At 44.3% G+C, this 70,995-nt stretch overlaps 4 protein-coding genes across 9 annotated transcripts; 2 read left to right on the top strand and 2 right to left on the bottom strand.

The window, feature by feature from the left end:
* Positions 1-33,658: 33,658 nt before the first annotated feature.
* Positions 33,659-41,579, bottom strand: LOC133406094 (kynurenine--oxoglutarate transaminase 3-like). Of its 5 annotated transcripts, none has more exons than XM_061683374.1 (13): positions 41,317-41,579; positions 40,047-40,142; positions 39,883-39,947; positions 39,661-39,805; positions 38,639-38,875; positions 37,472-37,594; positions 37,276-37,396; positions 36,227-36,303; positions 35,472-35,561; positions 35,211-35,397; positions 34,710-34,783; positions 34,303-34,389; positions 33,659-34,215 (listed from the first exon to the last, which is right to left on the bottom strand). In XM_061683374.1, the coding sequence occupies exons 2-13, from the start codon at positions 40,113-40,115 to the stop codon at positions 34,147-34,149; spliced, it is 1,344 nt and encodes a 447-aa protein (XP_061539358.1). In that variant the 5' UTR covers positions 40,116-40,142; positions 41,317-41,579; the 3' UTR covers positions 33,659-34,146. The 5 variants fall into 5 exon arrangements, with proteins under 5 accessions (XP_061539358.1, XP_061539357.1, XP_061539359.1 ...); XM_061683373.1 differs by having other exon boundaries at positions 40,047-40,116; XM_061683375.1 differs by having other exon boundaries at positions 35,472-35,516; positions 40,047-40,116.
* lrrc8c (leucine rich repeat containing 8 VRAC subunit C) lies at positions 40,968-57,048 on the top strand. 2 transcript variants are annotated; one of them, XM_061683371.1, is made up of 4 exons: positions 40,968-41,369; positions 42,017-42,128; positions 52,067-52,209; positions 53,189-57,048. In XM_061683371.1, the coding sequence occupies exons 3-4, from the start codon at positions 52,072-52,074 to the stop codon at positions 55,418-55,420; spliced, it is 2,370 nt and encodes a 789-aa protein (XP_061539355.1). In that variant the 5' UTR covers positions 40,968-41,369; positions 42,017-42,128; positions 52,067-52,071; the 3' UTR covers positions 55,421-57,048. The 2 variants fall into 2 exon arrangements, with proteins under 2 accessions (XP_061539355.1, XP_061539356.1); XM_061683372.1 differs by lacking the exons at positions 40,968-41,369; positions 42,017-42,128 and adding an exon at positions 50,411-50,682.
* Positions 41,873-49,820, bottom strand: LOC133406551 (kynurenine--oxoglutarate transaminase 3-like). Its single transcript, XM_061684224.1, has 11 exons — positions 49,711-49,820; positions 49,410-49,551; positions 48,642-48,878; positions 47,036-47,158; positions 46,842-46,962; positions 46,398-46,474; positions 43,982-44,071; positions 43,734-43,920; positions 43,533-43,612; positions 42,032-42,118; positions 41,873-41,941 (listed from the first exon to the last, which is right to left on the bottom strand). Exons 1-11 carry the CDS (start codon positions 49,764-49,766, stop codon positions 41,873-41,875), a joined length of 1,269 nt encoding a protein of 422 aa, XP_061540208.1. The 5' UTR covers positions 49,767-49,820.
* Positions 57,049-59,004: 1,956 nt separating the features above from the next.
* On the top strand, positions 59,005-67,265 carry lrrc8db (leucine rich repeat containing 8 VRAC subunit Db). Its single transcript, XM_061684398.1, has 2 exons — positions 59,005-59,395; positions 61,477-67,265. The coding sequence occupies exon 2, from the start codon at positions 61,483-61,485 to the stop codon at positions 63,991-63,993; it is 2,511 nt and encodes an 836-aa protein (XP_061540382.1). The 5' UTR covers positions 59,005-59,395; positions 61,477-61,482; the 3' UTR covers positions 63,994-67,265.
* Positions 67,266-70,995: the final 3,730 nt, after the last annotated feature.

Raw genomic sequence — 70,995 nt, 5'->3', positions numbered from 1 at the left:
AAAGGAAAGATGAATAATTGCAAAGTAAAAAACAACTCAATATATTTTTCAAATAAAGAAAAAAATAATGTTTAAACAAACAAATCAAATACATTAAATATGACAAATACCTCAAACTAATGTATTCCCCAATGAGTCACGCTAACTCGCTAATTGAGGGCTAACTTTTCCCGAGAGCCAAATATGACGACTGTGCGTGTCGGATGCACTTGATGCGCTGCGCTCAGCTGTCAGACTGGAGAGCCACTTCCATTAAAGTAGGCTTCACACACGCACGCACGCACGCACGCACACTAAAGAGCGAGACTACTTTGCAGTGGAGAGCTTTTCGCACGCTTTGGCCTTCTTAACAGAGCACAAATGACCAATTGACCTGTCACTTTGCAGTCGTCATGGCTGCCAAGCGCGCTGGCGGAGAACAAGTGTCACTTAACAACATTTTATGACAACGCCCACTGTAATCCATTTAGTCTTTGACTTGACAGGCAGCAGGCAAAAAAAGAGAGCAAAATTCTGCATTGTATCTACTGCTCTCGCAGCATATTTACATCAGAGTTCACACCTCTAATTCGCACATTCACATCACGTTTAATGCTTGTACCTCGAATGTGGCATACAGTGCTGCCTTTGAGATATGAGTGAATCAACTTTTACAACTTTTTTCAAGATACGAGCCGTCCTCGTGCCCATTCTTTGCTTTGACTTGCGAGCTGAAATTTGTGAGGCTGGTGCAGTACGGTGGCAGCAAACTCAACGCAGCTCAATGAGCAGCAAAAGCAGCAGTTTGGCGGAAAGTGAGCGACGGCCTCCCGCAGGAGGATTTTGATTCTGATTTTGATTCTGATTTTGATTCTGATTTTGATTCTGATTTTGATTCTGATTTTGATTCTGATTTTGATTCTGATTTTGATGTTGATTCAGGATCAGAATCTGAATCTGAATCCAAATCTGATTCCGATTTTGATTCTGAACCTGATTCTGAATCAGCCAAAGAGGCTTCAAGCTGTTCATTGCCACTCGCGGCTCAAGTCTACTGTCAAACTAAACTCGGCCGAAGACAGCTGGGAAGGGCTCCGGCACGCGCGCCACCCGTATAAGGATAAGCGGTGCGGAAAATGGATGGATGGATATAATAATAGCGTGCTAATTTACTTATTAAAAACGTATATATTTATATATATTTGTTTTTCTTTAGGAGGCCAGAACGCATGAGTTAATGGCATTTCCAATCATCACAAATTAAACTTGTTTCTCAAGGCACCACTATATTTCCATAATATTTAGTGTTGTGTACATATCGATTTACGTCATATTTGGTGTCTTTACACAGCTAATCTCCTATTTATTTAGGGAAGCGCCCTCACTGTCCAGTTTTAAAACTCGTCTTAAACCCCATTTTCATTCTTTGGCCTTCAACTCTGCAGGAGTTTCAGTGTTTTTAACGTTGCTATTCATCCTCGGTTTTAATTGTCCTATGTTTTACTGTTTTTTTTTTTTTTTTATGTTTGAGTTTTACATAATGTACAGGACAGCTGTGGTTGTTTTTAAAGAGGTTGATGAATTAAGTTGAGTTAAATATTTAACATTTACATACTTCTAATATAACGTATATATTGTATATACGTCGAATATAGCAAAGGAATGTCTCGTAACCTATTTAGATCATACTTGATGTTAATGTCGCATTATACATTGATTAAGTGTGTGTGTTTTTTTTTTTTTTTTTACACCCGCATGACCGCGAGGAATGTGTTACTTGGGGATAGTTTGACCCAGGAATAGACTATTTTATTACGTAATGTTGTATGATGTGAACCGTTGGCTGTTAGCACTGCCCGCAGCGATTCCGTTCAAAACTGTCCGCCTTGCGCTTCTTAAGCAAACATCGCGGGGCGAGCGAGAAAAAATCTTCGCTTTCCACTTTTGGTTAATGTGAATATTTTCAAAAAGTGAAGTAAAGCCCAGCTTAAGCGCTGATAAAACACTTTTTTCTTCCCTCGCAGCGGGATAAATAATGTAGGCAGCGGCGCTTAGCGTTAGCCTCTTTGCATATTTTAACGCCGTTAAAAAGGGGAGTCGGGCGATAAAAGGTGTTTAAGGCGGTGACCTCCTCACGTCGTCTTCTCGCGCTCGTGTCGCCCGCTGCTGAGGACAAACACGAACACCAATATTTGTGCTTAGTGCTAGCAATATATATATATATATATATATATATATATATATATAGGGGGAAAAAATGTAGATATATAAGAAAATAAATAAAAAAAGTGATTTCAAAAAATGATTAATACATTCATTAATAAAATCACAAAAAAATAAAGCATTGAAAATAATTTCACCCCCCCAAAAAAATCTACAAAAATTAATTACTAAAATAACGATACAAAAAATATGTAGTACATTGAAAAGAAAACAAATATTTTTTTTTTTTTAAAACTCATATTTTAAATCTGACAAAAATGTAAATGTACGTAAAATGAAGCTAGCTGTTTTCAAAATTACAAAAACAAACACAAATAAACAGACAGACAAACAAGCGGAATAAAATCATTAGAATTTTTAAAATGAAGCTTAATACAACTAAAAAAAACATGAGTAAAATATTTCCAAAAGACTAAATCGATAATAGGAATAAAATTAATATAAATGATATAAAAGAGGCGGCACGGTGGGCGACTGGTTAGCACATCTGCCTCACAGTTCTGAGGACCGGGGTTCAAATCCCGGCCCCGCCTGTGTGGCGTTTGCATGTTCTCCCCGTGCCTGCGTGGGGCGCTCCAGTTTCCTCCTACATCCCCAAAATAGCATGCGTGGTAGGTTAAGTAACGACTCTAAATTGTCCGTAGGTGTGCATGTGAGTGCGAATGGTTGTTTGTTTGTATGTGCCCTGCGATTGGCTGGCGACCGGTTCAGGGTGTACCCCGCCTCCCGCCCGAAGACAGCTGGGATAGGCTGCAGCACGCCCGCGACACACGTGAGGATAAAGCGGTACAGAAAATGGAGGGATGGATGGATGGATGACATAAATTAATATTCAAAGAAATCAGAATATATTAAATGCATTAAAAATCACCACGTAAATATACAAAATAAAATAAACGGTATTAAACATAAAAACTAAACTTAATAAACATCTATTAGATATATTAAATATGTCAAAAAATAAGATTAAAAAATTAATAAAAATATTCACAATTACGACTGAAAATATAATTTTTCTGTAAAAAAAAAAAAAAAAAGTATTTCTTCTCCCCAAATTTGACAATTTTTTTCAAAAAAAATAATGCAGTTTTCTTCTCTTTGTTTATTCTTTTGATCTTCGTTCTGCCGGGAGAATCGCAAAGGGACACTTTCCCTTTGCGATTCTGATTTATTTGTTGCAAAAATCGGACTCTTTATATGTCAATCAACGAGAGCTGATTTGTGTCCTCCGACGCGTTTCTCGAATTGTATTCACGAGGACGCCCCAGCATGCGCGTCCATCCGCGGCGGCCCATTTGTCAAGCCCCGCAGAGCTAATTAGCTGCTAGCATGCGGCGCGCGCCCGTCCTCGCCTTCGAACGTACACAAATGGCGTCCATGAGCGTGAATGCATTACGACGATTTGAGAGCGAGGGAGGAACGGATGGGCTTTTTTTTTTTTTTTGCCATTAATCCGTTCCAGACTTTCCCAAAAACACACAAAAAAAACCTTTTTTTTTTCGTAAAATAAAATTGCTTTCAAGAAAAAAAAAACGCACATTACTTGTCAATAAAAATAGGTCATTTTCTTGAGAATTATGTTTTAAAAATGGGACTTTTTCACCTCATAAGATTAGGATTTATTTCTGGAAAAATACCTTTTTCTTTGCACGATTACAAAAACACTTATTTTTGCAGGATTATGATTTCCCCTCCTGAAAAAAACATGAAGAAAAAATACTTGTTCTCAATTATTTCTCTGCAAGATAGACTTTTAAAAAAATCTGCCTATTTTTTAGATAAAAAATATGACTTTTTCCCATCAGGATTGCAACTTGTTTCTTGAAAAAACAAAATCAAGAATGAAAATCATAAGTTTAGGACTTCTTCCTTGAAAAAAAAAAAAAAAAAACGCTTTCCCCACAAGACGAAGACTTATTTAAAAAAAGAAAAATCCCAATTTATTTTTCGATACAAATATGAATTTTTCTTGAAAGAACTTAAGTTTAAAAAATGGACTCAAAAATACCCGGTGGCTCGCACTACCAACTCCTCTTCTGACGTGGCGCCTTAGAGGAAGCAGGGCATTTAGAGCCACACAGAAAAGAGCACAAAAATCTGGTCAGCTGCGAATAGGTGAGTTTTCAGCCAAATTGTACTTTTTGTTTTCGAGAAAAATTCTCGAGTAGGTGACTTCACGGACGGAGATTGTTGTGCGGTGACAACAGCATCTTGTAGTCATTTATCCTGAGTAAATGTAAAAAGAAAACCTTAATTAACTAGAGATGTAAAAAAAAAAAAAAAAAAAAAAAAGAAAAAGTAACTAGTCACGCCTGAAAATGTCTGCCCCGGGTGCGGTAATTGGATCGTCATCAGCATCGGAGCTACTTTGCTGAGATGCTATCTCCAAAGGCGCCGCGGCAGATATGAGCGGCGTCGTCTTCTTTTCTATCTAAATGGATCTGCTTCTCAAAGCCTCAAGGACACGTCGCGCCACGCACGGCGCTTATCTTCATCTACTGCGCCGTGTCTGTAAACATTAGCATGCGCCGAGCGCTAAATAACACTCAGAGAAGTCCTCGTTATTTGGCCATCTCTCGCAGCGGACGTGGACGTCTACGTGTCAGCAGATTAGCTAGTTGTGTGCTGCATTCCGGGCGTCTCCTCTGCGTAATTTCGTCTCTCGGGGTCGGGTCGCATGGCACCTTTTCGACAAACGACGGCCCGCACATACCGAAAAAGCAATGGACTCGTTCGAGACGGGCACAGATGGACAAACGTAGGACAGCTTGGCTGTCATTGTCGGGGCAGATCGGAACTCGAACCTGAGAACGCCGAGGCGGACGAGCCCACCGCTATCGCGCCGTGCTGCTGGCGAGCATGGCTATAATCTAATCTAATCTAATCTGTTTGATTGCACTCGGGCGATTCCCTCAAATCCGTCAGTGCTCCCCCCGCAGGCCAGATGTCTCTCTGCGCGGCTTTTACAAAAGGTCAACTTCCGTCAATCCACTCCAGCAAATAGCTTGTTAAGATTTGATCAATCTGATGATTTTTTTTTTTTTTTTTTTTTGAGAGGCAATGTCAGGAAATGACATTTAGAGAAAAAGAAGAGGATTTTTTTTGATTAAATTTGCTCTCTGAGAGCACTTAGCCTAAGGAAATGTCCAAATCAAACCGCCTTCAATCATCGGCAAATTACGTTTGAAACGAAGCCGCGAGGGAGGGCGGCCATGTTGGCAAAGGTCATAGTGCGCGTGTCTGAATGATGTCACCACAAGAAAGGCGCTCCGTGTGCGGAGGGGAGTCGGCAACTCGTCTTTTTGCGACGATCCGGTCCGATCGGGTTGGAGCGCTTGGTGTAGTGCGCGGCGGGCTTTACAAGCGCCATCGCAAAAAATTAGCATACGACACCACAGATTACATTCGATCGCGTCGGTGGCGCAGTTTAGCACGTTAGCCTCTTAGCCTGCCAGTATGCTAATTGGCTGCTTTAAGAACTGTCTTATTTAAATCTGACACTTGACATCTTTTGATGGGATTTTTTTTTTTTTTTTAACAAACCTAAAAAAAAAAAATGTAAAACAAACTTCACGCTGGGATGGTAATGCCAGCAATTCCATACACTCAGTCAACATGTATTATTCCTCTCGATTGGGACTTGGGTTTGCTCTTTCTTTTTGTTTTGTTTTTTGTTTTTGTTAGGGCTGGGCGATGAAGTGATTTTATCGATCGATTCAAGATTATTAACATTTACTACTCTTTTCTCAAAAATATTTTTCCGCAGTTTTCTACTTTTTACGTTTATTTATAATATTACACTTTTCCCCTGAAAATGTTTTTTCTCAAAACAAATTTTTTTCTGTAAAACATCAAAAATATAATACTTGTTTTTTCTCTAGATTTTCTTTCCTCTTATGTTTATATATAAATATACTGTTTTCTCTAAAAAATGATTTTTTTTCCCTCAGAAATATTCAAATTAAAATGAAGAAAATGTACCACTTGCTCCCCTTTAAAATCTATTAATCATATGCACATTTGTCTCAAAAATATCCAACTTTCTTCTCTACAATATACTACTTTTTCCCTGAAAATAAATAAACATTTCAGTTGAAAACGTACAATTTCATCTCCTATCCATCCATCCATCCATCCATCCATTTTCTTTACTGCTTCCCCTCACGCGGGTCGCGGGCGTGCTGGATCCTATCCCTAGCCGTCTTCGACACCCAGAACACGCCCGGTCCTCAGAACTGTGAGGCAGATGCGCGAACCAGCCGCCCACCGTGCCGACCTCTCATATACATTTCTGACTTTTTTTTTTTTTCAATAATAAACACCTTTTCCTCTCAAAAATCTGGATTTTCTTTTTTCTAAAAATCAAATATTCACATACAAATGCAAAAAAAAAAAAAGCACCATTTCTTTTTCCTCAATAAAAAATATGAAATATATATATATATATCTATAAAATCCTCTCCAACTGAAAATATCCCATTGATATATTTATCTTCTGGTTGTTGTTTTGTGCGAGTACAGCTCATTAGCAACGGACGCCAGGGACAGATGGCGCTCCAATCTGCCTCATCGTCATCATGGTCGTCGTCATCACCGCGCATCAGATGCTGTGCAACACATGCCTTTTGCCTCATTTTTAGTTCCATTGTACAAAAGCGTACACGGGAAGTCTGCCTTTTTGGTTTGAAGCGGCCATTTCCTCGCATTTTGGACACCGGGGGGGGGTCCTTCAAAGGCAAACTCGTCCAAGAGATTTGGCTGCGTCGTCGCGACCCCACAATTTCGTTTCACTTATCTGTCTATCGTGAGAAAACCCACAAAAAAAAGTCATGCCCAAAAAGACACAGGAACCTCTGCCATTTTGGTTTGAAACGAAAACGAAAAGGTTTCAGGAAACGCAGATTGTAAGACTGACCAGAAAATGGATGGATAGATGGATGACAAGGCGTCCGCCATTTTGGCTTGAAGTGGCCATTTTGACAAAGTACTTCCAGAGATTTGCTCCGATTTCTACCAAATTGGAGCCACAAATACTAGACAGATGGAAATCACTAAACTCTGAAATATTTCATTTTCTATGATCGCTTTTTCTGCAAACTGGACAGTCGCAACACCACAATTTCAAAAATTCAGGCCCTAAGCCAGTTTCACTTGGCAGCATGAAATTTGGTAGACCAGTCTAGCTTGAGTGGACACACAAAAATGTCTCAAGAAAACACATTCTTACGTGTCCGCGCCACTTACTTTCAAATGATACCTGAACTCGAAATATGTCATGGATTACGTTGCAGAACGGACAACTACGGGTGTCCCCTTTTTTTGTTTTTTGCCTGCGTGTAATTATCGCCGGCGTCAGCGTTGAATCCCTCGGACGCGGCTGCGGTGTCTTCGGTACGTTGGCTGCGCTTTCGTCTTAATTGTAAAGCTATTATTACGGCAAGGGTATCCTCCGCACTGAATCAATCACAGTCGCCCACTTTGGACCGCTTTCCTTCTTTCCTGCTCTCTTGTGCAACTTTACCCGCGTCCTCCCTTAACTTATTCTCCTAATTTGCTAACGGGACGAAAAGGTCCCACCTCCCCGAGCTGCCCAACCTAGAACATGTGACCTTATGCCAGGCTAATAAAAAAGGGAGAAACAAAACAGCCCTGGCCAATGACGACGGTGAACAACGTAATAAAATATGTGGATGTTTATTATTTCCAAGTGTTAAGTGTAGCAGTTGTGTTGTGCTCATTGTTTGCGTTAAATGTATTTTTGGAATTCCTATTTTTTCAAGAAGGGTGTAATATTTTTTTTTAATTGAAAAAGTAAATAGTATTTTTAAAGTATCTTTTTCAGTAAAAATACATTTTTCAAGAAAGTGCTTTTAAAGAAAAAAAGTTGATTGTACATATTTTTCAGTCTCAGTTTTCCGAGAAAAAAAACAACTAAACAAGTCTTGTTGTTTTTTCAAGCGAAAGCGTATTTTTTAAAGAAAATACTAGAATTTGTTTAAAAGTACCTATTTATTAAGATATGATATGATTTTGTCAAAATAAAAAAAATGGCTTAAGTCTTAGTTTTCCAAGAAAACACACTTTTCAACAGAAAGTTGCATTTATTTTCTTCCCGAAATTATTATTATTTTTTAAAGTCACATTTTTTGAGAAGAGAAAAGCGGTAAACGTACAATAACTTTTTTTTTTTTTTTTTTTTTTTAGATCAAGTAGTATTTTTTTTCTAAAGACGTACAAGTACAGTACAAAAAATAACATAAATAAATGTTTTAGTTATTCTCCTCCTCTGGTATGTCAGTACTATACATTTGTCATACAGTATAAACTACCTGAACAAATCCAATCTTATCTTATCTCATCTTTTCTTAGCACTGATTGATTGACTAGCTCGTCAGTGGCTCTCGTTTATTTCTTTAGCGGAGCATAACTCCATTTGCCTGCCAAATTGCGAGCGCGTGCGACAAGGAAAAATTAGCCGGCGTCTGGCGGATTGTTGGGAAAGCTGGCGACAAAATGAGGCGTCTAACCCAAAGTGACGTTTACAAATTACCTGTTAATTCCCAGGAGGGGTGAGGGGAGGGAGGTCCGGTGGCGGTGGGTGGGGGGGGGTAAGTGAAGGACGATGGGACTGAGTCGCACCGACAGGAGGGCTAACCGGCTAATGGAAGTGGCTAAATAAGTAACACTTACAAAAAAGAGAGAAGAGAGTGAGGCTTTTTGGGCCATTGCTAGTCAGTGACGCCCACCTGAGAGTTTGCCCCCAATCCCCCCAACCCCCGACCAACCGCCAACTGGGCTGCCATTAGGAGCGCCGGGCTGGATAATGACATGAAAATGAAATGAAACGACTTTTCACGCGAAATCAGCGATCGTGTGAGACGTTTTGAAGGCCTAGCGAAATGCAGCTTTGGTGGTCGCTGGGGCAAAAACTCGGGCACGGTAGGAGTTCGGTGAGGTCCATGGAGAAAGACTTTCGGACGGCTTCGAGGAAATTCTTGTCCACCCTCCGGCGTCTCAGGAGGGACAAGCAGTGCACCAGCAACACTGTTTATAGTGGGGATGGGGCGCTGCCGACCTCGACTCGGGACGTTGTGAGCCGGTGGCGAGAATACTTCCAAGACCTCCTCAATTCCACCGACATGCCTTCCCATGAGGAAGCAGAGTCTGGGGTATCTGAGGCAGGCTCTCCTAGCTCTGGGGTTGAGGTCACCGAGGTGGTTAAAAAGCTCCTCGGTGGCAAGGTGGATGAGATTCGCCCGGAGTTCCTCACGGCTCTGGATGTTGTAGGGCTGTCCTGGGTGGCACGCCTCTGCAACATCGCGCGGACATCGGGGACAGTGCCTCTGGATTGGCAGACTGGGGTGGTGGTCCCCCTTTTTAAGTAGGGGGACTGGAGGGTGTGTTCCAACGACAGGGGGATCACACTCCTCAGCCTCCCTGGTAAGGTCTATTCAAGGGTTTCTGGAGAGGAGGGTCCGTCGGGAAGTCGAATCTCAGATTCGGGAGGAGCAGTGTGGTTTTCGTCCTGGCCGTGGAACAGCGGACCAGCTCTACACCCTCGGCAGGGTCCTCGAGGATGCACGGGAGTTCGTCCAACCAGTCTACATGTGTTTTGTGGACTTGGAGAAGGCGACCGTGTCCCTCCTGGAGTCCTGTGGAGGGTGCTTCGGGAGTATGGAGTACCGAAACCCCTGATACGGGCTGTTCGGTCCCTGTACGACCGCAGTCAGAGTTTGTCCGGCAGTAAGTCGGACTCGTTCCCGGTGAGGGTCGGACTCCGCCAAGGCTGCCCTTTGTCACCGATTCTGTTCATAACTTTGTTGGACAGAATTTCGAGGCGCAGACTAGGCCCAGAGGGGGCCCGGTCTGGTGGACTCAGTACTGCATCTCTGCTTAATGCAGACGATGAGGTTCTGTTGGCTTCATCAAGCCGTGATCTCCAACTCTCACTGGCGCGGTTCGCAGCAGCTTGTGATGCGGCTGGGATGAGAATCGGCACCTCCAAATCTGAGACCGTGGTCCTCAGTCGGAAAAGGGTGGCGTGCCCTCTCCGGGTCGGGGCTGAGATCCTGCCCCGAGTGGAGGGAGTTCAAGTATCTTGGGGTCTTGTTCACGAGTGAGGGAAGAATGGAACAGGCGGATCGGTGCGGCGCCTGCAGTGATGCGGACTTTGTATCGGTCCGTCGTGGTAAAGGAGGAGCTAAGGCGAAAGGCGACGCTCTCGATTTACCGGTCGATCTACGTTCCTACCCTCACCTACGGTCACGAGCTGTGGGTCAAGTTAGTTATTCGAAGTCTGGTAATCATCCTGTCAGCAAGCGGCTCATGGTCGCCTTAAGACGACTGAAATCATGGCGAAAAAGCGACACGTGTAAATAAGGAGCTGGTTTGTTTTGACACGTACGTGCTTATTGTACTGGCCGCACCGGAGGAGCTTCATCCCGAGCGGATGCAAATTCCACTGTTTCTCTTGCGCCCTCCGGCTCGCTGGAGGACGAGGAGGGGGGCGGGGCACCCGAACACGCTCATTAATTATTCATGAGCTCCATGTCAGCCTCTCAACTGCATGAAGGGAATTAAAGTTGCACTTGTACAAAGTGACTCATTAGTCAACACTTAAACCACAGAAAAGCATGGAATATTTTAGCATTTACAGTATCTTGTTTTATTTTTATGGATAATACGACGAAATTGAAAGATGCAGAAATTTAAAACCTGAGCGCCGGTTGGAAACCCTGATTTAAAACCATTACTGCTGCTTGAAAGCCTAATTTGAAACCCTACTACAGGCACGAAAAGGCTCGAAAACCTACTTCGAAAAAGGAAACCTGATTTGAATCCTTAATTTGAACACCACCCCTTGCTTGAAACCTTAACCAGGGTTTTCAACCTGTTCCTGGCTTGATACCTTCATTTGAAACCTTAACCCTGGTTTGGAAGTCTACATGTAAACCCTAACCGTTGTTTGAAAACCTAATCCAGGCTTGAAAACCTCATTTGAAATATATTTTAGAACTTGAATAACACTTTAATTATTATAATTAATATAATAAGTGAATTATTATATTACTTCCTATAGTTTTTGGAGTGCTCAAATGTGCTAGAATATTTATCACATTATTGTGACAGTTGCATATTTGTATATATTTTTCCATGATTTACAGAATGTAAATCGTATGTAATGTAAAGAAAAATGTGTTACTATACTAAATTGAAAGTTAATAGTTCATTATTATCAGAACGTACCACAATAAAAACAAAACAATACAGTTAGATGTGTAAGAGAAACCAACAGTATCTTTTAAAAGAAAATGTTTGCATTGGCTCTCATTCCATGGGGTACCTAATGAAGTGTCTGTTGAGCACGGTTGCCTAATTCCGCCGGATGCACCGAGATGCTCCCTAGTGTGTGTGTGTGTGTGTGTGTGGGGGGGCGGGACCATCTGGTCCCCGGCATGCCAGAGTCCCAGGATGGAGGAAGAAGCCGAGTCAGCAAAAAAGAAAACGCAAAGAGCAGCACGACGTTAACGTGTAGCACACGAGGAAGACGACTTTTCGAGATCATCCCCAACAGCCGCCCGCCTCTTCTACGGATGGAATCATTCAAATGCGAAGAACATGTTCAAATACAACAACAACCAATTAGTTATTAGATTAGCTATTGTCCTCCTCCTTCTTCTTCTTCTTCTTCTTCTTCACTGTAAGCTATACTTGCAATTTGCCCGTAGTTTGAATCCAGAGGTTTTGTGTGATATCTTGCCCGAGAATGTGGGTCGAATTCCCAATTGTACGATTAATTTGGGGAATTTGACTTGAGATCGGAGTCATGATTTATGCCTTTACTGATTTGCGTTCAAGAACATGTGACCAACAACCTAAAAACGTGTTGCGATAGAAGCCAAAGTTGACATTATCGCGCTTCGTATAGAAACTTAGTTCAAAAACAACTTCTCTTCCTCATTATGCAAACGTGTAGCCTCAGGTAAGGCAACGCGGTGATCGCATCGGCCGATACGAACGTTTCACGTCGACAATTAACTCATCTTTTGGTAACATCAAAGCCACGTGAGATAAACCTGCTCTGGCTTTCATGTTTACACGCTTTAGCCGCGCCGCTAAAGCCACGTAGATGAATCTGATAAGACCATTTGCCAAGCTTGTTGTGTCGCTAAAATGTTAGCAACAAGGTAAACTAGGCCAAGATGACTCTCTTCATCGTGGTTTGGCTAATGCTAACAGTGTACGTGAAATAGTGGAGCGCTGTGGTCGCGTGAGCTGGCTAATGCTAACATTGTACTTAAAATAGTTGTGCATTGTGGTCGTGTTTGCCGGCTAAAGCTAACGCTAACAGCGTATGTAAAATAGAAGTGCACTGTGGAAGTGTCAGCTGGTTAAAGCTAAAGCTAAAGCTAACTGTATAAAAAGTAGGGATGCACTGTGCTCTTGCTAGCTGGTGAATAGTGTATGAAAAATAGCGGTGCAGTGTTTTGCTTTGTTTTTTATATCCAAAGACAATGCTATCATATGTAAAATGCAGCTGCTCCGTGTTGGTGTTAGCTGGCTAAAGTTAACGCCAACCATGTGTGTAAAATACAGGTGTGCTGTGGTGAAACTAGCTTGCCAAAGCTAACACCTGTACATTTGTAAGCTAGAGGTGTGTTGTGGTGGTCCTCCCTGGCTAAACTAGCTAATGCTGTGTACTTTAAATAGTGGCGCCGCGCGGTGTTAGTGTCAGCTGTCTAAAGCTAACGCTAACTGTATATTAAATAGAGGTGCGCTGTGGTGGTGTTAGCAGGCTAATGCTATCTCTGTACAACCCCAATTCCAACGAAGTTAGGACGTTGTGTTAAACATAAATAAAAACAGAATACAATGATTTGCGAGTCATGTTCAACCTATATTTCATTGAATACACTACAAAGACAAGATATTTCATGTTCAAACTGATCAACTGTTTTTAGCAAAGAATCATTAACTTAGAATTTTATGGCTGCAAGATGTTCCAAAAAAGCTGGGATAGGGTCATGTTTACCACTGTGTTACATCACCTTTTCTTTGAACAACATTCAATTAACGTTTGGGAAGTGAGGACACGAATTGTTGAAGCTTTGTAGGTGGAATTCTTTCCCATTCTCCCAGCTGTTCAACAGTCCGGGGTCTCCGTTGTCGTACTTTACGCTTCACAATGCGCCACGCAGTTTCAATGGGAGACAAGTCTGGACTGCAGGCAGGCCAGTCTAGTGCCCGCACTCTTTTACTACGAAGTCACGCTGTTATAACACGTGCGTGAAAAAGACGTCGCTTTGATGGCAGCATATGTTTCTCTAAAACCTCTATGTACCTTTCAGCATTAATGTTGCCTTCGCAGATGTGTAAGTTACCCATGCCATTGGCACTAACACAGCCCCATACCATCACAGATGCCGGCTTTTGAACTTTGCCTCCATAACAGTCCAGATGGTTCTTTTCCTCTTTGGCCCAGAGAACACAACGTGCACAATTTCCATGAACAATTTGAAATGCGGACTCGTCGGACCGCAGAACACTTTTCCACTTTGCGTCAGTCCATCTCAGATGAGCTCGGGCCCAGAGAAGCCGGCGGCGTTTCTGGGTGTTGTTGATAAATGGCTTTTGCTTTGCATCGTAGAGTTTCAAGTTCCACGTATGGATGTAGCGTCGAACTGTATTCACTGACATTGGTTTTGACACGTGGTGATATCCTTTACACATCGATGTCGGTTTTTGACGCCGTGCCACCTGAGGGATCGAAGGTCACGGGCATTCAATCTTGGTTTTCGGCCTCGCCGCTTACATGCAGTGATTTCTCCAGATTCTCTGAACCTTTTGATGATATTCTGGACCGTAGATGATGAAATCCCTAAATTCCGTGCAATTGTACGTCGAGGAACATTGTCCTTAAACTGTTGGACTATTTTCTCACGCACTTGTTCACAAAGAGGTGAACCTCGCCCCATCTATGCTTGTGAATGACTGAGCAATTCAGGTTAGCTCCTTTTCTACCCAATCCCGGCACCCACCTGTTCCCAATGAGCCTGTTCACCTGTGGGATGTTCCAAACAGGTGTTTGATGAGCATTCCTCAACTTTATCGGCCTTTTTTTGCCACCTGTCCCAGCCTTTTTCGGAACCTGTTGCAGCCATCAAATTCTAAGTTCATGATTATTTGCTAAAAACAATCAAGTTGATCAGTTTGAACATGAAATATCTTGCCTTTGTAGTGTATTCAATTAAATATGGGTTGGACATGATTTGCAAGTCATTGTATTCAGTTTTTATTGATGTTTAACACAACGTCCCAACTTCATTGGAATTGGGGTTGGATGTAAATGGGGGTGTATGTTGGTAGCATCAGCTGACTCATGTTAATTAGTCAGTTAATAATTTGTCAAATGCTTTGTGATTGTGTTACTTTGTTAACACTAACGTCATATGGAAATCAGCGGTGTGCTGCGGTTACGCTAGCATGCCAAAGCTAATGCTAACATATGAAAAATAGAGGTGGGCTGAGGTGGTGACGACTGGCTTCATGCTAAAGATATATGTAAAATAGAGGTCCGCTGTTGTCGCGTTCGCTTGCCAAAGCTAACTCGAACAACTTCCAGTCCTGTGATTGCAAGCGTCTGCTGTTTAGGATTGTGGGTAATGTAGTCCTGACTGTCTTTGTCATCAAAACTCATCGCGATGATGAAATCCATCAGTTCACTTTGTTTTATTTCACCATCTGGACTCTATCAAGCGAACATCTTTTGATTTGATGGCAAACTCGTGGATTTCAACATCATTCGTGTCCAGTCAGCCATCTTGTGGCTAATACGATCTGATGGCTTTTTAAAATCGTCAAATCCCGTCTCGATTGCATCATGGCCGAGTTTAAGAGGAGTGGAACATCTGTGAATCATTCCGCTAATTCTTTGGTAGCGAGCGCTCGTTAAGGAGCATTGTTAGCCGTGGTGAGCTCTTGTTGTGGTGCATTTAGGAAATGAGGCAAATAGAGAGCGCGGCATTAAGAGCACAATCAATAGCTCTTTTCATTTGGCTTTAACGCTCGTCTCCCTTTTGTCACTCGTTGAGGAGTCGAGCTCGGCGTTACAAGACAGAATGTCTCCGTCATCCCCATTCTGGCACGTTCGCCGACATTCAGCGCACAAATGAGTATGGATTTAACATCACCGGATGGCATGATTCCTTTTTTTCCCCAAATGAGATATTGAAGTCGATATTTCAAGCAGCGGATATTTGAGGCGGTGCGGTCACATGATACGAGCTGGCGGGTAACACGGCGCTCCTTTGAAATGACACACTGGAGAAGCCTTAAAGGCCCACAGACTCACAAAATATAGCCAATATTTCCCAAATTATACAGCGGTTATGAATTGGACAAGCAAAGGATATACCCTAAAACTGATGCATAAACAAAATACCAACAAACCCTCTCTGGGGTATAAACCACGCTAGCCCAGGATGTGCCGTAACACCACATAATCCTGCAATATACCCTTACCATGTTGTACAAACTATGCTAATCTTGATGAAATACTCAGGGTATATTTCATGGGTTCAGATTTGAACCCATGACCTCATAACAGTGAGGCAGATGTGCACCACCGTGCTGCCAAGACTCTATCTCCTTGGTATAAACTGGACTAGTTTAGGATGTATCCGATCCAGGGTACATGCCAGACAATCCTAGAATATACCCACACCTTGTGGTAAAAGAAACCAGGGGTCCCCAACCGTTTTTCCAGCAAGGACTGGCTAATGCAAGTACATATTTTTCGTGAACTGGCAACACCTTCGTCGACGGGAGGTGGTGGGTTGAACGAGTCCAGATTATGCAATCAAGAGTTAGGTACAAGAAATTGACCTCTATGAGCAACATACCCTAGTCCCAGGCTGATATCGGAAGTATCCCAGAATATACGGTACGCCATAACTTGGCTATGAACCAGACTAACATAGTTTATATTCTAACCTTTGTCACAGTCCTGGTGGCTTCTTAAAGAAACTTTTGTGCTAACCATGCTAACAGCGCGATAATGTAGAATTTCCAGTGGAGAAAAGAGTTGTTGTGGACACACGGCGTTTATCCCGTGTTCTTGCGTCCGTTTTACATTAGCAGGCGTCCAATTCGTCACGAGCTCCCTCATTTGCCGGACACAGATTATGCTTATTTTTCATTTGGACAGAGCGACGCGGACGCCAGGTGTTTGGCAGCAGCCGAGTGTTCAGGTGTAACAGCGACGCTGACGGGACATGACGAGCGGCCTCACATGAAGGATGAGGCGTGCAGAAAGATAAGCCCCCCCGAGAATACACCCCGCCCGCCAACCTACTTGCCGTCGCTGTAACTTTTCAGCGTAGTAGCCGGAACCTGCTGCGGTTTGTTAATTAGCCGAGCCGGGAGCATATTGGAGATGCAGCTGTTAACGCGCAAGATCGGCGCGCTTGTATTGGCGAAATTAATTCCCGATCCTCCTCGGGATAATGGCGGCGCGGAGCTGTAACAAGTCCATTAAGCCGCAGCGAGCGAGAGAAAATGAGCATCGAAAGCGTAACAACGAGTTGATTACGGAGCTCGTTTGGCCGCAATAAAGACGCTATGACGTCCTTTTCATCAAAGTTCAGCCGTTGCAAAATGCTGACTGCACACTTGAAATTCAGGGGCAACCTCCGCCAAGGAAAACATGATGATGCTGTGTTACCAGTCCGTTGTTGGTCAATACGTGCTCTGCAATTGACCGGCCAGCAGTGTATTGTTGGTCGATATGCGCCCCTGCAATTGGCCGTCGACAATCTGGGGTTCAGATTCGGTAGCAATCGCACAAAATCTCTTGACGTTCGCCTTTAAAAAAAAAAACCTGGAAAAAGCCAAAATGACCACTTCAAACCAAAATGGCAGACTTCCTCGGTCTTTTCAGGCATGTTTTCTTGGGACTTTTTTGGTGGGTCTACTTAGACATAGCTGCCAAATTTCATGTTGCTAAGTGAATTTCGCTTCGCGGGCTGGATTTTCAAATTTGGTAGCAATCGGACCAAATCTCTGGTACAAGTTTGTTTTTGAAGGACCACAAGAAATGAGCCCAAAAAAGGTTGCGTCAAACCAAAATGGCAGACTTCCTGTGCATGGCTTCTTGTGACGTATTTGTGGGTCTACGCATGATGGACACGCCTACGAAATTCCATGTAGCGAAGTGAAACCGGCATTGCGGACTGAATTTTCATAGAATGCAAGGACAAATTCATTCGCCTTTGAAGGACCTGACTAAATGACTGACAAAGCAAAATGGCCGACTTCCTGTGTCTTCTCAGGCATGGCTTCTTGAGATTTCTTTGTGTGCCTCGTCAAACTGGTTTCCTGGGCTGCATTTTAAAAAATACACAGCCAATTTGGAAGGCCAGTCAAAGCCCTAAAAATGTCATTTTATTTAGACAAAGAAAAACAAAAACATTTGCAACTTAAAGGATGAAAAAACATTATGCCAGCCTTTACTTTGGTTTGCTTTTCAGCTTTTATTTGTGTTGTTTTCATTGCCATTTGCTCTGTCACATATGTGCATTTAGCACAGACAGTATATACAGCTTTGGACTTCTTTAAACGTCGCGTTAGTGCATACAAATAGTGGACGTTAACATCTTTGTGTGTGCACTTTAAAATCGCTTTGTGCGCATAAACCAGTTTGAACGGCATCTTAATGGTCGGCAAGTCGAAAACACCGCCCGCCGCACTCTCACTTAGCTCGCGTCCGATAGCACGAGTGCTAATGCGCATAAACAAAGAGAGCGTCGGCAAATGTAACAAACGAAAGGGGCCTCAAATCACAGAGCGCCGTTGACATATGAGCGGACATTTGCATAGTTTCCACCGAGGGGGGAGCGCAGGAATAATTTAATAGTCACGGCATTAAGGAACAAGAGGCTCGTGGCTAATTAGAATGTGCACATTTCCAAATGGGCCGTGATAGCGACGCAAATGATGAAATATCACCGCCGGTCACGTGACCGGCGGCGGCCCAATGGAGGAGCGGCGAGTCACAAGACATCACGCCGCTAATGCACACGGAAGCAGCCGCGTATTGATAGCTTCAAAGTACGCGGCGCTAGCTCATTGTGCGCGGCTCATTAGCCTCGCGTCCTTTCAAAGAAGAGCAGAAAAAGCAGGCAGAGTAAACGGCGGCTGTTGTTGTTGTTGTTGTTGCGCTGCCGTTTATTGGATTAGGAACGGCCGGACGTGCACATTTATCAAACCTTAAAAGGACCGCTGATTTCAACTGCGCTTGTCAGAGAGAGAGAGAGAGAGAGAGAGAGAGAGAGAGAGAGAGAGAGAGAGACTAAAAGGCACATGGAGAAGCAAGGTGCATGATGGGAATTACACTTCAGTGTAATTTGTTCATTTGCCTTCAGTCAGTCGGGTTAATTTTGGGATATTTTTCAATTCATTCAAAGGGTGGAGAAAAATGTTTTGGGTTTTTTTCCAGATTAAAATGTTTTTAAAATCAAATGATGTTGATTTTTTTGGAATTATGAATTATTGTAACTTTGTCATCAATACTTGTCAATATTGCTAATTAATATGATCAAATAATTAATTGTTAACATACTTAAATGAATATATTTTATTTATGTTTAGAATTTTACTATTTTAATTCTTTATATTTATGTATTTTATTATAATGCATACGATATAAACAGTGCTGGAAAAAATTAAACCACTGCAAAATCGTATATCTTTCTGATTTTGCCGTTTATATATATATGTTGGAGTGAAATTAACACTTTTGTTTTATTTCGATAAACTACTGACAACTCCCAAATTCTAAGTATAAATATTGTCATTTTATACCATTTATTCATAAAATATTTTTTTTTTAAAACAACAAGGAATGGTCCAGTTTTTGTTTGGTTTTTATTTTGTTTTGTTGAGGGGGGCCCCTTTTTCAATACATGTCATCAACAATTAAATCAATAATAAATCATTACAACTAATTTATTACGTAATTAAATAATTGACATTTGTGTTTTGGAAATATTGTTAGATTCTTTTTAATTGTACTTGTTCATTATACATGACAATATATACAATACATGTATTTTTTCTGAAATTTAAATTGATGAAATCATTTAATCCTAATCCTTAAACTAATACTAGAATCAAACAACCATTAAACATTTGATATTTTTATCCATATAGGAAATATTTACAGCATATATTATTCTGTATGATTTTATACAGCTCTGTAAAATAATGATAATCATTTTCCTGACTCGAATTTTGGGGGTTTGCTTTCAAGAAGAAAAATAATATTGATTATTTATTGTAATATTAATATAGTAGTACTCGTAGTACAACTTTATTAACTAAAGTGAATATAAGTTGTTGCACAAGCAGATTGGTGGCATAATAGTGCCCTGGCGGAGGTCACAATTAAAAAAGTCGTCATCTCCGAAGCGTCACGAGTGGAGCGACGGCCCATCGGGGGATCAAAAGGCGACCTTTCGGCGTACGAATGTGTTGTGACGTTGTCAACCTTCATGTGCCGGCGCGCTGTGACGGCCCAGCGAGAGGAAGGAAGGAAGCGAGAAAGGAAAGGAAGGAAGGAAGGATTGCAAGACCCGCTTTCAGCTCCGATGCATTACGGACCTTGTCATGTCTCATACCTTCTTCACGATAACGGCGAGCGACGCAGCATTTTCCACATTCCTCACGATGATATCAATTGGGGGGTGGGGGGAGTTAACCACTGTTAATAATCAAATGTAATTACAACAATGTCAGTCTGGGTTTAAAAGGGAGATATTATGGGCTTGTGTTTGGAATGATCGAATCATGCCCTACTCCCTAATTACCATGAAGAGCTTTTCATAAGGTTTGGAAAGGCGCCACGCTACTTCTGGGTTGCCGAAAAATGATTGGCTAGCCCTGACTCGAACTGAAACAATGACAAAAACTCTTTTTGTTTGGGGTTGCACCGCCAGATATACCCTAAAAGGTTAAGGTTTCCCCCCATTTGCTGAGTTTTTATTTTTGTACAATTTTTTTTTAAAATTAAACTAGCGTAATCTCCGGGCGAAGACCAACAAATCGAGTGCATGCGGTAGATAGTTGTCCAGAGAAGATCGCAAGACTGCCTGGTGGCAAAGTTGACAGGAACAGACTGGGAACCAAACCTCCGTGATCGGTTTGTGGAAGACGTTTTCTCACCATCTGTGCCATTAATCCGAGCAATCGAAAAGTCCCTTAACTAGCCAGCACCTTATGATCACTTTAACTACAGTGGAGCATGTTTTTTGGTGGTGAATCCATTTCAGAAAGTCTGACTTAAATCGAATTGTACGAAATCCAAAGCATACTTTACCATAGTAAATAATGTAAATCCAATGAATCTGTTCCAGACAGAATTATTATTATTTATTTTTTTAAACTAGACAATAACTATAGCTTAACGTGCAAAAGCAGTATGAAATAAAGATAAATGACTAATGTAGTGGATCAATGAACATTTAGCATCACTTTTACCTTTATTGAAGACTCTTGATGACATGTAAAGCGAGGAGGGGAGCGAGGGGAAGCCATTGTCCGACTTCTCACTTAAATGTTACGGTGTTTCTTCAGGGCAAGCTGAAGCCAAGGCAATAACAAGCCTCCTGCTCTGCTCGGCAACACTGCCAAGTTGCCGCGACATCGGCATAACATCCTGTGAAGAATCAGGCCTTCAAAGTAAGGGCATGCCAGTATAATAACAGTTTCAGTACACTTTATTTGGCCTAAGGCATCTTACTTAGCAGTCACAACCAAATTATCTTCTGCTTGTTTATTTCGTGCGACTGTTAAATATGCAACCACGTGGCCCAAGAAAGTGTGGTGAAACTGAGTTATTCTATGGTGTTCTTCTATTTTGAAGGTCTGACCTCTGACAGGGTGTGCTACGCAGATGTTGCCCGAGTGTTGCGGAGCTGACCGGGAGTGTTATTGGTTTGAATTGTTAATTCTTTAAAAAATGAAAAAAGATGTTTTCATGAAAACCGAGCCGATGTACAAAAACTATCGGGCAGAGTATGCACCTTAGCACATTTTTGTTTACCAGCGGTGCCATCCGAGAACGCTAAGGCTTGTACAAGTGACATCAAACAAAACGGGCAGCGACGGCGCAAACTTTGGCAGAAACGAGACGGAGGAGAAAGCATCGAGACAAACGATCTGTGATGGGGGCACCGTACGAGAGGCTTTTTAATTATGCGACTCAATCAGCTAAAGACGGCGAGGACGGATCGATGTCCGCTCCATTACGCTCGGCGGGCCTCGGCCTCGCACGGCTTCCAGCCGCCAAGTGACGGATTACGGCCGGCGGGTAATCTAATGGAGCGGCTCCATCCTGAATTCAGCCGGCGCGCTGCTTCCTCGTTGCCTGCGTGTCACTTAACTGCGACAAACTCTTGACGGGAACATGTGACGACACCCCCGAAACCTGCCAAAAAGTACCGGAAGGTGTACAAAACACAAAAACAAAACGTTACGGCTAAATATCCCACTTCTGACACCCTTTTGCTATCTTCTGCCCTGATTGGACCTGGGTTGAAAAAAATGAAAAGGGCGAATGTTTTGCCAGACTTCAAACAAGGATTTCTGGCTGCCACAGAGCCAGACACTTTGGCATAGTGGTCAGGTGGCCAACAGAAGTGGTGTCTCACTTCTGACACCGTTCGTCACAGACACGTACTCGCGACCTCGATTTGAACCAGAGTTTATTTGGTTGGGAAAATGTTGTGGACATCTGTCAGGAATTGTTTCGTGGTGCCAAAGCAAAACTCGTATTGATTTTTAATTCTTCGGCAGATTGCAGACACCACTGGCGTCTTACTTCTGACACCATTCGTTACGTAAGAGTACCCTGAACCCGCATTTCAATCAGTCTGTTGGGTTGAAAAAAATGTCAGTTATCTTTCAGGAATTATTTCTTGGGGGCAAAGCAAGAGAACTACTGTTGAATTTTCCTTTTTTCATATATTAGCCACGTCGCGCACGTGACTGGCACCTCACTTTTGACACCATTTGACATAGAGAAATACCCTTAAGCCAGTTTTGAACCATTTGATTTTTTTTTATATCTAACCCATAGATGACCAAAGTGACACAGTTCGGATTCGTAGCGGTTCCCAGACGAACACATGCTCATTGCAGTTTCAATATTTGATAATAGCGGGAAAAAAGTCCATTGATTTTAAAGAATTTCATGTAAGATGGCCGTCACAGAGCCAGAAGACTCATCGGCATATAAACCAGACCAGAGACACAGCTCGCTTCCCACTTCTGACACCATTTTGTCACTGAAGCGTACCGGTTTATTAGGGAGAACACAATTGTTGTCATCTGTCAGGAATTGTTTTTTTGATGCCAAATAGTAGGAGTCCTATTGGTTTTGAACAATATCGAACAATGAATGGGGATCAAGGAAAGTAATTATCGGCACCCCACTTCTGACACCATCTGTCACTAAAAGGAGTTACACTTGAGTCTATTTAATTCAAACAAAATCATCATTGGTCTGTTGATGTCAATTGACAGGAATTATTTATTGGCGTCACAGCAAGTGGAATGATCGTTTGATGTCGTCTCAAGAATGCCACTGATTGACACCCCACTTCTGACACCATTTGTCACCAAACTCTATTTTACTTTCCAATGAGTTGAAATGCCTGACTTAAGGGCACTTCAAGTTACGCGCGCCGCAGACAGTCTCACGGCAAGGCACCCCACTTCTGACAGCATCTGTCACCACCCTCTATTAGACCCGATTCCCGCTTCTGACACCAGGACTCTCAATGTTGAAGCAAGACTGTTATTGATTGCGGCGAGAGCTCAAATACACAAAGTGTGTATACTGAGTGTGGTTGAAAACAAATTAGATGTCAGACGTCTGTTGACAGATCGGACGACTTCGGCGAGTTTGAGTTTCCGTCGCGGCCGCATGAGACAAAACACGTCGATCACGTCTGGACTGCGGAGACGTCGACGGTGTCACGGCAAAGACTCGCTCGCGGACGGGTGTAGACACGCCACGACTAACCCTTCAGAAGAATGACGAAGCAGAGTTGGAGTTTGATTTCTATTCTTTCGAGAGCTGCCGATCGAGGGGTCCGATCGCCGCGATTTCGGGAGATTCATTTCGCCGCAAACAAAGTGGGGCTCGCTTCCGGGAAGACGCCGCAGTAAGCCGATCGCACCGCCGGACCTCGAATAGCTCGCGACGCATCGATCCGCTGTCATCCTAACGACACCCGACACGGCCGGCGTACAGAAACAAGCAATTTATTGTGGGGAGGAAATAACAAAGAATCATAAGTCCACATGTGAAGAGAATGCACTCGGAGTGACAGTGCACGTTTGTCTAAATGGAATTTTACCTTCGCTCTCTTGGTGGAGGAATTTGTCACTTAACACCGAAAAACACAACACACAGTCTGTAAGTGCATTTTATGGTCGACTGATTTTTTTTTTCCAGGTCTGAACTTTGAACCCATCTGCTATCACTCGTTTCGCAACAGCGCTTAAGTTGAGGCCGCGACTTCTTTTTGGAATGACTGAATCAAATCAAGTTTCCAACTAAACAGGCTGTCGTAGGAATTCGTCGTTCGGTGTCGCAGGGGCCGCGACGAATCCAAGTAGGCTTTCTGCTGTCGAACTGTACCGAGTTCAGGCCTTAAACCTTAGTTTCGAAGCCAAACCCGAACCCTGCAGAGTCTGCCGATCGCGCCACGTGCTTTAGTCTTCCTTTGTTTCTCGCCGTTTTGCTGCAATTGTCCATGCAATCCTTCTGTTGTTTTATGCTGTGCGACATATCTGGGGTCAAACTGTAACCCAAGAGCCCAAAAAAGGATGTTTTGAATTATCGGCGCGCAAACCTTTCCAGTGACTCTTTAAAAGGCGACCGAGGCGTCACCACCGTGACCTGACAGCAATTATTTTTTTTCTCGTCGGAGATAAATTTGTGTTTCTCCTCCCATTAGCCGAGCTTTAAATAATAACGTCAAATAAATAGCCTCCATTAGCGCCATCACATTGTGCTAACTCACATGCTGTTTATTATGCTAATGGAACTCGAAATTAAGAAAAAGACCTCCGATGCCAGAGGATTTAATTAATGGGCTTGGGGAGAGAGGAAAAAAAAGGGCGTATAATTCATTTGTGAGTAAGTATGTCTCATTTGCACTTTGTACCGCTGATTGCCTCTGACTTCTTCTTTTTTGCCTCCATTAGATGCGAACACCTCATTATAGCAACGGGCTAATTACAGCTAATACGGCGGTGAGTCATACGAGCCGAACCTCCTTTCACTCTCGAGGAGACAATGTGCTGTTGTCGGGGCAAGCTCACAGCGAATGTTTGAAACCCGTGACCCTCGTTTGAAACCTGAACCCGAGCTTGAAACCCTACATTGAAATCCTTAACCGTTGTTCCCAAGTGGAACATGGGCTAGAAAACCCTGATTTGAAATCCACAACCCTTGTTTGAAACCTGAATACAGGCCGGAAGCACTCGTTTGAAACACTAACTCAAGCGCACGAACCTAATTTGACACCCTAACACTTATTTGAAACACCGGCTATCATAAACAAGTCTACATTGCCACCTAGTATAATAACCATAGCCTAAAACGACCGGCTGACATACAATAAACGTGTCTACAGTACTAGTTAGTACATTGGCCATATGCTAAAGACACAGGCTAACATAAACATGTCTATATTATTAGCTAGCATAATGAGCGTAGGCTAACATAAAAATGTCCATGTTGCGAGCTAGTATCGTGTCCAGAAGCTTACATGAACATGTCTATGTTAGTAGCGGTATAATGAACACACACTTAAATCACCGGGGAACATAAACATGTCTTCCGCGCAGGCTAGCTGGGCGTTAATGGAATGTGAAGACGCAATAGGAGGTAAAAAAAGAGGGCAGAACCACTCCCCCCAGACACCAACACACACAAACGGTTTCGGGGCCGCACGGTCATCAGTCGCTGACGTGGTGCATCGTTCTTTTGTCTTCCTTACGTGGAATATGCAACATATGCTTTACGAATGATAATAACCCGTTTCCTCAAACTTGAATGGCCGGTCCTGAGTGCTTAAGACGATTTAGGTCACCCAAAAATGATGCCACCACCAAAATGTCTGTCACCGTCACACCTTGATAGCAGTAACTGGAGGTTTACTCGATGTTAGCTATACGAGCTGAATGAACTTCAGATGGTTGGAACCAAAGCGATCATCAGAAATCATCCATCCCGGTCTGGGCGTGGGAGGCCCGGACTTCCCCGTCTCCAGCCGTTGCCTCCAGCTCCAACAGGAGGCCACGCTTGGGCTAAAACTGAACTTTAGCTGCTTGAAAATCAACAAAAATCATCTGAAATCATCCATTTAGGTCGGGACGGGGCGGTCCAGTCTTCCGGGATCTCCAGCTGCAACAGAACGTCAATTGAGAGCCCCGTCGTGGATGGAAAACACACTCCGGCTCTCCTTAAAAGTGGAAGACCACCAGACCCAACGTGTCCATGACTTCCATGCAATTGTCAAAAAGACGTCCACTGAGCCATAATGCTCTTTTTCAGAATGAAGGAATAGGGAGTGGTACATTACAAGGCCAAAAGGGAGCGGGCAAAAAAATACAGTCAGGCCAAAGTTTTATAGAAAGGCAGAAAAAACAAGAGAGTCATTCTGAGATTAGTCCAATAGATTAGAGCGAAACAACAACTTTCAAAACTTTATGTGAAGTGAATCAGACTAAATGTTTTCTTTCCATTCCTTTTCTTCCAGCCTTGGTCGTAACGACTTGTTTAAGTGCAGCGCATATTTCCACAAGGATGGAGGATTAAAAGATTATTTGCCTCACAAACACACACGCGCGCACACACACACGCAGTCATATTTGATAAGTAGCATTAATTAGCCAAAGATAAAAGTAAACAGAAAATGAAAAACATGGCAATTGATGGCAGGGGCTATTAAGAATTTACCTTCTTAATTAAGCCAAGCTTGAGCTTCACAGTGTGTGCGTGTGCGTGTGTGTGTGTTGTCGGATGCAAACAACAAGTCATCCCAAGACCATAAAGTGCACATTAGACTCTCCCGCCGTAATCACGAAGGTAATTCACAGCCGCCGCAAATGCGGATAATTAGTCTGCTATTGGTAGAAATGAGGCCATTATTAAAGCCTTCCCCGCGTGATGAACTGTTAATAATGTCGCCTCTTAGGACGGCTTGCGCTGCATCGCGCACGCATTAGCGCCGTCCCGGAAAGGACGTCAGCGAGGCAGGTTTCTCTTTGCCCCGAGGGACTCGCTCTCTTCTATTCTCGAAAATGACGGCGTCCGGCACCACTCTGGCCGCGAGGAACAGCTGCGCGGCGCTAACGAGGCGGGGCCCCGGCCCCGGCTCGGCCTCGCCGAGGCCGGCCCCCCCCGGGGGTACGTAAACAATGACTTAATGAGAATGGCTGCCATTACTGTAATTAACGCAGAGCACGTCAAAGCACTGTCAAGAGTTTCAGGAAGGTCTCGTGTTAGAGGGGGGGCTGGCGTGCGATGACCAGCGCCCCCCCCCCCCCCCCCCCCAACGCCACCGCTACATCGTTCGCCACCACCCAGGACATAAATAGAATTCATGAACACACAAAACCCACAGCAATGAAACCAGCCAACCTCACACTCAAACATTCTCAAAATATTCTCACTCATTTGTCCCCGACCCCAAAAATGGTCAGCTACACAAGCGAATATAATTGTTGCTGACTAAAAAATCGATTTCCCGAAATGAAAGACAGCATACGCCTCATAATTCATGTAAAGACAATCGTATTGAACAAAGAGTCTAACTTCCTAAAACAACGTTTTCGTGAACGTTTTGGCCGGTGAAAGATTATAAAGTCACAACCATAAATTTCAGTCTAAATAGCACCCAAAAAAATACAAGAAAATGATTCCTATTCTATGAATCACCTGACCTTAACCCCATTAAGAACCTGTTGGGGGGGAATTAATTCCAGATGAGTATGGAAGCCAATACACTCGTTGCTGATTACAAATTGTCTTCACTGTAAATTGCTTTGACTATTTAGGAAAATGAGGAAAATCAACAAAGGCCTAAAAAAGTTGTGTACAAACATTGTGATTGGAACAATATTTCTTTGAACTTTTTGTCAGGTGAATGATAATAAACTCACCATAATACATTTTCTCAACAGAAAAAAAATGTACATGTTGATGGCCAAAACTGATTGTCAAACTAATGCGGATTAGCATTGAAGCTAATATACTGTCATTGTTGATGATCAAAGGCGATTTACAGAGTATTTAGCAAAATGACGCAAAACAGCATATGCCTACTAATTTTTGCAAATCTTAAAAATCTTACTTAGAGGAGTCCAACGTATTTAAACAATGTTTTCAAGAACTTTTCTAAAGAGTCCAAACACACCATAATGAATTCCTCTTAAAAATAACGAATCTTTTTTTTTTTTTTTTTTTAAGAAAATAGCATATGTTGAAAGGGATTTTTTGCGAATCGCCTGATCTCAACCCCATAAAGAACCTGTGGATTTTGTTTTTAAAGAATCCAGATGAGCATGAATTTGTTTTATTTTCTGTAAATTCCCAATTTAGGAAAATTAGGAAAAACATAAAAACAGCATACAGTAAATGATTTTAAAAAAATGTTTTTGGGAACTTCTTGCCAGGAGAAAGGTGACAAACTCATCGTAATGAAATCTTTCTAAAAGTAGCAAATCCATTTTTTTATTTTTTTTATTTAACGAAATGAAAGGAGCAATATGCAGAAAAAGATTCATGTTCTTATCATCCCACGAGAAAGATAGCAACTGAAGCGTCTTAACAAGAAAACAGTGCCGATAAAAGCTTTCATTTCCTATCGCGGTCCGAGATCTGAACGTCAATCTGTGTGTTCTTTATTTGGGCCCCGAAAACCTTTCAACGGCCCAGTTCCTTGAAATGAAAGGCAGCAGATTAAAATATCATTAGGTGCCCCCTAATTGAAATCAACTTGAATTCAATTCTCGTGGCGGTTCATCGTGGCCTGTCTGTTCTTTCTCTCTCCGTGCGTCTGGTTTGTGCCATTTTGAAGCGCTTAAATGGAGTTTGTGCACCGCTTTGATTGCAGCAGATGGGCCGCATTAAAAAAAAAAAAAAGCGTAATAATATTTAATAATCAAAACCCTCGCAAACAACAGCCGCCGAGTGAAGTAATCTGCAAAATGTGCGGCGTCATTTGCATAATTGATGCATGTGTAAAGCCCCCCCTGCCGCCCCCCACCCCCTGCCGATGAGTGATGAAGGCAATAAAAGATGTTGCTAAAATTGGGAACAATAACAGCAAAATTTCATCAGGGCCTGCGCACGCTCTGATTAATCTGCTCTTTGCAAATCAGCGCCGCGGGGGGGGTGCGCCAAAGGTGTGTGTGTGGGGGGGGTTGCAAGATTCGCAAGGGAGACAGGTGATTAACCCCCCAGCTTGAAGACCGCCTTTCCCCCCAATTAGACGTCTCCCACAATCAGAAAGAAAACTGGTAATACATGTTGTTCACAGATTCACCCGGCTAAACTCCGTTGCTAACCAAAAACAGCAGCACATACAGAGGTACGTAAACACATTGCAAAGTGCGGATTCCTGTTGTCAACGAGGTGCCGCCACAGCGAGAAAGACGACCTGAATGTGTTCTCGTCACAGTGTCGATCACCACACCATCCTGCTTCTTCGTGCCAACACCTGGAGAATCTGATAGCTGACCAAGACCGACAAACCGCGGACCAGCGCAGGCTTCGCCGCCACCGACCGAAGCAACCTCCTCTCTCATCGATGAAGGAGGCGAATGGAGCCTCATCAACATCTGCCGAGGGAAACCATCCCCTCAAAGACCGGCACCGTCTTCGGCTACAAGAAACCCTTGGTCACCAAACTGAGCGATCACCAAAGAATGATCATCAAGAACTGTGTCTTGTTCTCCGGGTCTGAGATGGAGAAGAAGGCGATCAATAAAGCTGTCGTAAGAGCCATCAAGATCACCAAGCTGAACGGCAAGAACAAAGTGGAGGAGATATGTTCTCATGGGAACCTCTGAGCAGCTTGGCAAGGTCTCTGGAGAGGACTGCTGCGTCACCGCCAGTGACCCCCCCGTCCACACCACCGGACACTCAACTCCTTCTACACCACATTTACAACTTGCCAAAACCAGATCTCAACTTCGGCCTGCTGACGTTCGGCACCGAGACTACAACAGGTCACGTGACACCCCCAAATGCCATTAAACTAATTATTAATTTTTATTATTATTATTCGCTATCTGTAATCACCCGCTATGGCGGTGTCAAATTAAACGTATTAATGTAAGACAATGAGGGGTGCCTCATTTATATTCATCTTTTCTAATTAAGAATTTATCTCACCCATCACCCGGATAAATTTCATCACTGATCCCGCGACAAAAAAATAATAATAATAATAATCATCAGAATGATAAAGCAAGCCTCCATTTGCATTCACGCCATGTAATTTTTTCTCAAATTTACGAGTCAAGTGTTAACTTTTTTTGTTTTTTATCTAATTTATAATATAACCTCACATGAATATGCATTATGAGACTTTAGCTGTCTTTTTCTTTTTTCTTTTTTTTTTAAACCATAACAGACCTGAGATTGGCTGTGCTTGAGCCCCCTCTGGTGGCATCGAGACGTACTGCAAGTAGATGACAAGAAGATACCCTGCAAATACGCTTTTTTTTTTTTTTTTTTTTTTTTTATATATATATAGTCCAAGCTTCTAGGGGGGTATTTAGTCCGAAAAACGTGTCTGTGTGAAAGTGAATTGCAGAAAAGCAAGGACAGGCACACCTGTCACTAACTTCCGACGTCTATTCGACTAGTGCTGATGTCATCGAATTATCCAATTGTAGGATGCCACCTCAGCTGTGTGAAATCAGAAACGGAGTTGTGAAGTTTTAACACACCCGATACTCACTTCTCCAACCCCCGTTATGTCACACCCGATGCTGGTGTCATCAAGATTGCAGGATTCTCTCTTGACTGCGTGAAAGCGCGCGCATGATCTGCACTATTCCAACTTTGCTGGGTCCCGTGTGAAAGACACAAGCAAATAAATGTCGGCTCTGGTTTCCAAATGTTCTGGAAATTTCATGTGGAGGGGGGCTACAGGCCCGGCAGTGGAACAGCAGAAATCTTGGGACGTTTTCACACTCACTTTTCCCGACCTGTTACGTTAAAAGCAATTGTCACCAGCCGACAACTACTTTATACATCACAACTGGTGTCATTGAGATTGCGGGCCTGCGTCGCGGCTTTATGAAAAGGTTCATAGTCGCCTTACTATTCCGCCTGTGCTGGCTTCTGCATGAAACCACACTCAGGCCCCAGTAGTATTCCAACTCGCTGAGTGTCGTGTGAAAGGCAAAGACACATTTTCCAGCTCTGATTTGCCAATTATTGCGAAACTCCGTAGGAAAGGGGCAGGCAAAACGGCATCTGTGTGAAAGGGAAACAATGGAATGCTGGGAATAGGGTGTGAGCGTTAACATCTGAAACTGGCATTTCCTATTATTTTGTGTTGAAAGCAATTGTCGCAGTGCAACATTTAGTTTATAAACCACACCAGACACTGGTAATATCCTGCCTTTGCTGGATTGTGTGTGAAAGGCACAGGCAGATAAATATCAAAGTTGTTTGAAAGGCAATTTTCTAGAAACTGTGTGTGAAACGGGCAAGAAGCGTGACAAAAACGGCACCTGTGTGAAACGCAATACTAGAAATCGGGGACGAGGGTCAGAATTTTCACCCAAACTGCTCAGTCTGTTACGTTCTATTCTAATTGTCACTGAAACGCTGTGTGGAACCATTCCACGTTCCAAGATTTCACATCTCACCGAACAATGCGTTCTTCTAAAAACGACGGTCAGGTATTTCCACCCCCTGAGTGTCACCCTCTAACAAGTTTCTAACGTCCCGGCTGTCACCCCTTAACCGCCAAATTGTCGCGGAAGTCCCGCCTGCGCCGGCACGACATCGTTTTTGAGTCGAACCTCGTCGGCGTAATTAGGGAAATGTAGGTTGGGAAATAAGCAGGCAGACGCCGCAGCAAATTAATTATGCGTGGCGCAAGCTGTCAGGCCGGGGGCCATATGGCCACTGTGGGAGCATGTATTATTGGAGGGGTTATTGGGGGGCTTCATGGGGGGCGTGTAGGCCCGTCGCCCTCAAATTGTCACACATGTTTGACGGCGGGGTCTTCTCACCACAGATAGGCCACGCACGTTGTCGAAGCTGGATGGACTGGCTGTAAGAACTTCCTATTGATGGTCCATTCCCGAGAAATTAAGGCTTGAAGTCTGACTTTGAAACCCAGACCCTCTTTTGTAAACCTAACCTGGGGTTGAAACCCTAATGTGAAACCCAAGAACCCAGACTTGAAATCACACTTCGAGAATCCTACATTGAAGCTCTAACCCTTAGTTGAAACCCTAACCTTACTTTGAAAACATAACACCGTGTTGAAACCCTACTCTAAAAGCCTTAAAACCCTAACCCAGCCTTGAAACCTTGACTCCCTCACCCCTGTCTTGAAACTCTACTGTGTACTTTGGAAGCCAAACCCAAGCTTAAAACCTAACCTTAAAAACCCTAACCCTTACTTGGAACCATAAATTAAACCTGGTTTAAAATAATAACCCAGGTTTCAAACCAGAGCCTTGTCTTGAAACCCAGACTTGAAGCCCTAACCCTGTCTTCAAGCCCTACTTTTCCTTGTCAACGTGAGGTTTAGTTTAAAGGACTCGATTGGATGTGAATTGTTAATTCGATGAAGTACAAGCATGACAAATAAGGTGGGCCAAGTTGAGCTCCTGGAGGACAACGTGCGGGCGGGCGTGCGGGTGGCGCCGGGTTTCAGGGCCGCCATTAACCTCGTGGACAGTGAGAGCAGATTATTGGCATAATAATTTGCATAAACGTTGGCGGGATTATCACGGTGGCAGACGACTAATCCGTGAGCATGTGACGACTGCACGCTGCGTGTGTCTGAGAAATACGCGGATAATCTCCATGGAAAAAAAAAAAAAAAAAAAAAGGTTCTCACATTGCATGACAACACATCATCATCATCATTATATTGATACCCTAACCCTTGTGTGAAAACGACTAAATTAGTCGAAACCACACGCCTAGTTGAAAACGCTTACACAGGCTTGAAACCTTACTTTCAAATCGTCCCCTTTTTCAAAACGAAACCGTGTCCAGAAAACCTCCATTGGAAGCCCATCCTTGACTTGAAACCCTACTGTGACACCCGAACCCGCTTTCCAAACCCAAGTTTGAAACTGGCACTGTCTTGAAACTCAATTCCTAGTTTGAAATGCTAACCTTACTTTCAATCCCTAATGCTTGTTTTTGGAACGCTAACCCTGTCTTGAAGCCCGACTTCGAAACCTTGACCCTGGCTTGTAACCCAGTTCCTTGTTTGAAAAACTAACCCTGGCTTGAAACCCTAATTCCTGATGTGAACCCCTTATTCTCTCTCCAAAGTGGAAGGAGGCCGCCTGTCCACGCTGGGCGCTCCCATTACAACCAACATGATTACGCAACACGGGCGAGCTCAAAATGGACACCGCATGCATGACAAGTGTAACGGCGGAGGCCACAAAGTCCCTTTTTTTTTTTTGGTCTTCGGGATTTGAACCCCGCTCCCCAGAACTGTGAGGCAGATTTGCGAACCGGTTGTTCACCGTGCCGCCCATTTTGATCATTATGTGGTTAAAATTAAATACTGTGCAATGTAGAAATAGGTGAACATTTCTGATGATGAAATAACAGTCGGCTCGCGAACAAATCACTTCGCCATTTCCGGTAATGTTGACATTTACCGTGGTTACTGCAAGCCCTGAATGGCCACCATTTTGGGCAAAACAAACTAAGCACTAAGCCAACAATGTTTATGCAGCGCGAAGAAAACCCACAAACACAATCATATCGCACGTGTTGCCTTAAAATTAGCATTAGCTTAGCAGGTGACGTGGGGATTTTCATTTTTGTAGTTGAAATAACGATCAACCGAGGAGGTTTTTAACTTTTATTGGTTTTATTTATATTCTGTCGTATGATTTTAAAATATGCATGTTTTACATTTATGTAGTCCAAGTTTTACGTTTACATTTGGTACACCTGCTCAAATGAGATTCACTGTGCAAATAAAGTAAAATGTATAAAGTTAGAAATGCCGTTTATATTGCACGTGATTTATTTGCCATTGTGTTGTGCTTTGTCTCCCTCTACTGGTCTGATGGGTTCCTTGCAGGGGAAAAAAAACACCACCAGATTCAAACCAAACAAAAATAAGCAAGAAAGTACATGAAATGTGATTGAATGTTTTATTAAAATGTTGTTGGGACACAGCAGACTTTATACTGGACAATATTTAAAATGTAATATATAGTCATACTGAACCATTTGAAAAATGACTAGTGCATCTCAATACACTTGAAATTGGAGAATACATTTATTTCAGTAGTTCAATGAGTAAAAACATCCAAATTAGAATAAACAAATCGAGAAATATCACTCTGGGTGTCATGAATCCATATAACCTCCGAGTTTCACCTTTTGAATATAACTCCAGACTTTTCCACAATGTTCAAATTCATTCAAATGTGGTGACTGTACACAAGCGTATTGGGGATGTGAAAATAGTAGGAGTCATTATTATTACTCCTTGGCCAAAGGGAAGCAATAGAGGTCTGAAACGGGATGGGGCAAAGTATCAACCCTTGAGGCACTCCAGTGGTTTCCAATAGAGATACAAAATGATGTTTGATGTTTTACCTCCTATGTGGGGGTTAAAAAAAAAAAACAACTCTTCAGCCGGTGCTTCCCGACGACTTCCACTTCTTGAGGATGAGCTCTGCCGCGTCCAGAGTTTCGTCTCGCTGTCGTCAAAGATACAGAAAATAATAAAATCATACATACCACTTGTGTTGTGTTTTAACACACTTTCGATCTGCTTTGATGTTTACCTTGATGAAGCAAAGACGGATATATTTCTCAAAAGTCTTGGTGGATTCCTCCCCTACAAACGCCGTGACAGGAATGGCCGCCAGTTTCTACATCAAATATGACATGATTTCAAAATACTGCTAATTAAACGTTGACATGGTCACGCCCCTTGGAATATTTTAAAATGCAGCCCCTGAAGCCAGTTTCACTTAGCAGCATGAAATTTGCAAGGTGTGTCTTTCATGAGTCGACGCCTGACAAGACGGAGGAAGTACACCATTTTGGTTCGAAGCGGCCATTTTAGGCTCGATTTGGCCATTTCCAGGGGTCCTTCGGAGGCAAACGCACTCAGATTTTGTTTGATTTCTACCCTTTGAGGCGCATATCCTGGCAGAAATGTACAAAAGTAACAACTCAGTTCATTTACCTTTTCTTTAATCATCCACTTGACAAACTTGTAGTCGTAGGCTTCGTCGCCTCCCACGTGTGAGAGGTTCTGATCTACGAGTCAAAAAACACAGACCATCTGTTAAAAATGCCGACATCCACCAAGACCTCCTCTGACTTCAAAAGAAGAAGTCAGAATACTCCGAAAGCAAATCCTTCCTTCCTTAAAAATATCAATAAATTGATTTATTCATCATTCAGTTTGGCAGAAATGTAGTCAAACATTAGCAGTTAGCCAAACTCGGCTGCTACATCTTGAATACTAAGTATTTGTTCATCCCGTGAAAATAAAAAATAATCAAATTAATTGTTAATTTTTCCCATGTCGAGGAAATTCTGTCAAACACCTACCCCGAGCGATGACGTGAGCAGTTAGCATTTAGCCTAGCTTGGCTGCGACATCTTGAACATTGTTTCTTTTTGGAAACGCAACACGAGAAGCAGCTCAACTTGACTGGCCAGCGTTAGCACAAGAGCTCACTTAGCGCTGTGACGTCAGCCAGCATGAAGTAACCTCCCTCAGGGACGACGGGCGACAGTCCGACCTCCCGCAGGATGGCGGCCAGGCGGTCCCTTTTCCCCTCTAGCTCCTCGGCCAGCGACGTGAAGTAGCACTCGGGCTGACCCATCAGCTCGTAGTTCAGGAGTAAACTCTGCGCCACGGCCTCCTGTCGGGAAACCGACTCATCGTTACAATCCAAACTTATCCTCGGTTACGTTGCGGTATTTTCCTCCCACTTGCCTGCAGTGGCGTCGGGCAGGTGTACAGCGTGTTCTGCATGACGGTCTGAAGATGGCGGACCAGGTGCTCAGGTCCGATGGACCAACCGAGCTAGGTGGGTGGGGAGAGGGGTTATGGTCGAGGGGTTGGGAGAACAATTCCAACATAACTTAAAGAGACAGGAAGTCCAACACTCTGACCAAGTGACGATGTTAGCAGTTAGCAATTTAACAGTTAGCATTTACGTCTTGAAAACTGAAAATTCCTTCATCCCTTAAAGATATAGTTCGCAAAAAAAAATAATTAGTCAACGGAAAATTGTCAAACATGCATCCCTCGCGGTGACGTACAAGGATCAGGAATTGATTCTTGAATATTGATTCCCTATCAGTGACGTGAGCAGTTAGCATTAAGCCAGTCTCGACTGCTGCATCTTGAATATTAAAAATTCCTTTATCCGTTAAATATAACATTTACCAAAAAAATTAACAATCAGTGCACTTTTAGTTAACTTTCTCCATCATGGATGAATTTAGTCGAACGCAGATACCTGGCGATGATGTTAGCATTTAGCCTAGCTCAGCTGCTACGTCTTTAACATTAAAAATTCCTTGATCCCAAAATAATGGAAAAACAAAAAAACTATCAATTGATTGTTAATCCTCCCCAGAACCGATCAAGGAAATGAAGGAAATGAAAACAAGCGGCCATTTTAGGGTCAATCTCAAATGATGTCAGTGTGGATGTGCATTGGATGGTTCAAAATAGCACGTCACCTTCCATCCGGTGATGCTGAAAGTCTTCCCCGCACTGCCGATGGTGATGGTCCGCTCCCACATTCCGGGCAGAGTCGCTGCAGAGACGCCAACATTTTCCATCAATCAATTAGCTCTAGCCTGCTCATAATGCCTCTCTATTTCACATTCACCGTTAGCTTTAGCCAGCTAACATGCTATTGCGCTATAGGGCGTTCTGCAAACTTGCGTTTTGACTACTGAGGCGCATATCAGCAGCTGCGAGGACCCAAACACAGGGGGACATTTGAGTTCTAAAACAGACAGATGAACCAGGTCATTGGAAGATGAGATCTTGTACAAAAAGAATTTAACATTTAAAAAAAATAATAAAAATCTATTTTAATAATAACTGCAGTTATAATTAATAAAATTATAGTTAAGCAACTATTGAATTCAACAATTATACATACTTTTTACAATATTTTAATGCCATTATTTACCATTCATTATAATAAATTCAGGATTGTTAAATGCAAATGTGAAATTTGTTTTTCTTTTCTTTTTTATTATCAATAAATGTCCTCAACAGTTATTAAACAAATAATTCGATTTTAGAAATGAACAACTACTTTTAAAATATGCGTAGGTTTATTTTAGTAAAAGCAATTTATCCCAATTATTATAACTATAATTAAATAATTAATTCCCACATTCCAAAAACATAAGTTATTTGAAGACTAAATTGCCCGTAGGTGTGAATGTGAATGGTTGCTTGTTAATGTGTTGTTAGTCTTTGTGTGCCCGCTTCAGGGTGTACCCCGCCTCTCGCCCGAAGTCAGCTGGGTTAGGCTCCAGCACACCCGCGACCCTAGTGAGGATAAGCGGTACAGAAAATGGATGGATGGAAAAAAAGGATTAAAAAACGAATTTTAGGAAAAATACGGCTAAATTAACGCAACAAATATTACAGGACTCTCGGTAATGTATATGATTTGTGGGCCAGATTAAAGAGCGGAGCGTGCCAAATGTGCCCGCGGCCCATACTTTGCCCGCCCCCTTCCTGAAAAACAAATTAGCGCCTCAAGTACCAATTTTGTGGTGCTGATGTCCGCGGTACACCATCCACTCGTAGACCTCGTCGCTGAAGCAGAGCGTGTCGTGTTTGACGCACAAGTCTGCGATCATCTGCAGCTCCTCCATGGTGAAAACCTGCCGGACGAACCACCTTGTCAGAAGGGGGACCCATACTGGTTTTATGGGTTTTTTTTTTTTTTGTGTACGTGCCTTCCCGATGGGGTTGTGGGGGGTGTTGATGAGGATGGCCTTGGTCTTGGAGTTGAATTTCCTGGCAAGCTCCTCAGGGTCCAGGAACCAGTCGGCGCTGGAGGCGGTCTTCTGGCCAGATTTCTGCCACGTGGAGAAAATATCGTAATGAAGGCGCTGAATGTAGGGCTGGGCGATATGGCCTTAAAATAGGAATATATCATATGCAGTAAAATCTTCCCTTATAAACATGAAAACAAACATGAAGAACACAACGTTTTTTTTCCCTCTCCCCCTTCAGGAATTTCTTTTATTTCCCCTGATACCAAACAAACTTTGAAATTATTTTTTCCCCAGCAATTAACTTGAATCAACTTCCACAGAATTGATTCGAATTGTTATTGCTAATAATCCGAAAATAATTTGTACATTTTTGCTCGATTGAAATTAAATAATGTGTAAACTCTTTATTTTTAAGGGTAATGTTGTAAAATGAGTTTGATATTAAAGTGTTTTGGGATCATAGTTGGTGGTATATTCACAGTTTAAACTATCAATATCAGTAGAATAATGAAACATTTTTTGGGGGGGATATAAATTACCCCCCCCCCCCCGCCCCCCCGCGATATGCGCGACTACTTGGTCCCCATTATTACTGTAGTCAGTGGAAAGGGTTTGAAAAGTCACGATATTGTAAACCTTTTCACCATGACGTCACACTTAATTCCGGGTGGCAATACTCCGATGGCACCACGAGTAAACAAACCCTTCAATGTCATTTAACCAAGGCAGAGCCATCGCGAAAACAGGGGAAATTGCTTGAACGTAGCCTTGTTTTCTACCACCGTAGTTGAAATGTATGAAATGTCAGCCAAAACGATGTGACATGATGTTAATTGCTAAGAAGGGAGGTGAAATGCCAGCTGTAATTTACATTACAACAGGTACGTTGATTCAAACAGATGTGGTGTAAAGTCAGACATTGATCATTGAGGGACTGGCTAATTAAATCTATCCTATTGATTAATGGCACAGAGTGCTCTTTTGACGCTGAAATGGATAGTGTGCTGTCTACCTGATGTTTGCTAGCAGACTGTGAACTACAGAAGCAGAAAAAATAAAAACATCCTGCCAAATAAAATGGATTAATCGCACAGCACTATCTAAAAATGACTGATTGATGCTTACAGGTCGTAGCGGTATCAGCACAGGTTTGCCCCCCGCCATGCGCACCATGGGCACGTAGCAGTCGAAGAAGGGTTCTACGATGATGACCTCGTCGCCGTCCTCCACCAGAGCCTGCATGGTGCTGAACAAGGACCCGTAGCCGCCCACCGTCACCAGGACTTCCTTGAGTGGGTCGATGGGACGCCCGCACACTTTGCCGTAAACCCGAGAGAGCGCCTTCACCAACGTCGGGTGTCCCTACAGCATCAAGTCAACGAGAGATGGACAGACCGTGTTTGCGAAAGTTAATGCTGCGAATGTAAAATAGAAGTTCTGGCTAAAGATAGCATACATAACATAAATGTGTGCTGTGGTCACGCTAGTTGACAAAAAACTAACATTATTGGTATATGTAAAATAAAGGTTTTGTTGTGGTTGTGTTAGCCAGATAAAGATAACAGTGTATAAACGAGTAATGTGATCGTGTTACCTGCAGAAATCTACCAGTGAACGTAAAATAAAAGTTGCGCTGCGGTAGCTGGTTACAGCTAACGGTTAATGTAAAATAGAAGTTGCACTGTTGGCATGTTACGTGGCTAATGTTAGTGTATGTAAAATATAGGTGTATTTTGGTCTTGCTAGCTAACTAAACCCTGTTTGTAAACCAGAGGTTCAGTGTAGTCGTACTAGCTCTCAAAAGCTAACACTAACGGTGTATGTAAAGTATGTATCTATGATATAGTCTATGTATATACTGTATGTATAGAGGTGCACTGTGGTTGTGCTAGCTGGCTAAAGCTAAGAGTGTCTGCAAAACAGTGATATGACCATGTTAGCTGGAAAAAGCTAATAGTGAATGTAAAACAGAAGTGCGCTACAGTTGTGTTAGGCGGCTTAAGCTAACAGTAGCAGTGCATGTAAAATAGAGGTACGCTGCATTCATGCTAGGTGGCGAAGGAGAACGGCGTATGTAAAATAGGTGGATTATGGTGCGGCTAGGTGGATAAAGTGAACAGTGTATGTAAATCAGAGGTGCTACTCACAAAGCCTCGTGTGTACTGGTTCATTTTGTCCACTGACACCGCCTGCACCAGCGAATCCTTGATGTAGGCCGGCAGTGAAATATCCGGGAAGCCTTGACCCAGGTTGACTACGGAAGGGTCCGCCGCCAGCGATGTAAACGCCACCCTGGGTTTTACCACCACAAACTTAGGTTAACGTGCTAGCCTGTCAAATAAATAGGAAAAAGACCAAAGCTCGCTCACCACACGTTCTTGTCCAGTCCTTGGATCCTCTTGGTGTTGCCGTGTCGGGATGCCATTGTCGCACACTGCAACACACTAGCGGCTTAAGCATCCGAAAAGTTTTTTTGTTGTTTTTGGATAGCATCTACCCAAGCTAAGCATTAACGCCTTGGTTAGCGACTTACCTGCGAGGTACAAAAACGCCTTTGGAAAGAAAACCTAGAGCAGAGCCGGAGATGCCTGGCCACACTCATTCTGCAATTGTATGTTTAAGTTAACCACTGTGGGATAAAACTACAATCAGGGAAAACTACTCAGCATTGGAAGATGGCTAGCATGATGCAAAAGAAACAAGATGGCGTTTGCAGCGTGTCACCTAGTGGTCGTCTGTGACTAAAATTGTGTTTCTAATATTGTAATGAGCAGCACTTCCTGTACTAGGGTTTTTGTCACACATGACCTCAGCAACGGCCCCCCTTCCCCTCCCAAAAAAATAAATACAAAGAAAACGCATATCCTGCTCTTTAATGAATGATATACCAGATGGTGCCGTTTTCATACCTAATACAAATGTATATATAATACAGACTACAGCAGTGATTCATTCAGAAAATTACTTGAAATAAAAAATTTAAATGGTCAAACATTTCTCAGTGTTTGAAGAGTATTCATTTGGCGTAGCAACAAGTGACCAAAACAAACAAAACAAAAAAAGAGATTCTGCCTGGCAACCGGCAAAGGAAAATCATGTTTCTATATCAGCAATGCATCAGGGATGAATTGGATTTTTTTAGTGAGCACAAACGCATTTCCAACACACTCGCTATATACAATTTTTATTTTTAGGTTGTTTTCCATCCTGCATTGTATGCAAACAATCTGAAATTTGAAGGGTAACAAATAAAAAAAACAATTTAAAAAGGGATATTTTATACTAACGATAACAACTGATTTTAGTTAAACTCTTTTCTGTAGTAAAAGAAGCACAAAACAATAATATAAAACCGGCTTGAGTGGTGTCGCTTGAGCGCTTTCCAATAGTCCGTTTCAGTAACATGGCAGTCCACTTGGGAGCGCTGATGCACAGCAAATGCTCCAAACGACGGCGAAGAAGAAGAAACCAGGAAGCAGCCAGCGGCTAGGAGTTTCACTTTGCTAAGTCAAATGTGTCACGTTACGACCTCAACGTTGCCATTAATCCATCATGCATATGACAGCATGATGGATTAATGGCACCGTTAAGATGCTTTTACAGCTAAACACGAGATCTGTTAAGGCGTTTAGCAAAACCACGTGCACGCAGCCAAACAGACCCGCCAGGAAACTTTTGTGTCTTTTATGGCGTGTTATCGTAATTGTCGCAATGCAGCCACCTCTCGAGTTTCAACAAAAACAAACCACAAAGCCTGCAAAAGTCATAGAAAAACGAGGAAACAACTCTGCTGCGACACTTACCTACAGGGCAAAAGGATGCGTTCGCGTGCAAGCGAGGAAGAAGCGGAAGCACGGTAACTTATTTGTTCCGCTCGTGGGAACCTGTTTATGTCACTTTTATAATAGATGTTTAAAAAACGGTGTGATAAACTTTTCTAACAGAACACCGTATGATTAAATCATTTTTGTTTCAAAAAGCGAGTCACTCTTCTCCGGCGAAGGATAATGATTGCGGATGCTCTCTGTTCTGTTTTTATAAGAGCACATAAAGGCGTCGCCGCTGGACCACATGACCAAGAGAAGTCCTGTTAGTCAGGTCTTTTGACTTATTTTAATGTCAAGACAAACAATTTCATACTTAATAATGATTAATAACGGGTTTGGTGATACTGCTAACACCCCATATAAGTGATTCTCTTCCCAGAAGTGCATTTTTATTTGCTGAATGTGATGCAATATGATTACAGTCGTGTTGTGTCGTGCATGGCATCACACTAAGCTGCTTCGAATATTTTTATTGCCTTATTAATATTGACTTCCATCCAAAACGAGCTTTAAATAGCATTTAAAGTCGTCTTCAATCACTGCTTCCCGCCGACTTCCACTTCTTCAGGATGCGTTCAGCCGCATCCAGTGTCTCATCACGCTGTCGAAAAGAAATGTTTGTGTCATTTGTTTTGTTTACATATGTAAAGTATGAATATATGTTTGTGGTTTGCAGGTGGCCGGCGTTTACCCTGAAGAAGCAAAATCGAATATACTTCTCAAAGGCCTTGTTGGATTCCTCTCCGACAAACGCAGTCACAGGAAGGCCCCCCAGTTTCTGGAGAAATGTGGGTTAGTTAAGTGGTTGGTTGGTTAGTTAGCAGTGTTGTGGTGTAACGAATTACACGGAATGACATTTCATTACAAAATTGACGTAAGCAGCTTCATTACTGGGAGAAAATGCGTAATTAAATTACAGTTGCAATTGGAGATTTCAATCTTGGTTCTGTTTGAAAAATTGGCACAATGTTTTGTGTTTTTTGTTTTGTTTGGTTTTGTTTTGTTTTTTTCCCCCAGATCACTTCCTCCTTCCAAAGCCGACGCACGTGATTGGCTCTCTCTGGTCATGTGCCATTTTGCCGTAGTCTCAAACATGACTTTGTGGTACAATCTATGAGTTCATCTGCGATTTTGAAAAGGTTAGACCCGTGGTGTATAATTAAACTTCTGAACACATAAAAGAACAGTTTCATCATTATAATTTGGGACTTTTTTATGAGTCCTCTTATCTGAGTTGTCATATGAAATGCTATTGGGCAAATTGTGCACATTTGTCATTAGATCCATATGCTGTGCACAAATAATGCATTTATTTGCATTTCATCAAGTTTTGTTATCAGTTTTATAATTTGTGGAAAGAAAAAAATAAATGGTTAGTTCCAAAATAATGACCTATGGTTTTAATCATGGTTTTTTTTTTTTTTCCCGACGAAACATCCAAGGCGCATTCATTCAAAAGTAAGAAAAGTCATCAGAATGTAATCAAATTCAATTAGTTATATTACTTTGTGAAAATAATTGAAATAGTTACACTACTATTGCATTTTTCAACAGGGTAACTTGTAATTGTTTATTGTGCCCAACTACATTTCCAAAGTCGTCTTCTCAGCACTGTTGGTTAGTTAGTTGCCTAGTTCATTTGTATTTATTTGGTAGTAAGTACGCTAGTTTGTTGCTGAGTTAATTTTTGGCTGGCTTCTTTTTTAGTTGTTAGATTGTTGATAGGTTAGAAGTTAGTTGTATTGTTAGTTGGCTACTTGGTTTGTTAGTTTTTGGGTTGTTTTTTTTGTTTCTGCGTTGTTGGTTGGTTAATTTGTAAGTTTTAACAGGTGGTTAGTTAGGTAATTAGTTACCTTAGTATGGTATTTAGTTGGTTTGTTAGTTGTTTAGTTAGTTAGGTGGGTCGTTAGATGCTATGTATGCTAGTTAGGTAGTTAGTTGTTTGGTTATTCGGGGTAGAAGTCATTCATTTTTGGTGCAGAATTGAGGAGGAGTAAATTTATTGTCACTTTTGCCCGTTAATATAAACTAAATAACTCGGTGTTTGGATAAAAACCAGCTCGGCTTCTTCTGAGAAGTGGTGTTGACACGTGGTGACCATTCACCGCGAGGTCATAGTTAACATACAGCAACGCTAATGTTGCGGCACAGGCCGGCTCGGTTGTTGTCTCACATCGCGTCACTTCCTTTACCTTTTCCCGGCTCATCCACTTGGCAAACTTGAAGTCGTAGGCTTCGTCCTCGTCGTGGTCGTGGTGCGGCAGGTCCTTATCTAGAAACGGGGAAGTACTGTACATCTTGACCCCAGCGCTCCAACCAGCCGCATCGAAAAAAACGCGACCCCCCCCCCCCCCTCCCCGGTGTTCTTGTCGGTAAACGACGGAGGACCTCACCGTGCGCCGACACGTCCGCTATCATGAAGAAACTTCCCTCGGGGATGATAGGCGAGAACCCGGCCTCGCGTAGCATGGCCGCCAGCCGGTCCCTCTTCCCCTCCAGCTCCCGGGCCAGCGCCTCGAAGAAGCACCCGGGCAGACCCATCAGCCCGGAATACCGCAGTAACGCTTGCGCCAGGGCCTCCTGCCGGGAAACCCGATGTTTACAGTCCCTTCTTTTTCCCGTGACGGTTCGGGACACTTGCCTGCAACGGGGTGGGGCAGGCGTGCACCATGTTACTGGTGACAGTCTGAAGATGCTTGATCAGGTGCTCTGGCCCGATGGACCACCCGAGCTAGAAGGCGATAGTTCTGTTAGTTGCAGCAGTGTTTCACATGCAATTAAGGTACAATAACGCCCTCGCATGTGGGCAAGGAGAGCCGATGCACTTTCAGACACCAATTGATTTGCTGTGCTGTAAGAGTAAATTCTGTTCACAGAGCAAATGAAACTTACACTGAAATAACGACGATCTCGTCTCAATTGACTCACAAATGTACTTCGTGTGAAATGTGGGCCTGTTTAGTTGCGCATAAAGCGATTACCGCATTCTTTTGTTTGAATAGCAGCAGGTGGACACAAGTTGATTGGAAATTCTGCCGACGAATGAAGGAGCATTTCATTATTCTGCCTGTCGCTGCATGTTGCTGGTTTAGCTAATATGAAGAAAGATGCTTCAAAATAAAACCTTATTTTTTTTATCCTGAAATATTAGAAGTATGACTCCTAAAAATATATATTCTTTTGTTGTTGTCATATTATAACTTAGTTTGAAATAAATCCAACATTAGTCTGAAAACATTACCACTTTATTTTCATAATGGTGTAACTTTTTAATCTGGAAAAAATACAATATAATAAGATTGTGACTTTTTTTTCTCAAACTTCTAAAACATATCCCAATTTCTATCTAAAAAAAAAAGACTACATTATTCTTGAAAAATATGATTTTCAAAATACAACAATTTATCTAAAAAAATGATGATATTCATTATATCTTTCAGAATATGACTTTTTGTCTTTAAAAAAACAGGTGGCACAAAGGTTAATTGTACCTTCTGCCATTTAGAAGATTTTCATTGTTCTGCCTGTCACGATATGTCACTGGCATAGATAGATAAAGATTCTTTAAAAAAAACTAATAAAAAAAAAAAAATATATATATATATATATATATATATACTTTTTTTTTTTTTTTCTCGAAAAAGCTGACTTTTCATCGAGAATAACTGGACTTTTTGCAGACGATGTGGTTCTGTAGGCTTCATCAAGCCGTGACCTCCAACGCTCACCGGAGCGGTTCGCAGCCGAGTGCCAAGCGGCTGGAATGGGAATCGGCACCTCCAAATCTGAGACCGTGGTCCTCAGTGGGAAAAGGGCGGTCCGGGATGAGATCCTGCCCCGAGTGGAGGAGTTCAAGTATCTCGGGGTCTTGCTCACGAGCGAGGGAAGAACGGAACGGGAGATCGACGGGCGGATCGGTGCGGCGTCTGCAGCGATGCGGACTTCGTATCGGTCCGTTGTGGTAAAGGAGGAGCTAAGCCGAAAGGCGAAGCTCTCGATTTACCGGTCGATCTACGTTCCTACCCTCACCTCCGGTCACGAGCTGTGAGTCGTGACCGGAAGCACGAGATCCCGGGCACAAGCGGCCGACATGGGTTTCCTCCGCAGGGTGTCCGGGCTCTCCCTTAGAGGTAGGGTGAGAAGGTCGGTCATCCGGGGGGATCTCAGAGTAGAGCCGCTGCTCCTCCGTATCGAGAGGAGCCAGATGAGGTGGCTGGGGCATCTGATTCGGATGCCTCGCGGACGCCTCTCCGGTGTTCCGGGGACGACCCCGGACACGCTGGAGAGACTACGTCTTTTGGCTGGCCCGGGAACGCCTCGGTGTCCCCCCGGAAGAGCTGGATGAAGTGGCTGGGGAGAGGGAAGTCTGGGCGTCCCTGCTAAAGCTACTGCCCCCGCGACCCGACCTCGGATAAGCGCTAGAAAATGAATGGATGGATGGATAATTGGACTTTACGTCTAGAAAAAAAGACCATTTCATATAAAAATCGTGCAAAATTGCAACTTTTCTTGGATAAGTACAACTTTATTCTGAAATACATTACCACTTTCTTTTTCAACACTTGACTACATTTGGAAAAAACTACTGTTTGGACTTTCTAGTTGAAAATCTCTTCTGTGTAACGTCGGAGCAGGTATTTGTGAATATCAGCTCGCACCTCGGCAACATTGATAGCCGGGGAAATATTGAAAAAAAAATCTGACAGCTAAAAAATCAAAAATCCGATTTGTCAGAATTTATATCAAAAGAAAAAAAACTATTGTAGAAAAAAATATGATTACTAAACAATAAACAGTTTATGTAAAAAAAAAAAAAAAATGTAGCCCAAGAGGAGTTTATTCGTCACACTCTGTGAATGTCGGGAGGAAAGAATTTCATGTTGTAATTATGTTGTGATGCTCCATGTGTCGAATATTTGTAGTCCAAAAATAATTTTGGGACTCATTCAGTGACACTGGATAATATCCGCTGACGATCTCTCGCGGCACACCGATGACCGATTCCCCCACGAGGGGCTGCGTTTGGTCAAGCGGGATCGGAGCCGGCGTAGTCTCACCCTCCATCCGGTGATGCTGAAGGTCTTCCCGGCGCTGCTGACGGTGACGGTTCGCTCCCACATTCCGGGCAAAGTCGCTGCAAAACCGCAACACAGGAGATCGAAGAAGAAGCTGATCTCTAGTCCAATCGAATTCTTTTCAGCGCAAGTGCTTTTCATTGGTATTTGTGAACTACACCAGGCTTGAAACACTCATTTAAAACCCTAATCCTACCTCGAAATACTACTTTAAAACCCCAAGTACAAACCTAAACCCTTACTTGAAACCCTAACGCGGACTTGAAACTAATTTCACACCCTGACCCTAGTTTGAAACTCTAACCCTGACATTAAAAACTACTTTTTGTAAATTATTAAGTCTGGCTTTAAACCCATCATTTTAAACCCTAACCTCAGTTTGAGTCCCAATCGGAAAACTGAAGCGTTCTGCAGGCACCGACGTACCGATTTTAAGGTGCCGGCGTCCGTCATAGACGAAAACCTCGTAGACCTCGTCGCTGAAGCACAACGTGTCGTGTTTGACGCACAAGTCGGCGATCATCTGCAGCTCCTCCCTGGTGAAAACCTGCCGGAAGAACCACCTTGTTAGAAGTTGGACCCATACTGGTTTTGGGTGGGGTTTTTTTTGTCCCACGTGCCTTCCCGATGGGGTTGTGGGGGGTGTTGATGAGGATGGCCTTGGTCTTGGAATTGAATCTACTGGCAAGCTCCTCAGGGTCCAGGAACCAGTCGGCGCTGGAGGCGACCTTCTGGGTGGGTTTCTGCCACGTGGACATTTTTGTAAATATTTTATTAGTACCTGTCGCATTAGTAAAAAATGACACTGCTACATTGTAAAAGTAGTGTACAGTTTGTCTGACAGTGTAAATGTATTTTCCCCTCCCAAAAACTCAATGCATAGCCATGATGTCTAAACTGCTGGCAACAAAAGGAAAACGTTGAGGGCTGCAACTATCCAGTATTTTTAGAATCAAGTTCAGTAATCCCTCACTGTAGCACAGATTTATTATTATTATTATTTTTTTAGATGATCATATTTACTAACCAACCTCTTTGGTTCAGTTAGCATTGCTGGCTATTTGACTATATTGTGGCGGCAGTGACTCGCCTAAGGTCAGATGGGCTCTTTTACTTGGCAGAAAGAGAAACTTCAACCCACACATATCTGTCGTCTACCGCTTATCCCATTGATTATTTGACGACTCGCATAAAAATTGATTTTGGATGAATACACATGTACACGTGACATGCAAGTATTAGTTTTGTCCACATGTACACGTGACATGCAAGTATTAGTTTTGTCCACTTGAGGTCGCCAATCTCAGGTTGTACTGTAGTATCTGTGACTGAGTGTGTGTGAGACCTTACCTGAGACCTTGCAACACTAACAAATCACATGACACCGTGCAAGGAATGTGAATAATTGAGCCCATTTTGGTTATTTACACTTCTCAGTCGCGGTACTTGTTTACAACTCTTAAGGTCCTACGTCATCATGTGGTCTCTCCCGGGGGGAAATAATGAAGCTAAAGCCGTGAAGAATACGGGCAACTTTGTCCGAGACTGGCCGGGACAAGGGGGCGGACGACACGGCTGACGACGGTGGACGTCAGACGTCGAGGATTCCCAGCTCGGTCTGGGTGGAATCTAGTGACAAAGGTTGAACTGAGAGGCCACTTGGGGAAAGTAGCCCTTCGTAGGCTGGGAGAAGAAGCGTCAGCCAGAGCCTCGGGTGGGGGGGGTCGGTGACCTGACCAGCCACTGCTGAGGATGTTTTGGTTAAGGGTCGAAACACCCGCTGAAGGTTGGGGAGCACCTGATGACCTGTTTTCCAGGCCAAGGCTTCGGCCATTAGAAAATGGCTACAATGAGAGTCTCATTTCTTCAGTGTTGTCCCATCAAAGGATCGAATAATCCGAAGCAAATATTTACAAAAACCTGAGAGGGGGACCCACTTTTGCAATATACTGAACACGACTGTCTTGTGCGCTGGTAATACAAAATAAAAGGTTCAAATTTATGGGATAATTGGGACATATCATCGCAATATCATCGTCAAGGATTGCTGTAATCGGTTTATTATGTTTCGATTACTGGTGCGCCGGTAACCGTATGTAGGTCTCCACTAAAAATAATCATTTATTGGAAATGATTTGAAATTCCGGCTCGTGGCCCCCCCAAGGGGACCCCAGTTTGACAACCATCGCGCTAAGTCATCGAAATGGGATTCCTATTGAGGCTTACGGGTCGTAGCGGGATCAGCACAGGTTTGCCCCCCGCCATGCGCACCATGGGCACGTAGCAGTCGAAGAAGGGTTCTACGATGATGACCTCGTCGCCGTCCTCCACCAGAGCCTGCATGGTGCTGAACAAGGAGCCGTAGGCGCCCACCGTCACCAGGACTTCCTTGAGTGGGTCGATGGGACGCCCGTAAAATTTGCCGTAAACCCGAGAGACGGCCTCCACCAACTTTGGGTGTCCCTACAATGTCAGACAGACAGGACGAGTTAAGGCTAACAAGAAGGGGTTAGGGGTTGGAGGTCTAAATTTAGGGATAAGGCTTTAGGAGTAGGATCAGGGGTAAAGGGTTGGATTCGGGATTAAGGTTTGGCCTATGGGCAAGGGGTTAGGTTAGGGATCAATTGTTAGGATTACAGATAAAGGGAGAGACTTATTGTTGGTCATTTGAAACACTAGCCTGGATTTGAAACTAAATCTGACTTCAAACCCTACTTTGATATCCTCACCCTCATTTGAAACACGAACGAAACCTTGAAACCTGCTTGGAGTCTTAACTCCGGCTTGAAACCTTAATGGAGACAAATTCCTTGTGTTTTTAGTTTGACATACTTGACAAATAAAGATGATTCTGATTTGGACTGGTTTTGGTCGTCAAAATCATCCATCATAACCCAGATGAAAACCCTAACCCGGGCTCGAGAAGCCTTACCCTTGTTTGCAATCCTACTTGTACTTTGAAACCGTCGCCCTGGCTTGAACCCCAACACTCACGAATCCTCTGGTGTACTGGTTCATCATGCTCTCGGACACGGTCTTCACCAGGGCCTCCGTGATCTCCGCCGGCACCGGCGTGTCCGGGAATCCATCGCGCAGGTTGACCACCGAAGAGTCTGTATTCAACCAGCTTTGCGTCCTGAGACAGGAAAGACCTGGACGTTCTTCAACATGAACTCGGCAAATCAAAAATCGAACCATTTTTTTTGGGGGGGGGGGGAATGCTTATGGCGACTTGAAACGCAAACCCTCATTTGAAATCTTAACCCAGGCTTGAAATCCTAATCATCTCACTCACCAGATGGTCTCCTCGTGTCCTCGGATCCTCTTGGAGTCTGCGTGTCGGGACGCCATCGTCGTAAACCGGGCAACGCACGTCAATCCGAGCGTGACACGCAAACACAAGCACACTAGTCGACGCACACGCCGCTTGACATCAGTGGAAATGATATTGCCACAAGTAAATATAAAGGGAGGTGTCCAAATATAAATGTTACTAACTGCACAATTCCAACTGAACCGGATTATGTCTTCTCGTTCCTGCAAGCTAATTTTAGTGTATTTTAATATGTTGAAATATGTTTTTTTTTTAAGCATGTGGGAGGGGTGAATCAACCCACCCATTTTTGTAAATGGTCTGTATTTCACAGGTGGCTCCGGACCGTTTCCAAATCCACATCCTTAATAACTGACATTATTGCGAATTCATTGATAGGATCATAATAATCAATAACCAGAAAAGCCAACAATATAATTGTTTGTTGAATGGAAAATGATTAATGTCGCTGCTCCGTCATTCTGAAACAATACTTGATGTATAATAATGATATTAGTTTTATGGATGAATACAGATTCCTTTTCGATTTTTGGACAAAACGAATCATAATTGAATATATTAGACCCATGAAATGATAATGCCAAACAAGAAATGTGCTTTTGTAGCATTGACCTCAGACAGTTCGCATTTTGGAGTCTCCGCCCGCAGACTCGGCTCGGTTCGGCTCGTCTCGGGTTTCCAGTCCACGCCCCCCGGTCCGCGTCTTCCCCGCCTCCGCGCATCCACGCCCGAACGCTCTGCTCGTGCACGGCGGAACCCCCCGAAGGCGGCGGGCAGGCGGGCAGGCGGGCAGCGCGATCCGGGACTGGACGCAGCAGAATCGGAACCGCCGCATCGCGACGATGACGACGAGACGAAACCTGGTCGCCGCTTGAGCCCATATAGAGAAAACAAAAACACACAAAAAAAAAACCCGAGACCCAAGAAAGGAAGGTAAAACATCCCGAACACACACACACACACTGACTCACTGAGGTGACCGTTACTTTGTTGTTGTTGTTGTTGTTGTTGTTGATGATGATGATTCACTGCATCCTCGTCTCGAGTGCACATTCACCTCAAAGCGAGTCTGCACTGCGGTTCTTCTTTTTTGGCCCCCCTTTACCTCACCCAAGGACATACGGCCGTGTTTGCTTTGTAGTAAGAAGTCTGGGTGTGTTCCCGACATGTCTTTATTTGGATTCATCGGGGACCAATTTCCTGTCAGGAAAGGGATGAGGTGGAGGATGCCGGCTCAGGGGCTGACTCATCCGGCCCGAATGGGAACTTGCCTTGACAAAAGTGCTCCTTATTGTGCCGATAACTCTTCTGGCGAGCAAAACAAACAATTCAGTCTTCGTGTGCATGTGCGAGCCATGTCTACTCAAATGGGTTTGAGGTTGACCAGTGTGCGCTCAAGCAAAGGAAACGGTGTTCATGTTGGGAATCTTGCAAGCGTCCGCGCCGTACGTGTGTATCGAATGGGACAGTCCTAAACGGTGGTCTTTATCGGGTCACGGGGGAATTGATACAGTTATTGTTTGAGTTGAAACGTTATCCAGGTACGGTAATAAGAGCACATTGCATCATTTGCATCGATCTACCTGGGAATCTTGACAACGATATTTCTATGGAACAGCGGGGACGGTGTTCACGGGCGGGTTTCCCCCGAGAACTGTCTGTGTTCCCGTGGCCCGTAGATCTCTGGGGAATGTCGAAACCGTGAAAAAGTAAAACATCACGCGACCGTAAATGAATCGGACATGACGTTGTTTGCGAGTAGATGTTTTTCTCCCAAAAAAAAAGGCGTGTCAAACATAAAAATACACGTTCCGTTTGAGGCTTTGTTCATGTATTTATTAATGTCAGACAGGCGATTACCAGTAATATATTTTAAGAAGATCTATAGTTCATTATTTGATGTAGACATTTATGAGGATATTCTTGGCGCGGGTCAAGATTGACTAGGAACAAACATACTGTGTGTGCATGGACATTGAACAGTATGTAACGCTTGATAAATTAATTACGGTCACCAAAATTGTCAAACCAGCTCTCACTTTGATATAGCGCCACTTAAAAGGAACAGTATCAAATCAGTTAAGGGGCAGTCCTCGGACTGTCACTGCAAGCCGCTTTGTCTCCTCGAGCCATCTTTAATAGAACCAGCGAGGACGCGTGTTAGCATTAGCGTCAGTGCTAACGTTCCAGTGAAGAGTCACGGTCATAGTCAATTTGAACCAATCAATAAAGACATCCTGTGCAAAGCTATATGACCTCCTGCAAGGGTTTTTAGCAAGCGCTCCAATTTTCTGACTGCTGTCATGTGTCATTGCAGGCATCATGATCCCCGTGATGGAATTCCGCCAGTTCTCGGAGCAGCAGCCGGCCTTCCGGGTCCTGAAGCCGTGGTGGGACGTGTTCACCGACTACCTATCCGTCATTATGCTCATGATCGGTGTGTTCGGGTGCACCCTCCAGGTCGGTCTCCTTCGTCCGTCATTCTCGAGTTGGCAAACACACAGGCGGGCTAATTTTCCCCGGCTTGTCATTTCCCCCCCCAACCTGGACGTGGCATCAAAGGTGGCATTCAGCAGCGGAAAAATTCCCCCCGCCCGGCCCCTTCTAGTAAACATTCGGCTGCAAACTGCAGAAGCTTGACCTTTTTTTTCTGTGTGCCTTTTTTCTTGTTATTTTGAGCAGAAACTTGGCGCCAATCAACATAACACTTCGTCGCTTTTTTACACACAGCGAAAGATGCGGTGTAAAAGGGACCCAAACATTCCGTGTTGGTCTTTTTCACACTGAAAAGGGATATAGGAAGAACATGGGACAAAATTCTGGCTTTATAGGACAATTTGAAAGAAGCTGTGAAATCCACGTTTCAACCATTTACAGAGAACAGAGACACAGGGAAAAGAAAAACACCCAACCACCGAAGCCAATAAATTCACAGGTCAACTTCGAACCCCTGTTCCTTTGACAGAGAGCGTGAAAGGGGGTGTTGATACGACTTCCGAAGACGGGACATTTGTGTGTCAACTGTAATCCCCCGTTCCTTGTTGGTACCTTTCAAATTGAATGACCCAGATGAAATCGGGCCGTGTGACATGTGCTTGATAATATCTTCAAAGCAGAAAAATGTGTGGGTTGACCCAGGAAAAAAACTATTTTGAGGGGTCTACCTCTGAAGCTAAGAAATTCACGGGTAGACCAGAACTTTTCTGACAGAACAGCAACTCGGGAAGGCTTTGACGGGCAGTGTGATAGGGGCTTCTCCGAGGCAGAGAAATTTGCGGGTCAACCCGGGAAAACAAAAATCCAGAATTCGTGGCTAGACGTGTTCACCGATTAACTGTCCTTAAAGACCTAACCCTAGCCCTTACCCAGCACCACTTCCAACTGCCATTGATTGACTGATATCCTGGTGACACTGGCTTGTGTTTACATTTGATCGTAGGTGATGCAAGACAAGATCATCTGCCTCCCGCACAGAACATCATCATCCCCCGACAACAACAGCGAAGTGGCCGTGAAGCCTTTGCAGCTGCGTTACAACCTCTCGTCCGGGCCGAGAGAAATGAGCGGCCTGAAGACGGACCTGGATCTCCAGCAGTACAGCTTCATCAACCAGATGTGCTACGAAAAGGCCCTGCACTGGTACGCCAAGTACTTCCCTTACTTGGTTCTGATCCACACGCTCGTCTTCATGGTGTGCAGCAACTTCTGGTTCAAGTTCCCCGGGTCCAGCTCCAAAATTGAGCACTTCATCTCCATGCTGGGCAAATGCTTCGACTCCCCTTGGACCACCCGGGCTCTGTCCGAGGTGTCCGGAGAGAACCCAGAGGAGACGGACCACAAAAAGAGCGGCACTGTGGCGTCCCCCGGAGGAGTTGGTTTGGAGAAGACTCAGTCGCTCCGTTCTATCCCAGAAAAAATTGTTGCAGACAAACCATCGGCAAGCGTTCTGGATAAAAAGGAGGGGGAGCAAGCCAAGGCGCTCTTTGAGAAGGTGAAGAAGTTCCGTTTGCATGTGGAGGAGGGTGACATCCTCTACCTCATGTATGTGCGGCAGACGGTTTTCAAGGTGTTCAAGTTCCTGCTGATTGTCATCTACAACAGTTCCCTGGTGGACCAGGTGCGCAACAGGGTGCCCTGTGAGGTGGAGATCCAGGACATGACCGGCTACAAAGAGTTTGAGTGCAACCACACCATGGCGCACCTCTTCTCTAAGCTCTCCTACTGCTACCTATGCCTGGTGGCGGTCTATGGACTGACCAGCCTGTACACGTCCTACTGGCTGTTCTACCGCTCCCTGAAGGAGTACTCGTTTGAGTATGTGCGTCAAGAAACGGGTATCAGCGACATCCCGGACGTGAAGAACGACTTCGCCTTCATGCTGCACATGATCGACCAGTACGACCCGCTGTACTCCAAGAGGTTTGCCGTCTTCCTGTCTGAGGTCAGCGAGAACAAGCTGAAGCAGCTCAACCTCAACCACGAATGGACGGCGGAGAAGCTGCGGCAGAGGCTGCAGGTCAACGCCAACAACCGGCTGGAGCTGCAGCTCTTCATGCTGCCCGGCCTGCCTGATACCGTCTTCGAGCTAAGCGAGCTGCAGTCACTCAAGTTGGAGATCATCAACAACGTGAGCGTCACCGCCTCCGTCTCACAGCTGGAGAACCTTCAAGAGCTCTCGTTGTATCAGTGCTCCATCAAGCTACACACCACAGCCATGTCCTTCCTCAAGGAGAACCTCAAGGTGCTCCGCGTCAAGTTCGACGACGGCAGGGAATTCCCCAGCTGGCTGTACGGCCTCAAGAACCTGGAGGAGCTTCATCTCACTGGGTCGCTGTGCCCGGATGCCTCCAAAAACATCATCCTGGAGTCGCTGCGGGAGATGAAGTGCCTGAAGACGCTGTCGCTGAAAAGCAATCTGACCAAGATACCGCAGTCCATCGTGGACGTGTCCAACCACCTGCAGCGACTCTACCTCCACAACGATGGCACCAAGCTGGTGATGCTAGGCAACCTGAAGAAGATGACCAACCTGACTGAGCTGGAGATGGTACGCTGCCACCTCGAGCGCATCCCGCACGCCATCTTCAGCCTGACCGGCCTGCAAGCGCTGGACCTGAAGGAGAACAATTTGCGTTCCATCGAGGAGATCGTTAGCTTCCAGCACCTGCGCAAGCTCACTTGCCTGAAGCTGTGGTACAACGGCGTCATGTACATCCCCGAGCATATCAAGAAGCTGGGCAGCCTTGAGCGCCTCTACTTCAGCCACAACAAGATTGAGATTTTGCCCTCGCACCTGTTCCTGTGCAACAAGCTGCGCTATCTGGACCTGTGTCACAACGACATCCGCTTCATCCCACCGGAGATCGGCGTCCTGCAGAGCCTGCAGTACTTCTCGGTGGCTTGCAACAAAATTGAGAACCTGCCCGACGAGCTCTTCTTCTGCAAGAAGCTTAAGACGCTGAAACTAGGCAAGAACTCGCTGTTCGTCCTATCGCCAAAGATCTCCTACCTCGCCCAGCTGCTGCACCTGGAGCTGAAGGGGAACCATTTTGAGCTCCTACCGCTGGAGTTGGGCTGCTGCCGGGCGCTCAAGCGCAGTGGTCTGGTGGTCGAGGACGCCCTGTTTGAGACTCTGCCGTCGGATGTCAGGGACCAGATGAAGGCGGAGTGAAGATGCCTTAATGTCACCACAGTGCCTGCAGTTTGCTTCCTAGCTTATTTTGTAGGATCAGGATCTCATGATCCCACCTACAGTACATGGGACTTACACTAGTTTCACTGAATCTGTTTTACAGTTTCCTGTACTGATTTTCGAAATTCAGCCCCTTAAACATGAAATTTGGTAGACATGTCTATTTTGAATAGACCCCCCCCCCCCCCTCCCCCCAAAAAAATAAAAATTCATGAAACCATACACCCAAACACACAGGGAGTCTGCTATATAAGCCTCCTTTTGGGCGTTTCTAAAGGACCTCCATAAATGGACTCATCCTAGAGATTTTGCACAAATGCTACCAAATTTGAACCACATTACAAGACATAAGGATGATACTGAAACGCAAAGCATGTTTATCTTCATCACTGCGCGTGGGCGGAGAATGGCGGTGAAGATTGATGATTTCCCAAACAACACCAAAAGGTTGATTCCACATGGTCTGAGCTTGACTAAACGTCTTCCCCGATTAAAATCAATCATCCATCCATCCATCCATCCATTTTCGACATTGCTTATCATGGTCAGGGTCGCGGGGAGCTGGAGCCCATCCCAGCTGACTTCGGGCGAAAGGCGGACTACACCCCGAACTGGTCGCCAGTCAGTCACAGGGCACATACAGACACGGACGACCATTCGCACTCACATTCCCACTGTAACTGAGTGGGAACTGAACCCACGCCGCCCGCACCAAAGTCAGGCGAGTGTACCACGACACCGTCAGTGACTAAAAACAATGAAAATAGAAAAATACCAAAGATAACCTCATAGGTAGTAGCACATCTATTCCTATTCTTGTCAAACAGCTTTCTGAGGAGATGCCCCACAGCATATCATAGTTATCTCCTGGGGTTTTGCATCCGGGCCTACTTGACTTTTACCGCAGCTAATTAAAGACATGAAGGACGACTTGACCTTATTCAAGCCTCATTTACATTTACGGTCGTTGGCCACAACATTAGGTACACCTTCACGATCAACAATGCAATCCAAGATAAAAGCTGTATTGAAAGACACATTTATTTTTCAGAGGTATTCATTGAGCAAACTGCCATGTGGCATATGCATATATATATATATTACAGTATGTTTCTATATATATAAAATATGATCAAATAACATTTAAAAAATATTTGACATAATGTCATAGGCATTTTGTGCATTACATTAAAAAAATCCCAGTAAAATGTATTTTTTCAAATGTTATTTTATAATGTGTTTGTTTATATAACAATACAGTTGTATACAATTGTACCGGTCCTTGTTAGATTGTGCAAATGCACTTCATAAAATGACCAGGAAGGATTTGTGGTTCGTGTTTATGACCGGAAAAAATAATTTTGTATGCGGTCGGTGACAACAAGGGACGTAGCGTATCGGCGAATGTTGAATCAAGGCAAATGAACTGTTCTTGTTTGTTTGTTAAACGGCTTTTCTTGTTAAACTACAAAAGGGATGAGTGGATGACTGAAAAGCCACCCAGACAAAGGACAGCATATATCTTACAAAGAACTATGCCTTAATTGAAGCACTGTACATAACATAAAGATTATTTTACAAGTTTAAATAAAACTTTTGGAACTTTTGTCTTGACTGCTATTGTTGATTTATACTTGTTACTCAAATGTTACAACTTAGTTACTGTTGAACTCAAAATAGTGCAGGTAATGTGCAAAATACACAACAAAGAATTTACTTTTACTTGACTTCTTCTTCTTTGCCTTTGGGCTTGTCCCGTTGGGAGTCGCCACAGCGTGTCATCCTTTTCCAAGTCAGCCTATCTCCTGCACTTGGTCAAAAACTCCACAGTCACCTCTCCTAGATGCTTCCATACCTCCACAGGAATGTCATCAGGACCAACTGCCTTTCCATTTTTCATCCTCTAATGCCTTTCTAACTTCCGCCTTGCTAATCATTGCCACTTTCTGGTCCACCACACTTGCCTCTTCTACTCTCCCTTTTCTCTCATTTTCCTCATTCATCAACTCCTCGAAGTATTCTTTCCACCTAGCTAGCACACTGCTGGCACCAGTCAACATATTTCCATCTCTATCCTTAATCACGTTAACCTGCTGCACATCCTTCCCATCTCTATCCCTCTGTCTGGCCAGCCTGTATAGATCCTTTTCTCCTTCTTTAGTGTCCAACCTGCCATACATGTCATCATATGCCTCTTGTTTGGCCTTTGCCACCTCTACCTTTGCCCTGTGTCGCATCTCAATGTATTCCTTTCGCCTCTCCTCGGTCCTCTCAGTGTCCCACGTCTTCTTAGCTCACCTTTTTCCTTGTATGATTTCCTGTACTGTGAGGTTCCACCACCAAGTCTCCTTCTCTCCTTTCCTGCCAGAAGATACACCAAGTACTCTCCTGACTGCCTCTCTGATCACCTTGGCTACAGCGGTCCAGTCTTCTGGAAGCTCCTCCCGTCCACCGAGAGCCTGTTTCACATCTTCCCGAAAAGCTGCCCAACACTCGTCCTGTCTCAGCTTCCACCACATGGTTCTCTGCTCTGCCTTTGTCTTCCTAATCTTCCTCCCCACCACCAGAGTCATCTTACACATAACCATCCTTTGCTGTCTAGCCACACTCTCCCCTACCACTACCTTACAGTCGGTGACCTCCTTCAGATGGCATCGTCTGCACAAGATGTAATCCACCTGCGTGCTTCTACCTCTGCTCTTGTGGGTCACCCTATGTTCCTGGCTCTTCTGGAAAAAAGTGTTCACTACAACCATTTGCATCCTTTTTGAAAAGTCTACCACCATCTGTCCCGCCAAGTTCCTTTCCTGGATGCCGTAGTCCCTGTCATAGTCCCAACATTCAAAGTCCTCACATTCAGTTCAAGGCTCTGTGCTTTCCGCTTCTCTTTCTGCCGAAGAACCCGCTTTCCACCTCTTCTTCTTCTTCGATGTTCTCCCCGTGCCTGCGAAGGTTTTCTCCGGGCACTCTGGTTTCCTCCCACATCCCAAAAAACATGCATGGTAGGTTAATTGACAACTCTAAATTGCCCGTAGGTGTGAATGTGCGTGCGAATGGTTGTTTGTTTGTATGTGCCCTGCGATTGGCTGGCGACCAGTTCAGGGTGTACCCCGCCTCTTGCCCGATGACACCTGGGATAGGCTCCGGCACGCCCGCGACCCTTGTGAGGAGAAGCGGCTCAGAAAATGGATGGATGGATGGATGATTATTTGCTAAAAACAATCAAGTTTATCAGTTTGAACATTAAATATCTTGCCTCTGTAGCGTATTCAATTAAATATAGGTTGAACGTAATTTGAAAATCATTGTATTCTGTTTTTAACACAACGTCCCAACTTCATTGGAATTGTACTTCCCTTACTGTTTGAAAATATGTTTAAAACAAGATATATATATATATACTGTTATCCATTCATTTATTTATTTGTTTGTTTGTTTGTAAAGTGTTGGGGCAAGTTGAATTTTCCGTTTTGCACTTGTTGGATAGCCCCTTACTGTTATCTGCTTATCTAGCGGCCGACTGGCGTTGCTCGACACTCCCTGCACCTTCCGTGTGGCGGGCTTTGGTCGTCACGCGACACGCGGCTTCCACCTGCCGTCCACAGGCGGAAAGCAGCAAGACACGCGCATAGACACACCGTCGCCACCACCGCGTTAACGTCCACCGAGCCGGCGAGAGGCCACTTCGGCAGCCGCCCACCGCCACCCGTGACCGGCGGCGGCGGCGGAACAAACCGGACCGGACCATCCGAGGCTAGGCGAGGCGGGACAGTGGAGAGGTGGGGAGGGGAGTAGTAGCCGCCCTAAGCCGCTTAGAGGCGGCCCGAGCAACGCCACAGGCAGCACCGACCCGACCGGTAAGAATGGACGGCTTCAACATGGCTGCTGACCGGCGACCAGCTTCGATTCTGGCGTAACGGGACGACACTGCGCGTCGGGCAGACCTCCGTGAAGGTTCGTGCGACTATTTTCTGTCGAATGGAAGCCCATTAGTTTCCAGCTTGCGGCTGTTTAAAGCGAATAGTTGAGTGCTTTTGTTTGTTTTAAATGCACTGGAGCAAATGTGCTGAATAGGACGGTGTTTTTTCCCCCTTTTTCTTAAAAAAAAAAAACAACCCACAAATGCGGAAGCGGCCGTGCGGCGTTTAGTGACGGCTCGGACACGAGGAAACTACTTCCTCATTGTCCCGTGAACATTGGTCATAATGTCATATTTGTCGTATTACAGTCATGTTACACATTCTACATTATGATACACTTTATTAGGTACACTATTCAACGAAACCACACAAGGTTGTTGCAGCTACATAGCTAGAGTAGCACTCGTTTTAGTAATATTGAACAACTAACGAAAACAAATAAAAAGAGCAGTGAGGAAGAATTTAAAAACAGTTAAGTCGAATCCAAAAAGAAAAACATAGCCCTAAAAATGTTGCATGTTGGTATGTGGTAAGTAATGCATTTAGTCTAATTATCCTAGGATAAACTTTGTACAATTAGTGCAAAGTGGGGTGTAAAAGTGTATTAAGCACAACCGACCATCACAGTCGTCAAAACAGGATGAAGCCATTCCTTCCGGTTCAGGTCAATGGCGGAGCCCTATGGCAGGAGACTGGGACAAAACACCTGTAGAAGAAATATGAAATGTCTTTTGATGTCTTCAAGGGCTACCAAAGACACTTTTTTGGGGGTGGGCACAATAATAACCATTCTGACAGTGTCTTGTTTTGGATGCAGCTTCTTTCATGCACGGAATGTTTAGGCCCAAGAATGTATGCAGAAATAGGGTGTCTGTGGCTTTCAATAAAGCCAAACGTGAAACGATACTATTAAAATTGTCGCTAACAGTGGGTTTTGTATTATTTTGTATTTGTGATAATCTGTATGACTTTTTCGACCTTAGACCGCATGAAGTGTCCCGTTTAAGGATAGTTGTAAAATCCAGTTTTTAAGGCCCCACGGATACCCTGATGATCGCGCCATCGTGGTCAGCTTTATTTACAGTCAACAGGCATGGGCTCATTAACATTAGCCTGTGTGTACGGGACTTGATGGAATGAGTCAGCGATCTGGTTTGGATAACCTTTGTAAACGTGACAACTTGTACTGCCTGGTTAATATGCTGCAAAAAAGAAGACCTTCGGATGCGCACAAAACCCAGCGAAGCAGGATATTGCAGGGACAAGTGTAGGCCTGTCACAATGACAACATTTTTTAGGACGATATTTTTTTCCCCAAAACTATCACCATGAACAATAGTATTGTCGTTTTTTAAAATTATGCCTCTGAAATCATGACAAAATAAGGGCCACTCTCGAGCCGCAGGACTGTGCGGTTGGTCCGCTGGAGAAGAGCCCTTCACCTGTCAATTAAATACGTTCGCTGTTGTCGACTACTGGCTGAATAATGTGCGCCGCTGAGGTTATGCTTGATGAACCGTTAACTTTCTGGTGCGTGTGGGTTAATTGTGGACGAACACGCACGACAACTCGGAGCGAGGCGCTGACATTTTAAACGTCGCCGCGGTCTTGCGAGCATATTAGACAGTTAACTTTCCCTCAAGTGTCTCTGTTGTGGGGATCCACACGGCGCGCATAGAGCAAGGCTTTGGAGTATCGGACTGCGCCAACACCGGTCTGCCGACGTTCAGCTCGCGCCGGCTCACTACAACAATGAGAATTTATCGAGTCCGGAAAAACTATCGTGCCCATTTTATTTATTGAATGATAACTCGAAACAGTAATTATCGTGACAGACCTCGATAAGTGAGTATTGGGTGTTAAAGGGCGTATTAAACGCCCTGTTCCGGTGTTGCCGAATACGTTTACACGGGTGGCGTCCTGCTTGATACGGCTCTGATACTACCTCCCAAGCCAGGACATTGTTCCATGTCCGTGGCTGACCGGCAGCGTCAAAGACGTGTCGTCCTCATGTGAAGCAGACAACAGAAAACGGATTGTAACCTGCATATCCTGACTGCGAGGCTGATGTGCAATCCACTAATTCACCGTCACGGTGTTTTGTTTTCTTGTTAGGTAGGAATGTTCACCCTCACCGAAGTCGCCTCCCTGAACGACATCCAGCCGACTTATCGCATCCTGAAACCATGGTGGGACGTATTCATGGACTACCTTGGCATCGTCATGCTCATGCTAGCCATCTTCGCCGGGACCATGCAGCTAACGCGAGACCAGGTGGTCTGCCTGCCCGTCCTGGACTCTGCCCCGGTCGAGGTGGCTCCCGTGCCGACGGAGGCGTCCGGCAGGTTGTCGAGTAAGGCGAGCGCCACGGTGGAGCGAGCGGCGCCACTGATGGCGGCCCCCGATAAGCAGCCTCCGCCGCAGCAGCCGCCCCCCACCGGGATCCCAACCAAGCTAGACTTTCAGCAGTATGTCTTTGTCAACCAGATGTGTTACCATGTCGCACTTCCGTGGTACTCTAAATATTTCCCCTACCTGGCGCTGATCCACACCCTGATCCTAATGGTGAGCAGCAACTTCTGGTTCAAGTATCCCCGCACCAGCTCCAAGATTGAGCACTTTGTGTCCATCCTGGGCAAGTGTTTTGAGTCTCCATGGACTACCAAGGCGCTATCTGAGACCGCGTGCGAGGACTCTGAGGAGAACAAGCAGCGTCTGGCGGGGGCCTCCGCCCAGCACAAGCACTTCTCAACCAGCAGTGAGGAGGGCAGCCCCAACCAGTCGGCACCCATGCTGACCAAATCCGGCGTGACCTTCTCTGCCGAGAAGCTGGTGAGCGAGGCGCCTTCCATGACCATCCTGGACAAGAAGGACGGCGAGCAAGCCAAGGCGCTCTTCGAGAAGGTCCGCAAGTTCCGCGCCCACGTGGAGGACAGCGACCTGATCTACCGCCTGTACGCCCTGCAGACGCTCATTAAGACTGTAAAGTTCATCCTCATCCTGTGCTACACCATGACATTTGTGGCCTCTATTGACTTCCACCATATATGTGAGCCGGAAATCAAGCACTTGACGGGATACAGGAAGTTCCACTGCACGCACAACATGGCGTTCATGCTGAAGAAGCTGCTGGTGAGCTACATCGCACTCATCTGCGTCTATGGTGTCATCTGTATCTACACGCTCTTCTGGCTCTTCCGCCGTCCCCTCAAGGAGTACTCGTTCGAGAAGGTCCGCGAGGAGAGCAGCTTTAGCGACATCCCCGACGTGAAGAACGACTTCGCCTTCCTGCTGCACATGGTAGACCAGTACGACCAGCTCTACTCCAAGCGCTTCGGTGTCTTCCTGTCTGAGGTCAGCGAGAACAAACTGCGGGAGATCAGCCTGAACCACGAGTGGACCTTCGAGAAGCTCCGGCAGCATGTGGCCCGCAACGTTCAGGAGAAACTGGAGCTGCACCTTTTCATGCTGTCGGGTGTGCCGGACGCAGTGTTTGACCTTACCGACTTGGAGATCCTCAAGCTGGAGCTCATCCCAGAGGCCAGGATCACAGCCAAGATCTCGCAGATGATCAACTTACAGGAGCTCCACTTCTACCACTGCCCCGCCAAGGTGGAGCAGACGGCGTTCATCTTCCTGCGGGACCACCTACGGTGCCTTCATGTCAAGTTCACAGATGTGGCCGAGATCCCCAGCTGGTTGTACTTGTTGAAGAACTTGCAGGAGCTGTACCTGGTGGGCAACCTGAACTCGGAGAACAACAAAATGATTGGACTGGAGTCTCTGCGCGACCTGCGACACCTGAAGGTCCTCCATCTTAAGAGTAACCTCACCAAGATCCCCACCAACATCACAGATTTGTCGCCGCACCTCGTCAAGCTGGTGGTGCACAACGACGGCACCAAGCTCCTGGTGCTCAACAGCCTGAAGAAAATGATGAACCTATCCGAGCTGGAGCTGCACAACTGCGAGCTGGAGCGCATCCCGCACGCCATCTTTAGCCTCAACAACCTCCAGGAGCTGGACCTGAAGTCCAACCACATCCGGACCATCGAGGAGGTCATCAGCTTCCAACACCTCAAGCGGCTAACGTGCCTCAAGCTCTGGCACAACAAGATAATTTCCATCCCGCTGTCCATCAGTCACGTCAAGAACCTCGAGTCGCTCTACCTGTCTCACAACAAGCTGGAGTGTCTGCCCAGCTCGCTGTTCACTCTGCTCAAGCTGCGGCACTTGGACGTGAGCCACAACTCCATCGCCGCCATACCACCGGAGGTGGGCTTCTTGCAGAACCTCCAGTACTTCGCCATCACCGACAACAAATTGGAGGTTGTTCCCAAGCAGCTCTTCAAGTGCACCAAACTGCGGACGCTGTGCCTCGGCCACAACAGCGTTACCGCCCTGCCGGAGAGAGTCGGCCAGCTGGCGCAGTTGAGCCACCTGGAGCTGAAGAGCAACTGCCTGGACCGTCTGCCGGTGCAGCTGGGCCAGTGCCCCCTGCTGCGCCGGGGCTGCCTGTTGGTGGAGGACCACCTCTTTGACTCGCTGCCCTTGGAGGTCAAGGAGAGTATCAACCAGGAGTCCGGTGCCGCTTTCGCGAATGGGTGCAAGTGTCTGATGGACGGGCGGTAGTGTGTCAGGGCACCAGTTTTTTATTTCATTTAATTTTTCTAATGCAGCAGATCACAGACCGAGTAAGACTTCCCTGGTACTCCTTTCACATTGAGCCGGTGCTGGCAAAAGTGGTGTCAGACTATAGCAACTCTTTGCAGGTCCAAAGGGAAGGTTCCTCAGTCAGGGGTGCCTCGGCGCTCCATGGGGGGAAAAGAACTCTTGGGGTGCCAACACTTTAGTGCTGCAAATTGAAAATGCTATATTCCAAGGCCACCCTTACGGTGCCCCCTACCAGTGACTACATGTTACCAGCCCCTTTTCACGCCAAGAAGCTAGGCAACCATAGTCCAAAGTGACTTGGTAAACCAGAGACTTCACTAGAGTCAAATGCTAACCGCTAAATGCTATGACCGGCACCATCTTGCTCGGAAACTGGTACGAGTACGTTTGATAGTGAAAGTATTTTAGCATAGGAAAAAGCGTCTGATGGAAGGGCTGCCTTGCATTAGGTAACATTTTTTGTTTGTTTGTTTGTTTGTTTCAATGCAGATGCTCACAGGACAAGTAGAACTCTGCTCGCACCTCTTTCACAGCGAACTGGAGCTGGGTTACAGCGCGAGACAAAATTAGTGATGGTTCTCGGCAGCACCAGTGACAGACGGTTCAGAGGGAAGCTTTCTGTTAGGTTGGCAGCTAGGAGCGGTGACCACGGGTGCAGCCGGGGGTACCGTCAGGGGTGCCGCTACGGGTACTGTAATGGGCGCTGCCAGGTGTCTGGGGCGCCGTGGAAACAGAATATCACTTTGGATGCCACCGACCCATACTGCAAATAGAAATATACTATATTCTATGGCCCCTGTCGGTCAAGGTTTGCCCTTCTTTACGGCGCCCCCTGCTGGTTACCACAGCTCCCCGGCCCCAAAATTCAACCGCCATATGATGCGTCGCTGGCTCACTGCGAAAGGGAGCGGTGAGCAGGGGTGCAGCAGAGTACAGTGACAAAGTGAAAGTATTTTAGCACAGGGGGAAAAAAAAAAGGTCGGAAGCCACTGGAAACCAAACAAAAAAAGTCTCATCACCGTCTTATGTTTGTCCTCGTGTTGAAACGTAGGAACTTAGCATTAGCACTAGTGTCCCAAAGTCCGTACGGAGCGAATTCTGCCACGTTTGTTATAAATTGGCGGACATTTGACGTCACATTTTGTTGAGTCGGTGTTTTGCACACCGTTTCGTTCCCGTTGGCGCTCTTGTCGCTTCCTTTTCAGCACAAAAATGAGCGAAGCGGCTCTTCGTTGTACAAATCCCGACACAGCCACAACATTAGGGACACTTGCGTTTTCCTCCTAATATTATCGCTCATGTCCTTTAATATTTCAAATGTATTCTTGTAATACGTAGTCTTCCAAAATGTTATCTTTCGTTCTCATAGGGCTACGACTTCATCCTTGAAGTTTTTTTTTTCTTTCCTAATGCGACTTTATTTTTGTAGAAGAAAATTGACTCAAAGTATGACGAATTCATCAAAACAATTCGTTTTTCTAGTAAAAACGTATTTGTGATATGACTTTAATATCTGAAAATGCCTTTTTTTTTTTTCAGAAAATGGAATATTCTTGAAATATTACCTTTCCTCAAAATATTCACTAACACTCACTAAATGGCAACAGTTGTCACATTACTTCATTTGCGAAAAAACATCTTCGTAACATAACTTAATGGTCGTAAAATGACTTTTTTTTCAGAATATTGAAACTTTATTTTTGTCTTATCACTTTTTTTCTTTAATAAAACAAAAACAAATTATTACTAACTCACTATTAGATTTTGGGGAAAGTTTTTTTTTTTCCTTCTGTTCATTGTGACTTAATTTTTTTCCGCAAAATATTTTGACTTAGTTCCCATGAAATGTTAAAATGATATTCTTGTAATGCCACGCCCTCCAGAAAAAACAGGTTTCATGTAAAAGAATCAGTTGTGTGGAATTTATTTATTTTTGTTCTTTTCACCATTGTGGCTTTCTTTGATTTTTTTTCTGTCAAATTTTGAATTCATGAAAATGACACCTTTTTTAAAATTTAAATCTTATTCTTTTAATATTACGAGTGGAGAACTACTCGATAGTAAGAAAAGACCATTCCATTATGGGAAAATAAACAATCAGAATCCGATTTTATTCTTGTAATATTATTCATTTTCTTTGATTTTTTTTTTTTTGGGGGGGGAGTACGATTTCAACTTCTTTTTTGTTATATTATGACATTGTTTATGATATGTATTATGATTTCTAATATTGCACTTTTTTTGCTCGTCAATTTAACCATGCCTATTATTGTTCTTGTCGCTACGTGAGTGGGTCCAAATATTAGAAACGCTGCCTAGTTCTAGCACAATAACAAACATACAGTATTTAATTTTTGTTAAGTTTGCCAGAGGTCAACCTTATTGGAGATCTTGGCTGGTTCTGGTGTACCTAATGTTGTGGCTCGTGTGTGTCTAGTGCTTTCGACACACGTACACATTGAACTCCTCTTATTTTCAGTGTGTGTCAACAGCTGGAAATCATAAAGACCATAAGCGAGGGAACAAGAAGAACAACTGGAACATGTACAGTTAGTTTTTTTGTTTTTGTGTGTGTGTGTGTGTGTGTGTGTTTTCGGAAGAGGTGAATAGGTTTGTTTGTGTAAGCTTACACATTCCACTGTGTTCTATGTCAGTCAAACATTGACGAAAGGGACCAACCATCCAAATCTATGTGATGATTACAACACAAAAACACTTTTTTTGTTTTAGTCTGATAAACATCTTGTTCTTTGTGTGCTATTTAAATAAATGTTAGCTTGTTTAAAAAAATCTGCAAAAGATATTTCGTTGTATTTTGTTTAATATTTTAGTAAGTAAACTCACGAGATGTGACGTACCAGGAAAAAAAAAAAAAAGCACTTCCAGGTACAAGTCAATGTGTTCAATGGAAAATGCTCCCCTCTAGTGGGAGATAGGGGTTACTACGATTTAAAAAAAGCATTTGTAGCAATATGAGAATTGATTTCACATAAAAGTTAAAAAATGTACCTAAATACGGGTTTAAAAGCAAACACTTCAAAGTTAAAAACCACTGAGCTGGACGTCAGCAGTGGTTCTTTCGCGTACCACTCGGAGGAGCCCGCATACCACACTCCGATAATCACGGAAATATGTTTTCAGTGTGAACAAGTATTAGGGTCACACTGAAAGGAGCAAATTTAGCTAAGAGAATCACGTCATTAAATTAGGAGGGGGAAATTGTAGTTTTTGAGAAGAAAATAAACGTGAGATGTCTTTTTTTTTTTGGTTTGTTTTTCTGTTCTTTTTGCCCAGAATAATACCACTTTACGTTTTTCGATCAGTATTATGACTGTATTTTCATAATAATAAACTTGTAAAAATGAGTCTTGTAAAAGTATAACTTAATTTACTTGTACCATGATGACATCATAGTACATATACATCACTTTGCCCAAATATGTTCTACTTTGTCCATTTTCACGTTTCCCAATACTTTGGCTTGTCCACTAGTTGAATGACGTGTTTTTTTTGTTTGTTTTTGCAAAGATATTGGGACACTTGGTCCAAATATGACTTTTTTTCTTTTAAAACTTGTTTTGTTTTCACTATTCGCGTGTTCCAATACTTTTGTTAATACATGACATGTTGGATGGCATGACATGTTTTGGGCAAAAGTATTGGGTCACTTTGCCCAACTATGTTTAGCATGAGTAGTTTTCGTTTTCAGCTCCCATAGGTTACAGCCCAACGATATTTCTTTTTCTTTAATTTCAACTTCTTTTGCTCATATTCTAGTTGGATGACATCGCTGGACCAAACTCCTCCAAGCATGCGTGCATTTAACAACCGTGCTTGTCTGCACTGGGATCGAAAACCGATTGATTAATGGACGCATTGATTAGGTCCCGAAAGTTTTGTCTCCCAAGGATGCCGCTTTGCTTGATTCCTCCTTTTCGGGAACCTTCGAGTCTGCAAACAAGCTCCGCTGCCCTCGGCCTCCATCTTGTTTCTTGCCGGAATCCTCCTCCGTTTTGGCTGGGCACGCGGGACGACGGGGTCCAGGGTTCTGGGGAGCGCGGCCCGGACTCCCTTGCCCCGGCCTCCCTCGGGATACTCGGGATCCTTTGAGCTTCTTCTTCTTCTTCTATCAGGTAGGATTGCCAAGGACCCAGCGAGCCCCCCCCCCAGGACCCCAGACCCCATAACCCCCCCTCACTCCCCGCCGGAGGTAAAATCTATACCAAGTGTTTGATGGAGGCCTTGAAATGAACGCTTTTAAGGAGGTTACGGGCGCTCCGGGTGGACGCAAATGTCTCAGAGAGATGGAGAAGAAAAAAAAAAAAAAAAAGTTTGACGCGGGAACAAAATAGTGACCTGAAGACACTGGAAGTGTGTGTGATCTTGATGCTTTTATGCAGAAGATCAGCGTGTGCTAGAAGTCGGATGAACGATAGGGGGCGGCAGAGAATCACTTTTGGAATACAAATGTGTTGGAGGCAATGTGAGAACAGGTTCCAGACTGCCAGGAGTCTGCTGACAAGACAAATACAATTTCAGAGTAAGGTTTCAAACAAGGTTTAGGGTTCCGAAGTGAGGCTTGAAGCCAAGGCTCGGGTTTCAAATTGGGAAGGGATCCAAGTTAGGGTTCCAGACAAGGGTTACAGGTTTAAGTTAGGCTTTCAAGGCAGTTGATTTTAAAGATAAGGATTCAAATTAGGGTGTCAAGTCATAGCTAGGATTTACAAAAAGGCTAAGGGATACAAAGTAGGGTTTCAAACCAAGGTTAGTGTTTCAGATGAGGGTTACAGTTTCAAGTTCAGGTTTCAAATAAGGGCCTCAAGCTAGGGTTAGGGTTTCAGGACGGGTTGGGTTTTGAACACGGGTTACAGTTACAAGTAGGGTTTTCAAGACAGGCTGGGTTTTGAAGTTACAGTTTCAAGTAGGGTTTTAAGACGAGGTTAGGGTTTCGAACCAGGAGTTTTATTTCGGCTGTGATGCCAGGATTTGGGTTTCAGACAAGGGTTACGGTTGTAAGTTAACATTTCAAGTCAGGGTTAAGAAAAAAGGGTTTGCGTTACAAATAGGAGTTTCAGGTTGGGGTTAGGGCTTCAAATCTGGGTTTGTGTTTGGAACAAGGGTTAGGGTCTCAAGCGCAGGGTTTCCAGTTAGGATTTGGGCTTTGAAGCCTGCGTTAGGGTTTCAAATGTCAGTGGGGTTTCAAACTAGGGTTAAGGTTTCAAGCCAGGATTTCAAATTAGGGTGTTATGTTAAGGTTTCATACAAGGGTTACAATTTGAAGTTGGGTTTTCAAGACAGAGTTGCTTTTGATGTTAGGGTGTCAAATTAGGATTTCAAGTCAAAAAGGCCAAGGGATCCAAAGTAGGGCTTTAAACAAAGGGTCTGGTTTCAAGTAAGGATTTAAAATTAGGGTTTGAAACCTGGGTTAGGATTGCAAGTTAGAGATTCAAGTCAGGATTAGGGTTTCAATTTTGGGTATCATATAAGAGTTTGAAGCCAGGGTTATGGTTTCAAGATGAGGTTTGGGCTTAAACCATCAAAGTTCGGGTTTCAAACTAGGGTATGGTTTCAAGTTAGGTTTTCTACACATGCTGGTTTTGGAAGATAGGGTTTGAAATTTGGGTTTAAAACCAGGGTTAGGGCTCCAAAGGAGGGTTTCAGGCCAAGCTTCAAGGTTTTTAAGGCAGAGTTGATTTTGAAGATAGGGTTTCAAATTAAGGTTCCAAGTCCGGGTTCTAATTTTCAACAAGCTAGTTAGGGCTCCAAAATAGGATTACAGGCCAGGGTTAGGGTTTCAAGACTGGTTTAGGGTTTCATCCAAGGGTTCGGATTTGAATTTAAGTTTTCAAGACAGGGTTGGTTTTCAGCTAACATTTCAAACTGGCGTGACGCTAGCGGTAAGGTTTCCATCAGTCTTCGAATGCAACACATGACTAACCAACGTGATACAACATGGCTGCTGTCCAACTTTTGACCTTTTCACCTCTGAAGCCGTTAGCATTAGCTTTGAGCGTTTGCCGCGGTGAGTGGTTGGGATAAAAAAATAAAATACAAAATAAAAAAACTTGGCGTTCCCGTGCGGCGGCGATGCATTCGCACGTCTTCGCGCAGCTTTTGCGTTTGTTCCCCGAGGGCCGTCGCCGAGCACTTTGGCGGCGTTACGGCGCTCGGAATTGTCCTGTCACGCAGGTGAGCGGGGCCGGCGGGCTCCAGGGAGGGACCGGTCGCGACCGGAACGTCCATCAGCGGCGTCTCGCGGGTACACGCCGGCACACAAACAAAAACACACACACGCACCTGGGGAAGTGCTTGATGGATTGTGTGTGTGTGTGTGCGTGTGTGCGTGTGTGCGCGTGTGTGAGGGCAAACACGTCCTCTTTCCACCTCGAACGCACTGAAATATTGAAGCCTTCCAATATTGATGCAACCGTATGTGAGAATGGTCAAACACACAAATGGCAAACAAAAGCACACGCACGCAAAGAGAGAAAGGAGGCCAATTAATATTTCAGCGGCAGGCGATTAAACGTGGGGAATTAAAGGCCTTGGAGGCGGCGCACTCATCCCGGGAACGCCGTCTTATCGATCCGACCGCTGCGTCGGCGCGCATCTATCAGCGTCGCCTTTGAAGGGGAAAATGGCGGCCGACTCGGGGATTTCCCGCGCTCCGTGCTAACGAATGTGCGCCCGATGCTAAATTCGCCCTCGGAGGAGCCGCAAGTTACCTTGGCGTATTTGTGCGAGTCAAACGGGAGAATGACGAGTGCAATTGTGCCCACGTGGCGGGGAAATATTCACGCTGATATTTTGGCGTGTGATGTCGTCGGACGGGTAGTGCACTATCCTGTGTAGGACTGTAATTTACGAGAAATTGTACTCCTTCCCAAGTAGTACTGGATTCTACTGTAATTTTCTTTATTTGCAACATCGGGACCCGCTTTTACAGAAGAACAATAAATA

The sequence above is a fragment of the Phycodurus eques genome, chromosome 8 (assembly GCF_024500275.1).
Source record: "Phycodurus eques isolate BA_2022a chromosome 8, UOR_Pequ_1.1, whole genome shotgun sequence".
NCBI classification, from domain to species: Eukaryota; Metazoa; Chordata; class Actinopteri; order Syngnathiformes; family Syngnathidae; genus Phycodurus; species Phycodurus eques.
The sequence above is the reverse complement of the archived record's forward strand: the minus strand, read 5'-3'. Positions and strand labels throughout refer to the sequence as shown.

Excerpts from the sequence above, each read along its gene's own strand:
- lrrc8db (XM_061684398.1), top strand. The coding sequence starts at position 61,483 with ATGTTCACCCTCACCGAAGTCGCCTCCCTGAACGACATCCAGCCGACT.
- lrrc8c (XM_061683371.1), top strand. The coding sequence starts at position 52,072 with ATGATCCCCGTGATGGAATTCCGCCAGTTCTCGGAGCAGCAGCCGGCC. Across the intron at positions 52,210-53,188 it reads TGTTCGGGTGCACCCTCCAG|GTGATGCAAGACAAGATCAT; the intron begins GTCGGTCTCCTT and ends ATTTGATCGTAG.
- LOC133406094 (XM_061683374.1), bottom strand. The coding sequence starts at position 40,115 with ATGAGTGTGGCCAGGCATCTCCGGCTCTGCTCTAGGTTTTCTTTCCAA. Across the intron at positions 39,806-39,882 it reads GGACTGGACAAGAACGTGTG|GGTGGCGTTTACATCGCTGG; the intron begins GTGAGCGAGCTT and ends GGTAAAACCCAG. Across the intron at positions 37,595-38,638 it reads TGCTGATACCGCTACGACCT|AAATCTGGCCAGAAGACCGC; the intron begins GTAAGCATCAAT and ends TCCACGTGGCAG.
- LOC133406551 (XM_061684224.1), bottom strand. The coding sequence starts at position 49,766 with ATGGCGTCCCGACACGCAGACTCCAAGAGGATCCGAGGACACGAGGAG. Across the intron at positions 42,119-43,532 it reads AGTGGATGAGCCGGGAAAAG|AAACTGGGGGGCCTTCCTGT; the intron begins GTAAAGGAAGTG and ends ACATTTCTCCAG. Across the intron at positions 41,942-42,031 it reads TTCGATTTTGCTTCTTCAGG|CGTGATGAGACACTGGATGC; the intron begins GTAAACGCCGGC and ends TCTTTTCGACAG.